Below are 72,089 nucleotides of genomic sequence, written 5' to 3'. Positions count from 1 at the left end.
TTGGATCCCATCACTACAGTGGTTAGGCGGTTGGCTAACCCATGGGACTGGATGGGGTTAGGCTAGACTGATGGATCCGTAAATCGAGACTCAAATTCTGTTATTACGATAGATAAAGTAAATCTCGGATAGTAATTGTTCTATGGATAGGAATCAACGGCTGTGCCTCTTGATGGGGAAAAAAGTGTTGATCCCAATGATCCAAGTGTAAGTTTTTTCCTTGATCTCACCGAGTATCTTTATAGGTGCAGTCGGATCAGCTTGATCTTGACTACGTTAGAATAAAGAGTTATCCTGGAGGAATCGCCCGTGCTTTCTGGGTAAAGAAAGTTTTTCCGGGCTCGGTTTTGGAAAAACCGACGGATTAGTCTCTTGTCCAGATATCCGTGGGCGAGGCCCCGAGTGTGGGACCCCTGCCCCATGCAAGATGTACTACTTCCGCTGCTAGCACCCTGAATCCATTGCGCGGTGGGGATAGGGATTTCACACAAATTGTGATGCTTGCAATACTAATGGAACAATATATGTATAACATCCATACTTAGTGGGGTTTGGCATCCCTCATTGCTCCAATAAACTTCTCCATGTGAGAATTGGATGAGCCTTGCACTTCTAGAGCCCTCCTTGGAGCATCTCTCAGCTTGCCAACCCTTCTTCTCATCTCCTTTCCTTCATCTTCTTGTAATACTTTCCTCCCAACCCTCTCCACTTCGTCACTTTCCACTGTGCCATCATCTTGCCTCTTGATGCTCATCCCAACCTTCCAAATGTCAACCACAAACTTGCAATTTGTAGTTTGATCTATAGAAATTGGAAAAGGGATCATGGGCAACCCCATGCTCAAACTCTCCAATGTTGAGTTCCATCCACAATGAGTTAAAAAGGCACCCACAAAAGGGTGGGACAACACTTGTAGAGTTGAGGTTCCCATGGGATAATTAGCCCATAATCCTTAATATCCTCTATGAAATTCTTGGGCAGTATCTCTGATACATTTTGCAAGGAAGATCTAGGCCTTGTCACCCAAAGAAAAGGTTGCTTGTTGCCTTGATCCCCAAGGCAATGCCCAATAGGTCTTCTAAAGTAGGGTTGAACATACTCCGAAAGGAAATATACAACACGGATTGCTTTTGCTCCCCAAGGCAATGCCCAATAGATCTTCTACACATTAGGGTTGAACATACTCCCAAAGGAAATATACAACACAGATTGTTTTTGCTTACTATTTAGCCACTTTATACTGTCATTCTACTACAACAAGTGTTCACCAACACTAATGTCCTTCATACCACTACCATCCAAGAGTGTAGAAGGGAGCAAAGGCCCTACAAAAGAAACTGACAAGGGAAATTCTATTTGTAGTGCCTCTCGCAAAGCATCCTTCTCAAGCTACTCATAAGAGTTGATGAGAATTGTATTAGATCTTTCGAGTATGTCAAAATACTCTCTCAAAAGCTTGATGGCCATTTCAGAGATGTCATCTACATGGAGTAACGTGGGGAAGTCTCCAGGGTTGTAAAGACCCCAACCCGTAGGGCGGGGGAATCCTTTTGATAGGCGGTTAAGTCTCGTGTTATTTTTCGATTGATGACACCTCGATCTCGTAGAAATACGAGGTTACGAGCAAACGGAGGGACCTAACTCTATCTCGCAGGGGAAGCATAGTCATCCTAAAGGAAATTCTAATCCCCAGCACGGAATGTGCGTGGAGATGGAACAAGACCCACACTTGGTTCAAGGAAGCCAACGCCTTTTTCCCCCCGTATTTCATGAGGCATGGCCGCTAGCTCGGTCCCCTAAAACAAGTCTTGTTTGGGACTCTACTATTCCCTAAGTATCTTAAGTTACGACTAGTAGAAAGCTACCCGACTGATCGGGTCCACCCATCCTTAGAATGGTACCGTCAGGGCATCCATTCTCCCACTTTCCACACACTCACCCGTTCAATTGTTTTCTAATTAAGTCATACCACACTGTGAAACACTTAAAAACAAATTCCTTTGTTAATTAATTACACTTGATTCCTTAAAAGAAACTTTCCTTAGCACAACATTGAAATCAACAACCATACTTACAGTGAAAAATATTTACAAAAACCCAGGAACTGGGCCGATATTCCAATCCAAACTTCCATGTCCAAACCATAACCATAACTTCCATGTCCAAACTTCCATGTCCAAACCATAACCATAACCATAACCACAATCCAAACACAACCACATCCACAACCACAACCACAACCACATCCACACCGATGATCTAGAATTCGATCTTCCAGCCTCAACTAGCTGGGTAAACCTCACGGACCGTCTCCCCTCGTCGTCAGCTAGCCGATGAGGGCCAAGTCGTCCTGTCACCCCCTTAGGTACTGCCGCTTGTACCAAACCCTCTCGCCCTTCGGAGGGGACGTCTCCTCATGAGGTGGGGGTTAAGTCACCGCACTAGCCTGGACCCACAGAACTAGGCAGCATATATACATCACCTTGGTGGTGAAATCCAATTCCCAGTGGCATAGGAGGGGATTGCCCTGGGCCGACTCCCGGCCTCGCTATATCCTCCGCCTGGCTACACAGGCAAGCACGGAGTTAGCTAAGGGGGGGAGAAGCTGTACCTGCATGTTAGCAATAAACCAGTAGTATATCCAATAAAAAGAGACATAGCCTTTATTCAATGAATTCACACATTAACAAAAACCATCATTTCGAAAAGACAATGATTCAAAAGTAAGATTATTTTCTTATAACTTTACTTAAGAGTAACCATAAGGTACTTTAGGCCATCTATACTAGGGGTTTAACCTTGGTTCCTTTCCTATTATTTCGAATCTTTGCATTAAGCTTCATAAGAGAGAATTTTACTTAAACTCGTTAAATGACCAGCCTGGTTATCGTTTTCGTGCCTATTCGCTTCAAGAGGGGCGAAGTGGATTGCAGGGACGCGATTCGCTTCATTCCCTCCTTCGTGTGAGGTCCCCCTTTTCCCACCGAGCAACAGATTCGGGTACTAGCAGCGGAAGTAGCACTTCTCGCGCGGGACAGGGGTCCCACATTCGGGGCCTCGTCCACGGATATCCGGACAAGAGACTAATCCGTTGGTTTTTCCAAAACCGAACCCGGAAAAAACTTCCCTTACCGGAAAGCACGGGCGATTCCACCAGGATAATTTTTTTCTCTAACGAAGACAAGATCATTTCTGATCAAGCTGATCCAATTGTATCTTCAAGATACTAGATCAGATCAAGGAAGAAACTTGCACTTGGATCATTGGGATCAACGCTTTTTTCCCCATTCAAGAGGCACAGCCGTTGATTCCTATCCATAGAACAATTACTGTCCGGGATTTACTTTATCTATCGTATTAACAAAAGTTGAGTCTCGATTTACGGATCCATCAGTCCAGCCTAACCCCATCCGATCCCATGGGTTAGCCAACCGCCCAACCACTGTAGTGATGGGATCCAATTTGGAATTTGGTTAGGTTTTGTCCCGGGTACCAAGGAAAAGAGTTCCAAGGCCCCCTAGCCGGAAGTTCATGCAAACATAAAATTAGGCACACCACTTACACACCCAATATGAAATTGCCTTATTCTTAGCATTAGCTAACTTTAAAACAATCCTTTAATGAAACCATAGTACCACTGATCACAGTCTTCCAAATTATCCGGTTGATTCTCAAATTTCCCATCATTTCTTCATCATCAGAGTATCTATGGCATCATTGGCAACTAGAACGCTCACCACCTGTCCACTCAGAGGCCGTTTCCATAGTTCCTAGCCCATAATACTCGGCAATATAATCATTTATCAAGATGGACTCTCGTTGAAGATCAGCAAGATCAACCAACAGATCCATATAAAAGAGCCATGGACTCATCCGTTGAGGACCAGCAAGGTCAGTCAACCAGATCCATGCCCGGTTTCACAAAACAACTCTTACTCCTTGTTCCAATATCTTCCTCGACGCACGCGTGGGTATCTTAGGCGACCCAGAGCCCGAGCACCGTATGGTCAGCACCCTCTAGGATCCTTCGCAGGTGACCTAGCGCTTCACTCATAGGCCGCTTCCTTGGTCCCTCATCCACCGTACCGGAAGCTCACCATTTTAATCGAACCGAGGCTGGTCAAGACCTCGGCCGACCTTGCTACGCGAGACGTCCTCCATTGACTCTCCGTCAGCAGTTGCAACTTTAACCACGACCTTAATCACAAGACAGTCAAAATGCTTCCCCAGCATTCTTGACATAAAACAGCCATTTACAAACAGCATTTACAATAGTTTACAAATACAGTTTCTATATTAACTCTCATTTTTCCACATTATCCCTCATTAATCCACATTACTTATTCCACATTCCATTTATATATATACTCATCCAATCACATCATTTTCCATCTCTTCACTTCAGATTCCATCACATCACATATCATATATTCACATCCATATCCACATCCATACATCCACATCCACATCCACATTCACATCCATACATCCACATCTACATGCTTACCTCCATTTTCACATCCTCATTTATACATCCACATCCCGTATCCACATTCATACATACACATCCATATCCACATCCATACATCCACACCCACATGCATACATCCACTATCACGTCCTCATTCATACATCCACATCCACATACATACATACATCCACATCCACATTCCCATTCACATCTATACATCCACATCTACATCCACATACATACATACATCCACATCCACATTCACATTCACATACATCCACATCCACATTCCCATACATCCACATCTATACATCCACATTCCACATTCACATCTATACATCCACATCTACATTCACACTCACATACATCCACATCCCCATTCCCATTCACATCTATACATCCACATCTACATCCACATACATACATACATCCACATCCACATTCCACATTCACATCTATACATCCACATCTACATCCACATTCACATACATCCACATCCACATTCCCATTCACATCTATACATCCACATCCATTCACATCATACATCCACATCTACATCCACATTCACATCTATGCATATATATCTTCATGCATATATCCATTTTCACGTTCATACATCCACATCTACATGCTTACCTCCATTTTCACATCCTCATTTATACATCCACATCCCATATCCACATTCATACATACACATCCATACATCCACATCTACATCCACATACATACATACATCCACATCCACATTCACATTCACATACATCCACATCCACATTCCCATACATCCACATCTATACATCCACATTCCACATTCACATCTATACATCCACATCTACATTCACATTCACATACATCCACATCTACATTCACATTCACATACATCCACATCCACCCTCCACATTCACATCTATACATCCACATCTACATCCACATTCACATACATCCACATCCACATTCCCATTCACATCTATACATCCACATCCATTCACATCTATACATCCACATCTACATCCACATTCACATCTATGCATATATATCTTCATGCATATATCCATTTTCACGTTCATACATCCACACTCCCATATCCACATTCATACATACACATCCATACATCCACATCTACATCCACATACATACATACATCCACATCCACATTCACATTCACATACATCCACATCCACATTCCCATACATCCACATCTATACATCCACATTCCACATTCACATCTATACATCCACATCTACATTCACATTCACATACATCCACATCTACATTCACATTCACATACATCCACATCCACACTCCACATTCACATCTATACATCCACATCTACATCCACATTCACATACATCCACATCCACATTCCCATTCACATCTATACATCCACATCCATTCACATCTATACATCCACATCTACATCCACATTCACATCTATGCATATATATCTTCATGCATATATCCATTTTCACGTTCATACATCCACACTCCCATCTCCACATCCACACATCCACATACATACATCCATTTCCACATTCCCATTTATATAACCCCATATACCTTCACATCTAATCTTTTACATCACATCCATTCTCACCCTATCACAACCCATATACATCTTATCCTATCACATACACTTCTTACCTCATCCCCCCATACACATCTTAATTCATCTTATCACCTCCTAACTTATTTCATAAGCATCTTATCACCTCTTATCACACCTCTTATCACATCTCTTATCACCTCCTAACTTATTTCATAAGCATCTTATCACACCTCTTATCACATCCTATCACATCTCTTATCTATTTATAGAATACAAGAGAATTCTTACATTTGATATAAGATTTCTTTACACATTTATTTATGAATAAATTCTATTTAAGGAGATTAATACTTTCAAAGTAAAAATCAATCTTTTATGCATCTTCCTATGCATAAATTTATTTTTAATGAAAATGACACTTTTGAATTAAATTTTAATCTTTTATGCATTTTTCTATACATAAATTCAATTTAGATGAGAATGACACTTTTGAATTAAAAAATCAATCTTTTATGCATCTTCTTATGCATAAATTCAATTTGGTAGGAATTACACTTTTAGAATAAAAAAAATTTCTCTTATGCATCTAAGTTAAGCATAAAATCCATTTATGAGGAAAATCACACTTTTAGTATAAAAAGAATATCTTTTATGCATACCTATATGCATGAAATTCAATTATGATAAAAGTCACACTTTTATAATAAAATAATCAACTTTTATGCATACCTCTATGCATGAAATCCAATATGATAAAAGTAACACTTTTGATATAAAAATTTTTCCATTATGCATACTTCTATGCATGAAATAAAAATGGTAAAAATAACACTTTTGATATAAAAATTTATCCATTATGCCTAATATTAAAATTCAATTTCTCCATGATTGTAATGAAATTCTTTCAATTAATCTAGGATGATAATTCCTAGAATATGGTAGGAAGTCCTCTTTTTATGCTTTGAATGAGATTATTTTATGCATAATTTTTATAAAAATTTTGCCATAGCTCCGCTGCTATGACTGATAAATCTCAAATTTTTCTAATGGATAATGCTTATCATTAAGGAAATAATTAAAATGATCTCTAATTGGATTATTAATCCATAATGGATTGAATCATCAATATTCATAAACTAAAAGCATAGAAAAAAGCCATTAATTTGGCCTCAAGCATAGCTTAATCTTGGGTTAAGGAAAAGCTTTATGAAAAGCTTGATTTGGATTGAGAACGGTTCATGAGTATGACCATTTCTTGAGTGAGAGAGAGAATTTACATAAAAATCATTAGAATTTAAACATAAATGAAAATTAACTTCAATAGCATTATGTAACTCTTCACTACTATTCAAACTTCAATAGCATTAAAAAAAAACCATACCAATTAAACTTCTCAAGCTTGAGAGGGGTTGAGAAGAGAGAAACATTGAGAAATTATAGAAAGATCAATATTCACTAATTACCTTACAACTTGCTTGATTCTTTGTTCACGGTAGAGGCCCCCAACCAATCAATTGGTTAAGTATGTTGATGGAGCCACTAATGGGGATTGAAGAAAGAGGGAAGCTCCAAAAACTAGTGAATTATTAAATGAATTCACAGTTTCTGGCTTAGGTGGAGTAGAGTAACGATGCATAAACACTATATATTTTTCAACAAGGGGGAGGCTTCTATTTATAGGAAAAATTGAGCTCCTAACCAAACAAACTGATTCTAGAATTTTCTAAATCAGTTTGGTCAATATTTGACCATTTTTAGGTCAGTTAAGCTAACTTTTTGGAACTAGACTTAAATGAGGAGAGAGGAGAGATGAAATATCTCAATTTTTATGAGTTTAAAACTCATTCAAGCATGTGAAATATGCATCTCCTTTAAAGAACTCCCCTTCCTTACATATGTCATATTTTTAATATTGCTCATAGTTTTTTACTAATAAACCTTGTACATTTTCAACTCTTCATCTTATGTGAAATATGCACCTCCTTTAAAGAACTCCCCTTCCTTACATATGTCATACTTTTAATATTGCTCATAATTTTTTACTAATAAACCTTGTACATTTTCAACTCTTCATCTTATGTGAAATATGCACCTCCTTTAAAGAACTCCTCTTCCTTACATATGTCATACTTTTAATATTGCTCATAATTTTTTACTAATAAACCTTGTACATTTTCAACTCTTCATCTTATGTGAAATATGCACCTCCTTTAAAGAACTCCTCTTCCTTACATATGTCATACTTTTAATATTGCTCATAATTTTTTACTAATAAACCTTGTACATTTTCAACTCTTCATCTTATGTGAGCATTTACTCATTTTTGGGTATCTTCTTTTTCAAATTGGATTTATCTCCTCCCTACACATGGATTGATGCTATTGGCCCATAGGAACCTTAATTGGACCATAATCCAAAAATTTCTGAAAATCTAGACCCTTAGACTAAGGTCCTTTATACACATTTCTAATTAATTCCAATTGCACATTGGAAAGTTCTTTTTTGAATTTCTGTTTCAGGGGAACTTATTTTAATAAGATGAGATAATTTTCTATCTAAAAATATTAAAAATCTGAATATTCTCTCTCTAGAATATTTTCTCTCTCTAGGTTAAAACAGTTAGAAACAAGTCTTTTATATTTCTGAAGAGGGATTGATTATAGAAGAAGATACTAGACATCAAAAAGGGGTTTGGGGGAGGAATCTTACATTCTACCCGACTTAAAAAACGCGAGATGTCCTCATCTCGCAAACTGGGATAATTTCGCAAGATGCACGAATTATGAGACTTAGAGAAAAATTTAAATCAGGATTAACCACCAAGAAAAAGTCTCAAAGAGAGCAAGATTCAAGATAAGAACAAGATTTAAACTTTATTCATTCTCGAAACTTATACAGTAAAGATAGAAGAACTCTTTACACTTCCATAAGCCCGTCCATCATATGATCACAAAAGCAGCACTCATAAGCTGCACAAGTATAGGGTAACTCATCTATGGGAATGATTCTGCTGGTTATTGCCGCACCTATCTCAGTGGTATGAGGTGATCTAACAAAAGGACCTCTGAGAGGCAAGCCAAAAACGGGGTAAAGGCATATCTTCTCATGAGGAAGAAAACACGCCAATAAGAAGACCCGCTCAGAAAACCCAGGATGCCTTGATCTCATGACGCAGTAGTATCGGGGACCCAAACCCAAGGCTTCAATAACCATGGCCAAGCGGACATTGTTGCGAAAGTGCTGCTGACCCCAGGGTGTTACCCTAGTTATGTCTTGATAGGTCCGCCATTTGGTCTGCGCTACAGAAGTTCCCAAGTGAGGGAAAAGTGAGCGCTCATACTGTTCTATAAAATCCTTCTTCACAGACTCACTTGCGTCTTGAAGGTGAGGAATCATTATGGATAAAACTAATTCTTGTTGCCAAGCCATGAAGGAGATTAGGAAGAAAGGAGATCGATGGGAGTAAGATTACTGTGAGCGACAAGTAAAAGTTACGACTTATATAAAGGAAGGAGCTAGCGTAACTTAGAAGCCAACGGTAGCTTGCCACCACTGAAGTTTTACCGTCTTTCCATGATTTGGGTTTGGCACAATTTTCTATAGAAGGCATTAAGAACTTTGAGATGAGGAGATAAAAGAAGTTCGTAAGTTAAATCACCTACTTTCTTTGGTCCACAATATTTGGGAGATAACTTCTTATACTTCCCAAGAGATAAAGAACTTCTTTTGGGTCGTACTCGAGACCAAAACCTTGATATCCCAAAACATCGATTCTCACTTCTGAACTCGTTGTTCTGAATCCTTAAAACAGGTGGGACTCTTGAGAAGTATTCAGGAAAAAGGTTCTTCCTTTTTTAAACAGAATCTTTCTTTTATTTTAGAGAGGGAATAATTATAAGATCAAAAAGGGAGATTCTTACTCCTGTATACCTCGAAGGCTGGGGGAGAATCTTACATTCTACCCCACTTAAAAAGTGCGAGATGTCCTCATCTCATAAAGTAGAGGACAACTCTTTTTCTTAAGATCCAATTTTATTCTGGGGTTCCTTATATTCTGGTCAACCCAACAGAATACTGGGATAAATATCCCTTAGAACTCATCATTAAATAACAATTCATTCAGATCATATCATTCATATCTTTAACATGATAAAGGTTCATTAGACCGAAAAATTTCCTTCTGAGCATTCCTCCACGGGAATTTCAGTCAAGTAAGTTCTCAATTTGTCATCCCTTAACTTGATCTAACGGTCAAGTGTTAACAGTAGCAATTTGACAGCACAATCCACTAATCTCATAGTGATTTACTGAATCATTTTCATCATTTATCATTACAGGGACTCGTCCCAATCATCCACCTTGTGGTTTCGCTCAGCTTATTACATTTCAATCCATTTTCAGCGATCATCATTTTTCAATCAGAATACAAATCAATTCATCGGTTTCCAAACAGAACTAAAAATCATATCAACCACATTCGAAATCATCATCTGGATAGCATTAACGCTTATAATTTCAAGTCTTAGATTTACTCGTATATACTGTCAGTAAAGAGCTGCAGTTATACTCTCGGTATATACGGTAGTCACGGCCCTTGGAATTATAAGGTAAATACCATCATGTCTAGGCCTCAAGCAAGTCAGGGATTCTATATAATTGCGGTACTTCCATCTGAAGACCCAATTACCAATTTACGAATTTCAGTTTGAATATCAAATTGTATGAATTATATCACACAATTACAACCTTTTTTTGTGCTTCTTGATAAATTTTTGACATATTTGGTTTCTCAGTTGATCTTTATTAGTCAAATGCTCTGATACCAACTGTGAGGTCTCCCTGTTCCCACCGAGCAACAGATTCGGGTACTAGCAGCGGAAGTAGCACTTCTCGCGCGGGACAGGGGTCCCACATTCGGGGCCTCGTCCACGGATATCCGGACAAGAGACTAATCCGTCGGTTTTTCCAAAACCGAACCCGGAAAAAACTTCCCTTACCGGAAAGCACGGGCGATTCCACCAGGATAATTTTTTTCTCTAACGAAGACAAGATCATTTCTGATCAAGCTGATCCAATTGTATCTTCAAGATACTAGATCAGATCAAGGAAGAAACTTGCACTTGGATCATTGGGATCAACGCTTTTTTCCCCATTCAAGAGGCACAGCCGTTGATTCCTATCCATAGAACAATTACTATCCGGGATTTACTTTATCTATCGTATTAACAAAAGTTGAGTCTCGATTTACGGATCCATCAGTCCAGCCTAACCCCATCCGATCCCATGGGTTAGCCAACCGCCCAACCACTGTAGTGATGGGATCCAATTTGGAATTTGGTTAGGTTTTGTCCCGGGTACCAAGGAAAAGAGTTCCAAGGCCCCCTAGCCGGAAGTTCATGCAAACATAAAATTAGGCACACCACTTACACACCCAATATGAAATTGCCTTATTCTTAGCATTAGCTAACTTTAAAACAATCCTTTAATGAAACCATAGTACCACTGATCACAGTCTTCCAAATTATCCGGTTGATTCTCAAATTTCCCATCATTTCTTCATCATCAGAGTATCTATGGCATCATTGGCAACTAGAACGCTCACCACCTGTCCACTCAGAGGCCGTTTCCATAGTCCCTAGCCCATAATACTCGGCAATATAATCATTTATCAAGATGGACTCTCGTTGAAGATCAGCAAGATCAACCAACAGATCCATATAAAAGAGCCATGGACTCATCCGTTGAGGACCAGCAAGGTCAGTCAACCAGATCCATGCCCGGTTTCACAAAACAACTCTTACTCCTTGTTCCAATATCTTCCTCGACGCACGCGTGGGTATCTTAGGCGACCCAGAGCCCGAGCACCGTATGGTCAGCACCCTCTAGGATCCTTCGCAGGTGACCTAGCGCTTCACTCATAGGCCGCTTCCTTGGTCCCTCATCCACCGTACCGGAAGCTCACCATTTTAATCGAACCGAGGCTGGTCAAGACCTCGGCCGACCTTGCTACGCGAGACGTCCTCCATTGACTCTCCGTCAGCAGTTGCAACTTTAACCACGACCTTAATCACAAGACAGTCAAAATGCTTCCCCAGCATTCTTGACATAAAACAGCCATTTACAAACAGCATTTACAATAGTTTATAAATACAGTTTCTATATTAACTCTCATTTTTCCACATTATCCCTCATTAATCCACATTACTTATTCCACATTCCATTTATATATATACTCATCCAATCACATCATTTTCCATCTCTTCACTTCAGATTCCATCACATCACATATCATATATTCACATCCATATCCACATCCATACATCCACATCCACATCCACATTCACATCCATACATCCACATCTACATGCTTACCTCCATTTTCACATCCTCATTTATACATCCACATCCCGTATCCACATTCATACATACACATCCATATCCACATCCATACATCCACACCCACATGCATACATCCACTATCACGTCCTCATTCATACATCCACATCCACATACATACATACATCCACATCCACATTCCCATTCACATCTATACATCCACATCTACATCCACATACATACATACATCCACATCCACATTCACATTCACATACATCCACATCCACATTCCCATACATCCACATCTATACATCCACATTCCACATTCACATCTATACATCCACATCTACATTCACATTCACATACATCCACATCCCCATTCCCATTCACATCTATACATCCACATCTACATCCACGTACATACATACATCCACATCCACATTCCACATTCACATCTATACATCCACATCTACATCCACATTCACATACATCCACATCCACATTCCCATTCACATCTATACATCCACATCCATTCACATCATACATCCACATCTACATCCACATTCACATCTATGCATATATATCTTCATGCATATATCCATTTTCACGTTCATACATCCACATCTACATGCTTACCTCCATTTTCACATCCTCATTTATACATCCACATCCCATATCCACATTCATACATACACATCCATACATCCACATACATACATACATCCACATCCACATTCACATTCACATACATCCACATCCACATTCCCATACATCCACATCTATACATCCACATTCCACATTCACATCTATACATCCACATCTACATTCACATTCACATACATCCACATCTACATTCACATTCACATACATCCACATCCACACTCCACATTCACATCTATACATCCACATCTACATCCACATTCACATTCACATACATCCACATTCACATACATCCACATCCACATTCCCATTCACATTCACATCTATACATCCACATCTACATCCACATTCACATTCACATACATCCACATTCACATACATCCACATCCACATTTCCATTCACATCTATACATCCACATCCATTCACATCTATACATCCACATCTACATCCACATTCACATCTATGCATATATATCTTCATGCATATATCCATTTTCACGTTCATACATCCACACTCCCATATCCACATTCATACATACACATCCATACATCCACATCTACATCCACATACATACATACATCCACATCCACATTCACATTCACATACATCCACATCCACATTCCCATACATCCACATCTATACATCCACATTCCACATTCACATCTATACATCCACATCTACATTCACATTCACATACATCCACATCTACATTCACATTCACATATATCCACATCCACACTCCACATTCACATCTATACATCCACATCTACATCCACATTCACATACATCCACATCCACATTCCCATTCACATCTATACATCCACATCCATTCACATCTATACATCCACATCTACATCCACATTCACATCTATGCATATATATCTTCATGCATATATCCATTTTCACGTTCATACATCCACACTCCCATCTCCACATCCACACATCCACATACATACATCCATTTCCACATTCCCATTTATATAACCCCATATACCTTCACATCTAATCTTTTACATCACATCCATTCTCACCCTATCACAACCCATATACATCTTATCCTATCACATACACTTCTTACCTCATCCCCCCATACACATCTTAATTCATCTTATCACCTCCTAACTTATTTCATAAGCATCTTATCACCTCTTATCACACCTCTTATCACATCTCTTATCACCTCCTAACTTATTTCATAAGCATCTTATCACACCTCTTATCACATCCTATCACATCTCTTATCTATTTATAGAATACAAGAGAATTCTTACATTTGATATAAGATTTCTTTACACATTTATTTATGAATAAATTCTATTTAAGGAGATTAATACTTTCAAAGTAAAAATAAATCTTTTATGCATCTTCCTATGCATAAATTTATTTTTAATGAAAATGACACTTTTGAATTAAATTTTAATCTTTTATGCATTTTTCTATACATAAATTCAATTTAGATGAGAATGACACTTTTGAATTAAAAAATCAATCTTTTATGCATCTTCTTATGCATAAATTCAATTTGGTAGGAATTACACTTTTAGAATAAAAAAAATTTCTCTTATGCATCTAAGTTAAGCATAAAATCCATTTATGAGGAAAATCACACTTTTAGTATAAAAAGAATATCTTTTATGCATACCTATATGCATGAAATTCAATTATGATAAAAGTCACACTTTTATAATAAAATAATCAACTTTTATGCATACCTCTATGCATGAAATCCAATATGATAAAAGTAACACTTTTGATATAAAAATTTTTCCATTATGCATACTTCTATGCATGAAATAAAAATGGTAAAAATAACACTTTTGATATAAAAATTTATCCATTATGCCTAATATTAAAATTCAATTTCTCCATGATTGTAATGAAATTCTTTCAATTAATCTAGGATGATAATTCCTAGAATATGGTAGGAAGTCCTCTTTTTATGCTTTGAATGAGATTATTTTATGCATAATTTTTATAAAAATTTTGCCATAGCTCCGCTGCTATGACTGATAAATCTCAAATTTTTCTAATGGATAATGCTTATCATTAAGGAAATAATTAAAATGATCTCTAATTGGATTATTAATCCATAATGGATTGAATCATCAATATTCATAAACTAAAAGCATAGAAAAAAGCCATTAATTTGGCCTCAAGCATAGCTTAATCTTGGGTTAAGGAAAAGCTTTATGAAAAGCTTGATTTGGATTGAGAACGGTTCATGAGTATGACCATTTCTTGAGTGAGAGAGAGAATTTACATAAAAATCATTAGAATTTAAACATAAATGAAAATTAACTTCAATAGCATTATGTAACTCTTCACTACTATTCAAACTTCAATAGCATTAAAAAAAAACCATACCAATTAAACTTCTCAAGCTTGAGAGGGGTTGAGAAGAGAGAAACATTGAGAAATTATAGAAAGATCAATATTCACTAATTACCTTACAACTTGCTTGATTCTTTGTTCACGGTAGAGGCCCCCAACCAATCAATTGGTTAAGTATGTTGATGGAGCCACTAATGGGGATTGAAGAAAGAGGGAAGCTCCAAAAACTAGTGAATTATTAAATGAATTCACAGTTTCTGGCTTAGGTGGAGTAGAGTAACGATGCATAAACACTATATATTTTTCAACAAGGGGGAGGCTTCTATTTATAGGAAAAATTGAGCTCCTAACCAAACAAACTGATTCTAGAATTTTCTAAATCAGTTTGGTCAATATTTGACCATTTTTAGGTCAGTTAAGCTAACTTTTTGGAACTAGACTTAAATGAGGAGAGAGGAGAGATGAAATATCTCAATTTTTATGAGTTTAAAACTCATTCAAGCATGTGAAATATGCACCTCCTTTAAAGAACTCCCCTTCCTTACATATGTCATATTTTTAATATTGCTCATAGTTTTTTACTAATAAACCTTGTACATTTTCAACTCTTCATCTTATGTGAAATATGCACCTCCTTTAAAGAACTCCCCTTCCTTACATATGTTATACTTTTAATATTGCTCATAATTTTTTACTAATAAACCTTGTACATTTTCAACTCTTCATCTTATGTGAAATATGCACCTCCTTTAAAGAACTCCTCTTCCTTACATATGTCATACTTTTAATATTGCTCATAATTTTTTACTAATAAACCTTGTACATTTTCAACTCTTCATCTTATGTGAAATATGCACCTCCTTTAAAGAACTCCTCTTCCTTACATATGTCATACTTTTAATATTGCTCATAATTTTTTACTAATAAACCTTGTACATTTTCAACTCTTCATCTTATGTGAGCATTTACTCATTTTTGGGTATCTTCTTTTTCAAATTGGATTTATCTCCTCCCTACACATGGATTGATGCTATTGGCCCATAGGAACCTTAATTGGACCATAATCCAAAAATTTCTGAAAATCTAGACCCTTAGACTAAGGTCCTTTATACACATTTCTAATTAATTCCAATTGCACATTGGAAAGTTCTTTTTTGAATTTCTGTTTTAGGGGAACTTATTTTAATAAGATGAGATAATTTTCTATCTAAAAATATTAAAAATCTGAATATTCTCTCTCTAGAATATTTTCTCTCTCTAGGTTAAAACAGTTAGAAACAAGTCTTTTATATTTCTGAAGAGGGATTGATTATAGAAGAAGATACTAGACATCAAAAAGGGGTTTGGGGGAGGAATCTTACACTTGGGCAGTGCATGGTTCTTCATTTCAGCGGCGTTTTCGCGCCATAGGAGCACTCGAGTCTTAAGAGGATAGAGAGAGAACCGGGTGAATATAAGAGGTTGGGAACTTGGAGAGAAAAGAGAGAATTCTATTGGTTCAAACGGATTCGAAAACGGAGTCCGTTTGGGGTAGGAAAAGCTTGTTGGGCTTATGGGTAGGAAAGACCTCTTAGCCTAAGTTTAAGTCGCCGCATATGGGGGGGGAATTGAGAGGTGTCCTTAACTTGGAGAGCTCTTGAGAAGAGTGTACGCCTAGGGAGGCCTAGGGAAGAGTGCATGGTTAGGGAGGCCTAGGGAAGAGTAAGGCAAGGGTTGGAGGACAAGCACACTTTAAGTCTATTCACACGGGGGGGAGAAGAGTGTAGTACATGTCCTAGAGCTTGAGGGAGGGATTGCGCCTAGGGCCTTGCTCTGGGGGCTTTTTCGGAGAAGGGGGCTGGGAGGGTCCTTTTATAGGTGCTGGAGGGTGGACGTCCGGGTGCGGGAAGGCGACACCTGGGTGGTGTAGGTGTTCGGGAGAGAGTGTGGGCGCGAGACACCTGGGGGTGGAGGTGTCTCGAAGAGAGAGAAAGTGTCACATGGGGGTGGAGGTGTCCCCAAGAGAGAGAGAGAGCGCGACACCTGTGGGTAGAGGGTTTTGGGAGGAGGGGGTACATGTAGGGGTGTGCTGGAGGGTGCGTCTAGGTCGTGTACACACTTGGGTGTCCCGGGTGGATTGTCGATCGTTTCACAGGCGCCCGTGGTGGTTGGGCCCACGTCGGCCGCCCGCCTTACCCCGGGGGGTCAAAAATTTTTTTTTACGAAAATGTTCGGCCTTGCCCCGTGACCATGGGGGCATGTTCCGTTCGTTGATTAGACACATGGATAGTTACTATTTTAGGTCGAAAGTTCACAGATTAAAGGCTTAACAGCTTAATTAAACCCATTCTGGGTACCCGTTTTTAGTTCAAAAAAAACTATTTTAAGCGTAAAATTACGCGTAGATTCCAAATTTGGATTCAAAATTACAAATTTCTAAGCAAAAATGGCTCATTTTCCAAAAATAGAAGTTTTTTGATCATAAAAATGACAAACTAAGTTATATTTTTCAACTCTGAAGCAAGTACATTGTTATTTACAAGTACATTGTTATTTTTCAACTCTAAAGCAAGTACATTGTTATTTACAATGGGTATGTTACAAGGGCGGAGAGGGGACACACTGGGTATGTAAGAGTGGGTTCATCAAGGAGATCAACATATTTGAATTCTTGAAGACAACACCTCATGATTCAACCTTGGACTAACTTGGATAATTCACCTACAAACTACAAAATCAATTGGTAAAGGGGTTGCCTTTTTGATAAGGCACCGTGCTCTGTCTCTATTGAGGGGTAATCTCTTCCACCCATTATGGAACAATGTAGAATTTGAATATTAGGGCATCAAGTAGTTTGTCCTCCACTCCAACTGCTGATTCTCCATTGGGAATGCACGATAAGTTATCAACATGGAAATGCCATGAGCCTTTCTGCACGCTCAAATGCTAGTAGGATCATGAGCCATCAAGTTATTCTTCCCATGGAACAAGTCTTATTTTGCAAATACATAATGGTGGCACTTCTTTATAGCATAGACCATTGACAGTCCTTCGGATCCCTTTCTGTTGTGGTGTAGTTTTGTTTAGCATCATTCAACTGGTAGAAGCTAGAGAAGCTAACAAGGAAATCCATGTTGTGCTCTCCTAGTTGTGCCGAAATGTAACCAATTGCAAAAGCTGAGGCATCTATGTGCACATGAAAAATAATATCCTGGTAGGAAGATATTAGGATTGATACACTTGCTAAGTATTTCTTGAGACTTTCATAGGGGGTGGAAGCATGAACATGTGTACAAAAAACTGGGTCCTGAACAATGCTATTTGGGTAGTGAACTAGCTCTTTGAAAGGTGTAAAGCTAGATTTCAAGAAATCCATTTTACTCTATGAAAAAGACCTCACAATTCGAAATTTTAGGTTTTGCAATTCAAACCTTCATGATTCCCTTCTCCCATGTCACGGGCTGGAGTTTATTTAAACTTTTACGTTTTACAATTCATGATTCCCTTCTTCCACATCGCGGCCTGGAGTTTCTTTCTATTTCTCCCTCTCTCTCCCTCTATCTCTCACGCTTGTGTGCCCACACACAAACAAAGCTTGCATTTCTGTCTCTCTTTCTCTCCCTCTCCCTCCCTCTCTCTCTCTCTCTCTCTCCCCCTCCCACACACACACAGATGGCTGAATTATACTCTCTTTCTCTCTCTATCTGTCTATCTGTCTCTCTTTCTCTCTCTCTTCCTCTACCCCCCTCTCCCTCTCCCTCTCCCCCTCCCCCCCACACACACACAAATGGATGAATACTCTCTTCCTCTATCTGGTTAAATATATAAAAGAGAAACATGGTGGAACTACAGAGTTGGAAGAGGTTAAAGCTTTACATGTCTGAACACTGATCTCTCTATCTCTCTCTCTCTCTCTCTCTTTCTATGCAATGCAAAAGTGGGGATTTAACATAAGTTTATATGTTACAAGTTAATGCACTTCCATCCCACGAATATAAGTTCATTACGAAATATGAAGCACAATGCAAAAGAAAAGAAACAGCTAGAAATGAAAGAAACGCAAAGGAAGCAACACTACAACACGTCAGGGGCATAGCAGCATTTCAACAATGCTTTTTTTGTCGGGATGTCGGAGATTCCATTCGCTCCTCTACAGCGAAATTTCGCTACTGAGCAGCGCTGTTATAATAACAAAAATTTGATGCTCCACAATGTTTATAGTAACGAAATTCCACTGTTGGATATTGCATGTAGTAGCGAGATTTCACTGCTACACTGAACAGCGAAAATATAGATGGAATTATGCTGCTGTTTTCGCTACATGAAATTTCAAAGAGTTGTTGGATGTTGAATTTAAAAAAATACATGTCACATACACAGAAAATGTTTCAAGCAAAAAAAAGATAGTTGAAAACTTTTGAGAAGCAAAACAATGTCAAGATCATGAATCTATCCCATCTTGTAATCCATATGTGTTGCTTCATGAATGTCTATATCTAATGGAAGCTCAATGAAAAGATGGGGTTCTATATCAATATCAATATCACTATCATGATCCAATGAAGCATTGTCATCATGATTGATAGGTGACTCATCATCTTCTTCGGATTGATGTTCCTCATGCTCTTCATGGACGCCATCCAAAATGTTTTCTTCATCATCTTCTTCTAATGAGCCGATTTGAGGTAGTACTTGCACCTCATCTAGAGATTTTGCCTCCACATCTTGATCTTGAAAGATATGCTTTGAATAAGGGGAAAGTTGTATAACGTACCACCACTTTTGATCAATCTGATCGGCGTGAATCACAACCTAACATCACAAAGCAACGAGGTTACACTTTTATTACACTATATAAGGATTTAATTTGGGATTGGTTGGGTTACTAACGTGTTGAGAGTGTTGAGGTAGTACGAAGGTATACCACCACTTTCGATCAATTTGATCGGCGTGAATCACAACCTAACATCACAAAGCAAAGGGGTTACACTTTTATTATGCTATATAAGGATTTAATTTGGGATTGGTTGGGTTACTAACCTGTTGATAGTGTTGAGGTAGTATGAAGGTATCTTTCTCATCATTCCAAAACTTGGTGGAGTCAATTTGAAAAAACCCATTTGGATGTTTCTTCACGGTTGTTTGAGCACCTCTATATATCACCTTGAACCATTTGACATCAAAGATGAGTAGACTAAATGCTCTAAATCCAACATCAAGAATATCCTGAATAGTTCCACAATATGAAAAGATTGTCCTCTATGACATTGGTATCATGTCTACTTGCTCGACTTTCTTGCTCAAACGTTGCCATCACACCACAATCAAATGTGTTTCTTTTAGAATCCACACACTCTGTGCAAAAGTGCCTTCCCTCATCCAGAGATTGTGCCTCTACATCTTGATCTTGAAAGATATGCTTTGAACAAGGGGAAATTTGTATAACATACCACCACTTTCAATCAATTTGATCGGCATGAAACACAACCTAACATCACAAAGCAAAGGGGTTACACTTTTATTATACTACATAAGGATTTAATTTGGGATTCATTGGGTTACTAACCTGTAGTGTTGAGGAAGTACGAAGGTATCTCTCATCATTCCAAAACTTGGTGGTGGAATCAATTTGAAAGAGCCTGCCACTCCATGGTCTATCAACAGACCCAATAGATGAGGACTCTCCTTGTCCACTCAAAGACTGTGATTACTGACCTGCATTCTGTGCAGCCACACTTCCACTCACATCAGCCCCAACAGCTTCTTTTTCAGCAATATACCAGCTGCTCATCTCATAAAAAACAACATCCCTACTTACCCTCAACTCACGTGTAGCAGGGTTATAACACCTGTATCCCTTTTGCTCAAGGGAATATCCAATAAACACACATTTTTGAGCTTTTGGATCCAGCTTAGTTCTCAACTCATCTGGCACATGCACATATGCAATGCATCCAAAGACTTTCAGATGAGACAAATCAGGTTTTTTGCCAGTAAACCTCTCCTCTGGAGTTACATCATGTATGGCTGCAGTTGGAGTCATGATGTATACTGCTGCAGTTGGAGTCATGTTCATGATGTATACTGCTGTAGAAACAACCTCAGCCCAATGGCTATGTGGCATATTCTTCTCTTCCATCAATGCTTGCACAATCTCAGCAATGTGCCTGTTTTTTCGCTCAGCAACTCCATTTTGCTGCGGAGTGTATCTGCATGTAAACTGTCTCCGAATACCATTCTTCTTCAAAAATTCAGAGAACTCATTGGAGAAGTACTCTCCCCCTCCATCTGACCTTAGGCACTTTACATATTTCCCTGTTTGCTTTTCAACCAAAACTTTGAAATTTTGAAACTCTTCTCCTTCATGAAATGTACCCACACTTTCCTTGTGTGGTCATCAATGAATGTCACATAATACTTGTAGCCTCCCATAGACATGGTCTTCGTAGGACCCCATATATCTGAATGCATAACATCTAGTGCATTTCTACTCACATATTTGTTACGTGAAAATACATGCTTTGTTTGCTTTCCAAATTGGCATGCTTCACATATTCTCTGCATACCTTCCACTTTAAATTTTGGCAGCCCTATCACAATTCCTTTAGTCTGCATAGACTTCATTCTTTTATGCCAAATGTCTGTGTCTGCAACGATTCCTGGACCATTTGCAAACATCGCAGCACTCATTTCAGGCATGTCTACATTCAACGTAAACATTCTTCCCACTCTGTTGCCTTTTGCAACCAACCTGCACTTATCTTTAAAGTCTTCAACATAACAACCATCAGGGTTAAACCGAACCTGCAAACCCTACTCAATCATCTGGCCAACTAAAACAAACCAGATTCTTTATTATGTTCGAAACGTGAAGTACATCTGCAAGGTACTTCACTTTGTCATCCTGCATAGACAATGGCACATCTCCAACATGGGAAATTGGATGAGCAGTGTCATCCCCTATTTCCACAAAACTTGGTCTTTCAAGGTTTTTCATCTACTTGAACCACTCCCCATGACTTGTCATGTGGTTCGAAGCACCTGAATCCACATACCATACATCATCTTTTTGTGCTGTTTCAACATTTTCAGACATGGCATTCACGACATGCTGCATAACAAACAACCTTTCATTATCCTCATTGTTTCTACTTGAGGATGCATAGTTGTTCTGCTGCACTTTCCCATTTTGAAGATGCATAGTTGTTCTGCTGCACTTTCCCATTTTGCATGTCAGCCTGCTTCTTATAACATTCTGCCTGCACATGTCCAGGCTTACCACAATAAAATCATTCACGTGCATCATTATATTGCCTTTGCCAATTTCCATGTCCTCTTTGACTCCCCCTGCCTATGAATTTGCCTCTTCCACCTGTGTGTTGTTGATGTTGTTGTTGTGTATTCTGGGATTGTTGTTGTTGCTCTGCTGTGCTGACCATAATTCTGATTACCTGTTCGGCCACCTCCTTGACTGCGTCCACGGCCTCCTCTACCTCGTCCTCTTCCTGAACTTGTGTAGAAGGCCTATTGCTCTGAACTGTTTTTGTTTTGTGAAGACTGTTGGTCTTCACCCAAGCTCTTCTTTTCTATAATCAGCATAAACACCAAATCTGTAAAGTTGGGAATGTTTTCCCGAGTCTGAATAGACGTCTTAAACGCCTTGTATTGTGGCCCGAGACCACATAGACAGACTTCCACCTTGTCATCATCATCTACTGACACACCAATAGATGCAAGGGATTCCACAATACCCTTTATCTTCAATGCATAGTCATTCATAGACATGCTCTTTTTCTCCACAGTATGAAGTTCATTCTTTAGCTGTATCTTACGTGCCTTGGTATTTGTTTCATAGAGTTTTATACCAAGGTGTTCCACGCCTCCTTGGGGGACTTGGCATCCTCAATGTGCCCAATCATGGTGTCCTGTATACTAATGGAGAGCCAATACATAACTTTCCTGGCTCCTTGGTTCCAGTCTTTAAACTCTTTCACATCTGCACAGCAGTCGGAGCCTCTTCATGCTCACGTTCTATGTAGTCCCAATAGCTCTTTCCCATCAAGAAATTCAACCTGAACCTCCAAGCATCCATGGAAGTTATTCTTATCAAGTTTCTCAGCCACAATCTGGGTTATGCCATCATTTGACATCTTGCCAGACACACAATTTTACCAAAAATAGCACTCTGGTTTGTCCTGCACAAACTGCTATATTTCTACAGCGGTACTGTAGTACTCTCAAATGTCACAATTAGTGACTTCAATATGCATACATACACCCAATGGCAACTGTTGACCTCTTTGCAGCACCCATAGTGTCTGCACAGCCAATCTGTCTTCTTGCAGTTCTTAAAACAGGGTTCTGCAGAGAATCGATGACTTACCCGCAGTGCTCGAAATCACTTGCTTTCTGAAAAACGGAGGTCGAGACGCGCCCGAAACGCGTTTTTGGCCTAGAAAATTTCGTCTGATAGGACAATATAGTTGCCCTATAGCTTTACTCCCACGAAGAAAGCTTCTCAATCATAGATCGTTTGCCAGTGTCTCCCGTAGAGCTCCCGAGCGACAAGGGTGTAGTCACCAACACAAATAGGGTAGAGTAGTTGAAGCTCTTACCCTCGTACCACTTCTTATGGTTCTCTCGCTTACAGCTCAGCCCTTAGCACGAACTAGGCTCTGATACCATGAAAAGATGCAGGGGGAAAGAGAGCTTGAGCTCTTGCAAGCACACACACACACTCACAAAACCCTAATAGAGAACACACAAGGTGAGAGGCTGAAAATCTTCTTCTTCTTCACTGAACACTCAACACACCATATACAAGATAAGAGTACACACAATATGAAAGGTACTCAACCAAATACATACAAGGGTTCTCTATAGTGTGAACCCAACTAGATGAGTTGGTGCTATAACTATGTCAGTCTCTAGAATGGCTGTCACACAGCCTGTCATCCCACTGGCTGCATATCACCCAAGATCTCACCAACCATGCCAGTGGTGTAAGTGTGGGGCCTATCCCCCAGGCGGGTCATGAGTGTCCACCGCCTCACTAGTAGACGAGCTCGATATCTCAACAACCTTGAACCATTTGACATCAAAGATGAGTAGACTAAATGCTCGTAGGAAACTTGGATTCTACCTTAACTCTTAAAGGAGGAAATAAACCAGTAGTAACAAACACATCTCTCTTCAGAAACATTGGTGCTACTTCTTCAAGTGGAAGAGAGGCAGTCCATCTAAACCAAAAATCTTGAAATTTAGTTTCATACCTTTGGAAATATTGGGGAGACTCCTATTTTGATGTAGGATCAACTACTACCATAATCATTTTGGAGTAACTCCTTTTTCATATTTTTGTAAGAATGCTTGGCGGAGGATCCCCAATCCATCTTTGGTAGCCTGTGTGGAAGGGTGAAATACCAGGTTCTAGCTTCCTCTTTTAGAACAAGGAAGAAATCCTTAACCTTAATATCCTCAATGTCTCTCCAAGAAATGTCATGGGGCATCTTCATTGGGAAGAAATCCTTAACCTTAATATCCTCAATGTCTCTCCAAGAAATGATATGGGCCATCTCTAAAAATTATCCATGAATTCTAGTGCATCTTCATTGGGTTTTCCATGGAAATTTGGGAAGAGGGTAGCCATTGATGTAGATTTTAGAAAGATGAAGAAGGATAAGAAACAAGATGTGGAAAACAAATTTTAGGACATCAAGATGAATCAAAACACATCAAATGTGAGGTCATAATTGAGAAGGGGAGAAATGAAAGGCTCAAGTGATGCATTGATTTTTGCCAACCAGTTTGCTCCAAGAGAAATGCAAAGCATGACTAGAAAATCGCTTTATGGCTTAGAACCACATGAATTGATAGGGCTAGAATAGGTTGATAAGGATGATTTGTCCTAATTAGCAAATTAGGGAGGTTCATCTTGTTAAGATGGGCTTAATTAACAGAGAAAGTGTAAACTGAAGGGGCTTGGAGAGCAGTCCTTAGTGGGGGCACCAATTTATGAGGGGGATTTTCTTGAAAGGTGACCTCAATCACCTCTCCCAGAAACACACTCACAAAGACAAACATTAGAGAATTCTTGATCTTAAAACAAGAACAATGGAAAAACAAAAAAAAAAGCATCCACATCATAAACACACACCAAAATCAACTCACCAATGGAAACTAATGCTGGAAACTATGTGGAGGTAGACCCAATCTTGCTTATTAGTTGGTGACAGTACATGGAGAGGGAAATTTGTGGACTGCTCACTAATCATACATGGATGAGCTACACACCTCTAATGGCATTGGCAAGAATCACATGGTGGTGAAAACACTCCTAAGGCACTAGCACACATAGGTTGATAAAGTAGAGATTTGTAGAGAGATGGGGTGAGGGAGTGAGTATGGGGAGAAGACTAAGGACATTATGATGGCATGGGTGTTGGGAAAAAGATGTTAACATAATCTTGAGGGCTGAGGAGGAAAGAAGAAAGATGTTGATATATCTCCCCTTTTTATAGGTGGAGGGGGAATCCCTTAGCAAAGATTAAGCAGAGTGCAAGTGGTTTGATGAAGAGGTTGTAATTGGACAAGGTCTTAACTGCTACTAGGTCCAAGGTGGAGGAAGATTCCAAAAGATATTAAATTTTTCCATTTAAGCCAAAGTTTTCAAAGGTCATATTAAATAGGTGTCTTGAGAGAATGGCCCTAGGTCCCTTCCAATGTTCTTGACCGAATGGCCCTAGGGCCAATCTTCCATCCAAAATGTGCTTTAGAATGGCCCTAAGTCCATTCTACCATCCACGATGTGCTTTAGATTAGCCATTGGGACATTCTACTATGCACAATGTGCTTGAAAAATTGGACCTAGGTTTATTCTACCATATACGATGTCCTTTAGAATGGCCAAAGGGCCATTCCTTGAAGCACATTTGTGCATGGTGGAATGGCCTTAGGGACATTCCAATGCACATTGTACTTGCAAGAATGGACCTAGGTTCATTATACCATGCACAAAGTGCTTGAGAGAATGGACCTAGGGCCGATTTTGATGTATTTTGCATACATGCGTCAAGAGAATGGATCTAGGACTAATCTTCCATCCATGATGTGCTTTGGAATGGCCCTAGGGCCATTTGACCATCAACAAAGTTCTTTAGAATGGCCCTAGGGCCAATCTACCATCCATGATGTGCTTTAGAACGGCCTTAGGGACATTCTACCATCCACAATGTGCTTTAAAACGGCCTTAGGGCCAATCTACCATCCATGATGTACTTGAGAATAGGCCAAGGGCCATTCTGCCATCCACAATGTGCTTTAAGATGGCCATAGGGACATTTTACCATGCACATTGTGCTTGAAAGATTGGATCTAGGTCCATTCTACCATTCATGATGTTCTTTAGAATGGCCCTAGGGCCATTCTTTCAAGCACATTTTGTATGGTGGAATGGCCATCAGGCCATTCTCTACTCCCTCGTGTCAACTCCCTATGGCTAATCTCTATATATGCACACAAAATAAATCAAGATTGTCCATGGAAGAATGGACCTAGGGTAAATTCCTACACATGCATGAATAATACAGTGTGCTTGAAAGATTGGACCTTGGTCCATACTACCATCCATGATGGTGAGATTTATGAAGGCCCTTGGGCCAATCTCTCCATGTGCATGCAAAAAAAATCAAGATTGTGCATGGTAGAAGGCCCTTGGGCCATTCTTATAGTCATAATGTGCTCTAGAGTGGCATTGGCACAATGTGCTATATAGCGGCTTTTGGCTCTTGGGTGGCCTTACGGCCATTCTACCTACACATGTGGACCTAGGGCCATTCTCCACTCCCTTCTATCAACTATTGGTGAATTTTCGGAATGGTTCCTCGGCCAATCTTCACATGTTCTTGCATAAAATATTTAAATATGAAGACTTGAAAGAATGGTCCTAGCTCCATTCTCCACTCCTATTGTGTCAAGAAGTACTTGTAAATTTTAGAATGATCCTTGGGCCGACCTCTAGATGTGCATGTCAATCCCTAGGGCCAAAATGTGCTTGAGAAAGTGGCCTTATAGCCATATTACGTGCACAATGTGCTTGAGATAATGGCTGTACCAACCATTATCTCAAGCCATATTACATGCACAATGTGCTTGAGATAATGGCTGTACCAGCCATTCTACTATCCATTATGTGTTTTATAATGGCCCTAGGGCCATTCTTTCAAGAACATTGTGCATGGTGGAATGGACTTAGGGACATTCCAATGTACATTGTACTTGTAATATTGCACCCAGGTTCATTCTACCATGCACAAAGTGCTTGCGAAGAGAATGGCACTAGGGCCAATGTTCCATCCATGATGTGCTTTGGAATGGTCCTAAGGCCATTCTACCATTCACAATGTTCTTGAGAGAATGGCCCTAGGTCCATTCCAATGTGCTTCAGAGAATGGCGCTAGGGCCATTCTACCATGCACAAAGTGCTTGGACAGATTGTCCGTAGAGCCAATCTTGATGTATTTTGCATGCATGTGTAGAGAGAATGGCCCTAGGGCCAATATTTCATCCACCACCATGATGTGCTTTAGAATGGCCTTACCATCCATGTGTGCTTTAGATTGGACATTGGGCCATTCTACCATGCACACTGTGCTTGAAAGATTGGACCTAGGTTCAATCTACCATCCATGATGTTCTTTAGAATGGCCCAAGGGGCATTCCCTTAAGCAAATTGTGCATGGTGGAATGGCCTCAGGGCCATTCCAATGTACATTGCACTTATAATAATGAAAATCGGGCCACCATTTTACCATGCACGAAGTGCTTGGGAGAATAGCCCTAGGGCCAATCTTGATGTATTTTGCATGCATGTGTAGAGAGAATGGTCGTAAGACCTATCTACCATCCATGGTGTGCTTTTAGAATGGCCCTGGGACCATTCTACCATTAAGAATGTTATTTAGGATGGCCATAGGGCCATTCTACCATGCACAATATGCTTAAAAGATTGGACCTAGGTCCATTATATCATCCATTATGTTCTTTAGAATGGCCCTAGGGCCATTCTTTCAAGCACATTATTCTACATGGTGGAATGGCCATGAGGCCATTCCCTACTCGCTTGTGTTGACTCCCTTTGGCCAACCTCTTTCTCTTCAAATTTGAAAATAGGAGAAGTAAAGGCTCCAAAAAGATGATGTGACTTGTATGGGGATTGGGAAAAGTAAGATTTGATTAAGAGAGATTAAGCTTATGGGTTTAAGCTTGTGGGTTTTTTTTTCTTCTCCACATGCCGTTTTGCGCCGGCAAGCTGCCACCGTGCACTTCTTCTTGGGTTTCTTTTGATGATTTTTTTGAATGGCTTTTACACTGGTAATTGTACTCCGTCCATTATAGATTTACTCATGCTTGAAGCTTTCTGATTTCTGAGAGAATCGTGTGAGGTTTTCATCCATGCAGTCAAATTTTGATTTCATTGAGTATTTGGAAAAACCACTTTTTGATAGAGAGGATGGTTTTGCAGGGTGGTGAGTGGGTTTGAGAGTAGGTCTAGTTTTGAATCTTTGACCTTTGGGTAAAGACCTACAAAACACCCTTCTGTCCACTGGATAATTTCCTGCACTTTCTTGATTTTTGAGAAGTTGATGCCCTTTCCTACCTTCTCCACAAATCTCCTAGCCCAAGCTCTGATACCACTGCAACCGGAATCTTATTCTAGGAAAGATTGTGGAAGAGTAGAGAATTCACAAGAATTGATTCAACCATAAAAACCATTGCTTTGCAAGCTTCAACTAAATCAAATCAATTAAAATTTAAACACTTAACAAAATTAAAAATACTTAGCTCAATAGACCATATTGGGTGCAATCTCCCCCCCTCTTGTGCGTGGCCTCTCCCCACACAAGAGTATTTCTTTATTAGCTTTCTTTTCCACCAAAATTAGGCCATAGCCCCCAAAATATACAAGATGTGCTTTTTAGAGAGCACGGCACTCTTCTTTAACAAAAATAGAGTGTCAAATATTGGGACTAGGGTAAAGCCATAGGCTTTAATAAATTCCACATAATAAATGTATCTTTCCTAAAGTTCAAAATGGAAAAATCATTTGTTAAGGTTGCAAGCTACCATGCTTGCCAAAAATGAAATGTGATGAACCAGGACATTTCTTCCAAAGTAAACTCTTCAATTCCTATAATCTTCATCACCTGAAAATATAAGCCCAATTAATTATTAAATTAATCCCACAAATATTAAACAGGCACAAATCATCACCAACTCATGACTACCAGGCATAAGTACCCCAGGAATCACCTTGCCAATACAAACCTATCTGAAATAATCATAGGTGGCCTCAAACATACGTCATATACCACACGTATTAATATTTATAGTGGTGTCACCCACGATATTAACCTAGCCGGCATGACGCAAGAGTAACTTAGGCATCCCCAAATTACTCAAGAGGGGATAAATAATATTTCTCTAGAGGACTTAAAATATATTCTCATGACAAAATCATTTATCACATCACAGGGATACAATGGGCAAAAGATGCATGGGATGAACTCAATAAATTATTTGGCACTCAAGCAAAAAATTCAAAGATAAATTTGTTAATAAAATTCTACAAACCTGATAAACTTCATGGAGAATCCTAAGGAAGTGGAATCAGATCATCTTTTCTGAGAGAGAGAAACCCCACAACCCAATGTAATCTGCCCCAATAGAGTAAAACAACCTCTCAGCTGCCCCACGGATGATGTAGGCCATGTGGTAGATGTATGTGTGACCACTTTAGTCAAGGTCACATGCACTTCTAGTAGCCTTGGACACATAGAGAGAGAGAGAGTGTCAAGGACTATGAGTTTAGGGACTTGAGGCACTGGTCACGGGCTACCAAGTAAGAGGGATAGGATGTGTGCGGGAACAAGCCGTTAGCAAGAGGCTGTAAAAGAGAATATGTAAATGAGTGAGAAGCAGTGAGGTATCTACTGGGAGAGAATAAAGGGTAGCATGAGAAGAATTAGGATGTGTGGAGATATTTTGGAAAAAGTGAAGAGGTGGGGAGAATCAAGCAAAAGAGGTGGAGTGAATCAAGGAGAGACTAGTGGGATTAGATGCTTGGATGTAAACTCTATAAATTGAGGCATTGGCCTAATGATAATTTACTGGTTTTTGATTATCCATGCCTACATTAAGCTATCAGTTAATTGCTCACTAATCTTATCTTAATCATCTTCTAATCTCTTTATTAATGATGTTGATTCTTCCATTTGATCCACCATAGCTCATCACATTGTTACAAATTTAACAGAGATAGTAATTGCATTGGCAGCCATGTATAGCTGGAAATTGTGGAAAATGGATGTTAAAAATTCTTTCTTGAATGAGAATCTATAAGAAGAGGTGTACATGTATCAGCCTAAAGGGTATGTACATCTAAAGTACCCACAATATGAGTGTCGATTAAAGATAGCATTGTATGGACTAAAGCAAGCACTGAGAGTATGGTGCGAGAGGATCAGCAAGTTTCTTGTGAGCATGAATCTCAGCCCCAATTAATGGTTTATTATTTCCTATATGTGAAGCAGATAGATGGTGGCTTGATTGTGGCGGTGATATATGCTGATGACTTGATCATTAGTCATACCACTCAAAGTTTAGTCCATTAGGAAGCGATTGTCAAAGGATTTTGACATGAAAGACTTGGGAGAGCTAAGATATTTCTTAGGCATTGAGGTGGTTGATAAACCTACACATATATGGATGATACAAAAGGCAGTATGCACTTGATATGTTATATAAGTATGGTATGATTGCATGTAAGCCAAATGGATACACCACTTGATCAAAATGTCAAGCTATTCGATGAAAGAAGTTATGTTCAGGATGACAGTGACTATGTATCAAAAAATTGTTGGGAGTCTCATATACCTAACCATTACTCATCCAAATTTGAGTTATGTTGTTAGTGTGATAAGTCAGTTCATGCAACAGCCATGCAAGAGTCATCTTGTTAGTGTGATAAGTTAGTTCATGCAACAGAAGTTATTATGTCCAAGATGTACCTATGTATCAAAAAATGGTTGGGAGTCTCATATACCTATCCATTACTCATCTAGATTTTAGTTATGTTGTTAGTGTGATAGGTCAGTTTATGCAACAGCCATGCAAGAGTCATCTTGATACAGTCGAATCTTACGCTATGTGAAAGAAACTACTAGATATGGGATGTTTTATGTGAAAGGGAGAGACATGTGCATATATGGATACACAGATGTAGACTGGACAGGAGATCTACCAATGGTTATGCTTTTTCATTGGGTATTGCTATGGTCAGTTGGAGTAGCAAAAAGTAGCCTACCGTATCCTTATCGAGCACAAAGGCAAAGTATTGTGGAGTAACCATTTTCGCGTGCGAGGAGTCATGGTTGAGGACTCTGCTCGTAGACTTGGGAATCTATATATTGATAGGAGTATTGTCATATACTGTGAAAACATCAGTAGCATCATGCTGGCCAAGAAACCGATCTATCATCCAAGAACAAAGCACATAAAACTACATTACCACTTCATCAGGGAGAAGGTGGTATGTAGTAAGATTGAGTTGGTCTATGTGAAGACCAATGAGCAGGTTGCAATCATCTTTACCAATTCATTGGGTAAAGATAAATTTGAGTACTTCAGAGAGGCATTGGGCCTACAGCATGTGCAAGCTCATTCAGAGATGAAGGGGAGTGTTGAGATATATCCCGCAATATGTATGTGTGTGTGTGTGTAAGGTGTGAACACACCCTTGGCCCAAGAGATAAGAAAAAGTGAGTGAGAGGAGAAGTGTGATGAGAATAGATGATGTATGTGAGAAATTTGGGAACAATGTATGTGAGAAAACGTGAGTGAGAGGACATGTGTGATGAGAATAGATGATGTACATGAGAGAAATAGGAGAACAATGGAACAAGGTGAAGAAGGATGTTGAAGAAGATATCCATGTTGGTTTCTTGTCTACACCACATATTTACACACTCTCGTTAAGACAAGTTTCCAATTTTCTCAGTCAACCTTTGAATCTCTTAATGAAGCCCATCTTGCACTCTATTTGGATCTATAACCCTTGGAACCTCCACATGGGGCTCCCTTTCCACATGCATATCCATAGGGAAAGGTTCCACCACATGTTTGCTTGCTTCCCTTTCCTTTCTTGTCAACTCTTGTTTCCTCATCTTCTTCCTCCATTTCTTTGTAGCCATCCTCACTGCCTCTGCATAAGTACCTAGATCTTAAAGCTCCACTTTTTCTTTAATGCTTCCATGGAACATTCCTATGAATCTCTCTTTCTTCAAAGAAGTCTGGTGGCATCTGATTTTCTCCCAAAACCCTTAGAATTTTTCTCCAAACTACTTCAAATCTATTCACAAAAATTGTAATTTTGTCTTCCTCTCCTTAATATAACCCCCCCTCGGCGGGGGGTTCACTAAATGTAAACTCCCTATATCACGTGCATTCAAGGCATAATAAAAAAACCCCTTATTTGAAATTTGTCATGAATAGAACACACCCTTTTTCTATTCAATTTGTAAATACCCCCCTTTTAAATGGTACCCTTCTGTATGTAAAAAATGTGTAAAAAAGGGATTTAAAAAACCCCTTATGTTGAACCCATGTGCTATGCTTATATATTTATGAGTGACTCCTCCCCCCTGAGGATATAACCTACTCAGTTCTCTCCAAAGATCTTGTGGCGCTACAAGAGAATCATTGTTTTTCAACGTTTAGTTTCCACGCATAGTCGCCTCGTCGATATGTGCATCGAAATATGCATAGAAAAAGGCATCGAAATGTGCATCAAAATACTCATGGGAAAAGTCGTCACAATAAGCGTCGAAATAACAGTCGAAATTTTACTTTTTGAAAAAAATTGAATTTATATCTAATATTTGCTAGTTCTCATCTTGGGGTGTGTTTTAGCCTTCTTGAAAGATCCCTCTCTCCTCCGCGCAATGAATCTTGGGGTGCTAGCAGTCGAAGTAGCACTTCTTACGTAGGGCAGGGTCCTTCACTCGAAGCCTCACCCACGGATATCCGGACAAGAGACTAATCCATCAGTTCTTCCAAAACCGAACCCGAAAAAACTTCCCTTGCTCGGAAAGCACGGGCGATTCCTCTAGGTTAAATTTACTCTAACGTAGTCAAGAGCCTTAACTAATAGAACTGATCTGACCGAACCCATAAGTCCCATAGTCTGATCAAGGAAAAGACTTGCACTTGGATCATAGAGACCAACGCTTTTTTCCTCATTGAGAGGCACAGCCATTGATTCTTTTCCATAGAACAATTTTTATCCGAGATTTACTTCATCTATCATACCATAACAGAATTGAGTCTCATTCTAGGGATCCATTAGTCTAGCCTAATCCCATCTAGTCTGGTGGGTTAGCCAACCGCCCAACCACTATAGTGATGGGATCTAATTAAGAATTTGATTAGGTTTTGTCCCAAGTACTAGGAAAAAGAGTTCCCAGGCCCCCTAGCCGGATATTCATGTAAACTCAAAACTAGTCACATCAATTACGCACCCAATATGAAATTATCTTTTTCATAGATTCAAACAATCTTTTAATGAAACTATAGTATCACTATTTCTTAATCCTCCAAAATATCCGATTGAACCCTAATTTCTAATTTTTTCTCGATCGGGGTACTTATGGAATCATTGGCAACCAAAACGCTCCACTTGTCCACTCAAGGGTCTTTTCGATAGTTCCTAGCTCATAGTACCCGATACTATATTCACTTATAAAAATAAAAATGGAATCTCCGTTGAAGATCAGCAAGATCAACTAACAGATCCATATAAAAGAGCCATGACTCATTTGTTGAGGACTAGCAAGGTCAATCAACCAAATCCATGCTCAAATTTAGAAAACAACTGTTACTCCTTGATCCATAATATCTTCCCCCGACGCACGTGTGGATATCTTTGGCGACCTAGAGCTCGAGCACCGTATGGTCAGCACCCTTTAAGATCCTTTGTAGGTCACCTAGCACTTCACTCATAGGCCGCTTCCTTGGTCCCTCATCCACTATACCGGAAGCTCACCATTTAAATCAAACCGAGGGACGTCCTCCATTGACTCTCTGTCACTTGTTGCAACTTTAACAGTTAGGTCTCCAATGACCTCATTCATAAGACGATCAAAATGCTTCCCCAACATTCTTGACATAAAACAATCATTTAAAAACAGGTCATAAATATAGTTTCTATAACTAACTCTCGTCTTTCCACATCAATCCACATTATTTAATCCACATCCATTTCATATGTATTCCCATTCTAATCTAATCACATCATTTTCATCTCATCACATATTTCCTCATTTATCCTCATCAGATTTCATCCACTCGAATCTACCCAAATTCACAGCTCATCACATCTCATCCATTCATATCTACCCCGATCCACATCACAACACATCACATCACATCACATCTCATTCATTCACATCTATCCCGTTTCACATCACATCAAATCACATTCATTCACATCCATCACATCACATTCATTCATAACCAGCACTTTCATTCTCATCACCATCCCATCATATACATTCTATCCACATAACATCACATCACATCTATCCACATCATATCTCATTCATACACATCTCATCTCATTCATCCGCATCCATCCAATCGTTCACATGTACGACTACCCACATCTATCCATACATTCATATCTATCACTTCACATCCATATATATTCAAGTCATCACAATCTTTCACATACACATCCACATCCATTCTTTCACATACATCCACATCCATTCGTCACATACACATTCACATTTGTTCTTCACATACACAACCATATCCATTGTTCACATACACATTTACATCCATTCTTCACATATACATCCATTCTTCACATACACATTCGCATCCATTCTTCACATACACATCCACATCCATTCTTCACATACGCATTCACATCCATTCTTCACATACACATTCACATCCATTTTCATCACATACACATCCACATCCATCCATTCATTCACATCTATCTGATTCACATCACATTACATCCACCCATTCATTCACATCTATCTGATTCACATCACATCTATTCACATCGCATCTCATCACATCTATTCACATCACATTACATCCATCCATTCATTCACATCTATGTGATTCACATCGCATCTCATCACATCTATTCACATCACATTACATCCATCCATTCATTCACATCTATTCACATCACATCCATCCATTCATTCACATTCATTCACATCCATCCATCCATTCATTCACATCCATCCATTCATTCACATCTATTCACATCACATCTCATTTCTATGCAAGTTTTCAGTTTGATTTTCTTTTGAATACAAGGAGTATTTCTTGAATCAGTATCCCTAAAACTTCTTGATCGGAATTTTGAATTTCATACCAGAATTCCTCGAATTCTGTAACCTTGATCCAGAGATCAATTCGAAGGGTCTCAAACTTAGTTTCAGTTTTGGTGGGAGTTTTGAGTGTATTTTTCTAAACTGGTCACACCTTCTTTCCTCAAAACTGGTCACACCTTCTTTCCTCTAAACTCGTCACACTTTCTTTCCTCAAAACTGACGAAAGAGTTTAGTCTTGGTCATAGTCTGATTCAAGGTTTGAGTCGGATAAGATTTTTCGTGATCTATCTTTCTCGAAAAGGTTTGATAATTCAGTTACTATTTTATTGAATTTATTTCTTTGAATATTCACTTAACTGATTTCTAAATTAGTTACGAATTTCAATGACAAAAAGATTAATCATTTATCTTAATATTTCGATCTCAATAGATTTCTTGAATTCTCTTTTTACAATCCGTGTGAATATAAAATCCTAGCTCATAGTACCTGACAATATATTCTCTTATAAAAATCAAAATGGAATCTCTGTTGAAGATCAGTAAGATCAACCAATAGATCCATATAAAAAAGCCATGGACTCATCCGTTGAGGACCAACAAGGTCAATCAACCAGATTCATGCCCGAATTCAGAAAACAACTCTTACTCCTTGTTCCAATATCTTCCATGATGTACGTGTGGGTATCTTCGGCGACCCGGAGCCCGAGCACCGTATGGTCATCACCCTCTAGGATCCTTCGTAGGTTACCTAGCGCTTCACTCATAGGCTCTCTCTTAGAGTATTTAATTATTCATTTATCAAATACTCATAAACATAGAATTTAAGGGAATTAAAATTTTGATATAAAAATTCTTTATGCATCCATTTATGCATAAAAATCAACTTCAATGGGAATAACTCTTTTACAAAAAAATTCCTTTTATGCATCTATTTATGCATAAAATCAAATTTAATGAGAATAACACTTTTGTAATAAAACATTTTTCTTTATGCATCTTTCTATGCATAAAAATAAAATTTAATGAGAATAATACTTTTGTAATAAAAAAATTTCTTTATGCATCTTTCTATGCATAGAAATCAAATTTAATGAGAATAACACTTTTGTAATAAAATAATTCCTTTATGCATCTTTCTATGCATAAAAATAAAATTTAATGAGAATAACACTTTTGTATAAGAAATTTCCTTTATGCATCTTTCTATGCATAGAAATCGAATTTAATGAGAATAACATTTTTGTAATAAAACAAATTCTTTTATGCATCTTTCTATGCATAAAAATCAAATTTAATGAGAATAACACTTTTGTAATAAAAAAGTTCCTTTATGCATATTTCTATGCATAGAAATCAAATTAAATAAGAGTAACACTTTTGTAATAAAAAAATTTCCTTTATGTGTCTTTCTATGCATAAAAATCAAATTTAATGAGAATAATATTTTTGTAATATAAAAATTTTCTTTATGCATCTTTCTATGCATAAAAATCAAATTTAATGAGAATAACACTTTTGTAATAAAATAAATTCCTTTATGCATAAAAATTAATTTTAATAAGAATAACTTTTTTATGATTAAAAAAATTCTATTATGCATCTTTCTATGCATAGAAATTAAATTTAATAAGAATAATACTTGTATAATAAAAAATTACACTAGGCATCTTTCTATGCCTAGAAATCAAATTTAATAAGAATAACACTTTTATAATAATAAAAAATTCATTATGCATCTTTCTATGCATAGAAATCAAATTTAATAATTAATATCACTGACATCCATGCATATTCATAGGTTAATATGTACATGGAGTATTTAGAATATTTCTGTTAGATGCAAAAATGGTGGGAATTACTCTTTCGGAATAACATAAAAACAAACTTTCTTTTCCATAAAATTTTAGAAAATTTTGTCATAACCTCCTTTGTATGGTTGACCATTTCTCATTTTTTGCATTCTATTTTAACTTAAATTAACCCAAATTAGATTTATAGAACTCTAATCTACACAATTTTCTAAATTCAAGAGAGTAAACAATAAAAAGAGTTTAATTAACCCGTTAGCTAATCTTTCTAGGATTGAGAAAGGTTGGAATGTAAAGAAGAGAAGGGGGTGGCCTTTTTATCAAAGGCATAACATTTGAATTTAATTCAAACATTTCAAAACATAAAAATCAAGAAAGCCATAGATTTTTCATTAAAGAAAATAAGAAAATTAACTTACATAGAGCTTGTAAGCTCTCCTTTGGCTTGAGGGATTCAGGGTTCTACTCTTGTTTGAAGCAAGAGTGGCCACCAATTCAGTTTGGAGAGGATTAGGCCAAAAACAATTGAATTATTAAAAAATTCAATGTAGATGGCTCTAGGCAGGAGTAGAGTAAGAGTGCATAAACACCATTAAGCTTTTACAAAGGAGGAGGCTTCTATTTATAGGAAAAAGTGAGTCTCTAACCAAGCAAACTGATTCTAGAATTTTGTAGATTAGTTTGGTCATTTTTTGACCATTTTTGGGTCAATTCAGCGTACTTTTGGGATCTAGTTTTCAAATAGGAGAGAGGAGAGATGAAATACCTCATTTTATTGAGTATAAATTGGGTGTAATGATGAGAAAAAAGGCACCTCCTTCATGAGGGGAGATCATTACTCTGAGGTGTCAAAATTCCATTTTTTAATTGTTTTCTTTGGTTCTGAGTCCACTTTTCATCTTATGTGAGCATTTACTCATTTTTGGGGGGATTTTCTTGTATTCTTCAATTTATCTCCTCCCTACATGTTGATTAATCTTATTGGTCCATAGGAACCTTAATTGACTATAATTCAAAAATTTCTGAAAATCTGGACCCTTAGGCTAAGGTCCTTTATATCTATTTTCAATTAATTTCAATTTTTGAAAATCTGGACCACCTATTTTCCAATTGCACATTGGAAAGTTCTTTTTGAATTTCGATTTCAAGGGAAACCATTTAAGACACTAGGAGGATTTTTATATCCAAAAATATCTCAATTTTGAATTACCTCCCTCTAGACATTTTCTCTCTCCAAGCGAAAACAGGATCTTTCTTTTATTGGAGAGAGGGAAATGATTATAAGATCAAAAGGGGAGGTTCTTATACCTGCACACCTCAAAAGCTGGAGGGAGGAATCTTACATCCTACCTCACTAAAAAAAAGTGAGATGTCCTCATCTCGCAAATTAGAGGACAACTCTTTCCCTTAAGATCCAACTGATTCTGGGGTTCCTTATAGTCTGATGAACTCAATAGAATCTTGGGATAAAGATCCCTTATATAGAACTCAATATCAGATAACAATTCATTCAGATCATATCATTCATATCCTTAACAAAATAATGGTTCATTAGACCAAAATTTCCATCTGAACATTCCTCCATGGGAATTTCAATTATACAAGTTTTTAATTTGTCAACCCTTAACTTGATTCATTGGGTCAAGTGTTAATAGTAGTTAGCACAATCCACTAATCTCATAGTGATTTGCTGAAGTCATTATCGTCATTCCAATTATGAACATCATCAGAGGGACTCGTCCCATTCATCCTCATTGAGGTTTTGCTCAGCTTATCACTTTTCAACCAAAATTCAATCATCATTTTTCAATGAGAATCCACATCAACTCATCAGTTCTCAACCAGAGCTTTAAAATCATATCAACCACATTTGAGTTTATCATCTGGATAGCATTTTTGCTTATAATTTCAAGGTCTTAGATTTACTCGTATATACTGCCAGTAAAGAGCTGCAGTTATACGCTCGGTATATACGGGTAGTCAAGGTCCTTGGAATCTTAGGGTAAATATCATCATGTCTAGGCCTCAAGCAAGTCAAGGATTCCATACAATTGTGGTACTTCCAACTGAAGATTCAATTACCTATTTATGAATCTTCATTCTGAGTATCAATTTGTATGAATTTCATCGCACAATTACAACCTTTTACTGCTACTTCATAAATTTTTGACATTTCTGGTTTCTCGGTTGATCCACTTTAGCCAATTCGCTCGCTGAAAGATCCATGTACCCTCCGTGAAACAAATCCTGGGGTGCTAGCAGCGAAAGTAGCACTTCTTGCACGGGGAAGGGTCCTTCACTCGGAGCCTCGCCCCCACGGATATCCGGACAAGAAACTAATCCATCGGTTCTTCCAAAACCAAACCCGGAAAAACTTTCCTTGTTTGGAAAGCACGGACGATTCCTCGAGGATAAATTTACTCAAACATAGTCAAGAGCCTTAACTAACAGAACTGATCTGACCAAACCCGTAAGTCCCATAGTTAGATCAAGGAAAAGACTTGCACTTGGATCATAGAGACCAACCCTTTTTTCCTCATTGTTGAGACACAGCCGTTGATTCTTTTCCATAGAACAATCTTTATCCGGGATTTACTTCATATATCGTACCATAACAGAATTGAGTCTCATTTTAGGGATCCATCAGTCCAGCCTAATCCCATCCAGTCCCCTGGGTTAGCCAACCTCCCAACCATTGTAGTGATGGGATCCATTTAAGAATTTGGCTAGGTTTTGTCCTGGGTAGCAGGGAAAAGAGTTCTTAGGCCCCCTAGCCGGATATTCATGCAAACTTAAAACTAGTCACACCACTTATGCACCCAATATAAAATTGTCTTTTTCACAGATTCAGCTCTCTTTAAAACAATCTTTTAATGAAACTACAGGATCATTGATTGTAATCCTCCAAAATATCCAGTTGAATCCTCCAAAATATCCGGTTGAATCCTAATTTCTAATTTTTCCTCCATCGAAGTACCTATGGCATCATTGGAAACCAGAACGCTCACCACCTATTCACTCAGGGGTTTTTTCAATAGTTCCTAGCTCATAGTACCCGGTAATATATTCACTTAAAAATAAAAAATGGAATCTTTGTTGAAGATCAACAAGATCAACCAAGAGATCCATATAAAAGAGCCATGGACTCATCCATTGAGGACCAGCAAGGTCAATCAACCAGATCCATGCTCGAATTCAGAAAACAACTCTTACTCCTTGATCCATAATATCTTTCCCGATGCACGTGTGGATATCTTCGGCAACCTAGAGCCCGAGCACCATATGGTCAGCACTCTCTAGGATCCTTCGCAGGTCACCTAGCGCTTCACTCATAGGCCACTTCCTTGGTCCCTCATCCACCGTACAGGAAGCTCACCATTTAAATCAAACTGAGGCTAGTTAAGACCTTGGCCGACCTTGCTACGTGAGACGTCCTCCATTGACTCTCCGTCAGCTTTTGTAACTTTAACAGTTAGGTCTCCACAACCTCATTCACAAGACGGTCAAAATTCTTCCTCAGCATTCTTGACATAAAACAGTCATTTAAAAACAGGTCATAAATACAGCTTCTATAAAACGAACTCTCGTCTTTCCACATTGTTTCACATCAATCCACATTATTTAATCCACATCCATTTCATATGTATTCCCATTCTCATCCAATCACATCATTTTTATCTCATCACATCTTTCCTCATTTATCCTCATAATTTCATCCACTTCATCTACCCATATCCACATCTTATCACATCCATTTCATATGTATTCCCATTCTCATCCAATCACATCATTTTTATCTCATCACATCTTTCCTCATTCATCCTCATGATTTCATCCACTCGCATCTACCCATATCCACATCTTATCACATCACATTCACTCATTTCTCATCCATTCATATCTACCCTGATCCACATCACAACACATCACATCTCATTCATTCACATCTATCCTGTTTCACATTACATCACATCACATCACATTCATTCACATCCATCACATCACATACATTCATAACCATCACTTTCATTCTCATTACATAACCATCACTTTCATTCTCATCACCATCCCATCACATACATTCTATCCACATAACATCCCATCACATCTATCCACATCATATCTCATTCATACACATCTCATCTCATTCATCCACATCCATTCAATCATTCACATGTACGACTACCCACATCTATCCATATATTCATATCTATCACTTCACATCCACATATATTTAAGTCACATCACAATCTTTCACATACACATATACATCCACATCCATTCTTTCACATACATCCACATCCATTCTTTCACATACTCATCCACATCCATTCCTCACTTACACATTCACATCCATTCTTTCACATACTCATCCACATCCATTTCTCACATACACATTCACATCCGTTCTTCACATACACATCCATATCCATTCTTCACATACACATTCACATCCATTCTTCACATACACATCCACATCCATTCTTCACATACACATTCACATCCATTTTCATCACGTACACATCCACATCCATCCATTCATTCTCATCTATCTGATTCACCTCACATCTATTCACATCACATTACATCCACCCATTCATTCACATCTATCTACTTCACATCGCATCTCATCACATCTATTCACATCACATTACATCCATCCATTCATTCACATCTATCTGATTCACATCGCATCTTATCACATCTATTCACATCACATTACATCCATCCATTCATTCACATCTATTTGATTCACATCGCATCTCATCACATCTATTCACATCACATCTCATTTCTATGCAAGTTTTCAGCAGTTTGATTTCCTTTTGAATACAAGGAGTATTTCTTGAATCAGTATCTCTAAAACTTCTTGATCGGAATTCTGAATTTCATACCAGAATTCCTCGAATTCTATAACCTTGATCCAGATATCAATTTGAAGGATCTCAAACTAAGTTTCAGATTTGGTAGGAGTTTTGAGTGTATTTTTCTAAACTGGACACACCTTCTTTCCTCAAAATTGACGAAAGAGTTTGTTCTTGGTCATACTCTGATTCAAGGTTTGAGTCGCATAAGATTTTTCTTGATCTATCTTTCTCGAAAAGGTTTGATAATTCAGTTACTATTTTACTGAATTTCTTTCTTTGAATATTCACTTAATTGATTTCTGAGTTAGTTACGAATTCCAATGAGGAATAGATTAATCATTTATCTGAATATTTTGATCTCGATAGATTTCTTGAATTCTCTTTTGACAATCCGTGTGAATATAAAACGATAGAAATTTCTCTCTTATAGTATTTAATTATTCATTTATCAAATACTCATAGAATTTAAACATCGAATTTAAGAAAATTCTAATTTTGATATAGAAGTTCTTTATGCATCTATTTATGCATAAAAATCAAGTTCAGTGGGAATAACTCTTTTATAAAAAATCCTTTTATGCATAAAATTAAATTTAATGAGAAAAACACTTTTGTAATTAAAAAATTCCTTTATGCATCTTTCTATGCATAAAAATCAAATTTAATGAGAATAAGACTTTTGTAATAAAAAACTTTCCTTTATTCATCTTTCTATGCATAAAAATCAAATTAAATGAGAATAACACTTTTGTAATAAAAAAATTTCTTTATGCATCTTTCTATGCATAAAAATCAAATTTAATGAGAATAAAACTTTTGTAATAAAAAAATTTCTCTATGCATCTTTCTATGCATAAAAATCAAATTTAATGAGAATAACACTTTTGTAATTAAAAAAATCCTTTATGCATTTTGTAAAAAATCCTTTATGTATCTTTCTATGCATAGAAATCAAATTTTAATGAGAATAACACTTTTTTAATAAAAAATTTTCCTTTATGCATCTTTCTATGCGGCATAGAAATCAAATTTAATGAGAATAACACTTTTGTAATAAAAATTTTTCTTTATGCATCTTTCTATGCATAAAAATCAAATTTAATGAGAATAACACTTTTGTAATAAAAAAATCCTTTATGCATCTTTCCATGCATAAAAATCAAATTTAATGAGAATAACACTTTTATAATAAAAAAAATTTCGTTATGTATCTTTCTATGCATAGAAATCAATTTTAATGAGAATAACGCTTTTATTAAAAAAATCCATTATGCATCTTTCTATGCATAGAAATAAAAAAAATTCCATTATGCATAGAAATCAAATTTAATAAGAATAACACTTTTATAATAAAATGTTCCATTATGCATCTTTCCATGCATAGAAATAAAATTTAATAAGTATAACACTTTTATAATAAAAAAATTCCATTATGCATCTTTCTATGCATAGAAATCAAATTAAATAATTAATATCATTGATATCCATGCATATTCATAGGTTAATATGTACATGGAGTAATTAGAATATTTCTTTTAGATGGAAAAATGGTGGGAATTACTCTTTTGGAATAACATAAAAACAAACTTTCTTTTCCACAAAATTCTGGAAAATTTTGCCATAACCCCCTTTGTATGGCTGACCATTTCTCATTTTTTTTCATTCTATTTTAACTTAAATTAACCCAAATTATACTTATAGAACTCTAATCTGCATAATTTTCTAAACTCAAGAGAGTAAATAATAAAAAGAGTTTAATTAATCCCTTAGTTAATCTTTCTAGGATTGAGAAAGGTTGGAATGTAAAGAAGAGAAAGGGGTGGCCTTTTTATCAAAGGCATAACATTTGAATTTAATTCAAACATTTCAAAACATTAAAATCAAGAAAACCATAGATTTTTCATTAAAGAAAGTAACAAAATTAACTTACATAGAGTTGTAAGCTCTCCTTTGGCTTGAGGGATTGAGGGTTCTACTTTTGTTTGAAGCAAGACCAATTCAGATTGGAGAGGATTAGGCTAAAAATAATTGAATTATTAAAAAATTCAATGTAGATGGCTCTGGGCAGGAGTAGAGTAAGAGTGCATAAACACCATGAAGCTTTTACAAAGGGGGAGGCTTCTATTTATAGGAAAAAGTGAGCCTCTAAGCAAGCACACTGATTCTAGAATTTTTCAGATCACTTTGGTCAATTTTTTGACCATTTTTGGGTCAGTTCAACTTCCTTTTTGGATCTAGTTTTCAAATAGGAGAGATGAAATATCTCATTTTATTGATTAAAAATTGGGAGTAATGATGAGAAAAAAGGCACCTCCTTCATGAGGGGAGATCCCCACTCTGAGGTGTCAAAATTCAGTTTTTAATTGTTTTCTTTGGTCCTTAGTCCACTCTTCATCTTATGTGAGCATTTACTCATTTTTGGGGGGTTTTTCTTTTATTCTTCAACTTATCTCCTCCCTACATTTGGATTAATCTTATTGGTCCATAGGAACCTTAATTGGACCATAATTTAATTTTTTTTAAAAATCTAGACCCTTGGGCTGCTAAGGTCCTTTATACCTATTTTCAATTAATTCCAATCGCATATTGGAAAGTTCTTTTGGAATTTCTATTACAGGGATAACCATTTTAGACACTAGGAGGATTTTTATATCAAAAAATATCTCAATTTTGAATTATCTCCCTCTAGATATTTTCTCTCTCCAAGCCAAAACAGGGTAAACAAGATCTTTCTTTTATTTCAGAGAAGGGAATGATTATAAGATCAAAAGGGGAGGTTCTTATACCTGCACACCTCAAAAGCTGGAGGGAGGAATCTTACACTTCTCTTTCTACCTCTTTGCAAGCATATGTGCCTATGAGAGAGAGAGAGAGAGAGAGAGAGAGAGAGCTAGAGAGAGAGAGAGATGATCAGAGAAACAAAGATAGATAGATAGATAGATAGAGAGAGAGAGAGAGAGAGAGAGAGAGAGAGAGAGAGGGGGGGGGGGGAGGGAGCCGAGAGAGAGATGAGGGTATAACTTCCATCACGCTTTTTGAAGGAGAAAAAATGCTAGCTCCTCCTCCTCATCAGTAAGGTGGAATTAAGAAGGTGCTCTATTTTACAATGAAATTAAAGTTCATCATCATCAATTTGCTCTTCCTCAGCAAGATCTATGGCTCCAAATAAATCTATTTCTAGAAATACTCCATCATTGTTGTCAATTGGTGGAATCAGTTGTCTTGTAGTAGTAGATGGTAATTCATCCATGTCGTCATCCTCTTCTAGCTCTAGCATGAGAGCTGTCGATGCATCATGATCATACTCAGCTTGAATCTCTTCTTCTTCTGGATTATCTCTAGTTTCTATTTCTGGTTCAAGACGTATTCTCTCAATGAGTACACCTTCATCCAATCCTAATCCCCTGTGAGCCTCACCTACTTCCTCAACTAGTATGTCTTCTTCTTGTTCTTCTTGTTGTTCAATAGGTGCTAGTGGTGTATGCTCAGCCACCACATGATCTGGGGGGAGTTCCTCAGCATCTAGCAACAAACAGTCGACTGCTATTTTCACCTCTTCAAATATTTGTTTTCCACGTGGATTTATTTGGATCACAAACAACCATTTATGATCTGTCGGTGGGTCTTCCACAAAGATGACTTGCTCACAGTGCTCTGGAAGCACAAATGTGTCCCTTTGGTCAATCCATATCTTTGTGCGGTTTGCTTGAAGAAATCCACACTTGTCTTTGCATACAGTTACTTGCGCCCCTTTAGTACCAACTTGTCTTTGCATATAGTTACTTGCGCCCCTTTAGTACCAACTTGAATCATTTCAGATAAAAAATGAACATATCAAACTTTCTGAATCCAACCTTGATAATATCTTGGATTGTTCTACAATAATCTAGCATGCCTACTTCAGTATTGCCATCACTTGCACTTGAGCGACTTTCTTGTATGAAATTAGCCTTCACACCACAATCAAATGATGTTCTCTTTTTATCTATTCCTTCTACTCAAAAGTGACGTCCACCTGACTAAATTGCCCCAAACTTACAATACTGCAAGCACAATAAATAAGTACTTTTATTATATAAATTCACGAAAGCACAACATAAAAGACAATGCGTAGATATCTCTAACTCACATACATGGAAATCACAACCATATGCAAGATCCTCCTCCTCTCATCACTTATTGATTTACCATTGCTTTTAGCTGATAGTATCGTTTGCTCGAGCCATTTATTAGAAGGAAAGTCTAGAAGAAGTGCAAGTTTTGTTGGGTACGGTAGTGTGCGGGTTGTTCGACTCCTTCTAAAACTCAAACTCAAATGAGCTTGGTCTCTTTGAGCCTTCACCAAGTTTATCTCTTGATCCATTTCTCCATAGCATGTGAGTTTAAGATGCAAAATTTATTGATCTTCTCATGCAATGCTACATCCATTGTTCTCACAAGGCCTTTCCCTTGTGGCTCTTCCCCAACTAGTTGATTATCTTCTTCTTGTGTCCATAATCTTGGCATATTGAGATTAGACGTACTGAGAAATTCAGTTATATATATACAAGTGATTCTTGAACAAGCCATCCCGATGCCATACTACCTTCAGGACGAGCTCTTTGACGAACAAATCCTTTAAGTGTCTTCATAAATCTCTCCAAGAAAAACATCCATTGGCTATGGACAACCCCAGCCACATCAACTTTATCAACCACATGAACTAGCAAGTGTAATTGAATGGTTAAAATACTTGTTGTTGGAAAGTATTTCTAAGCCATTGTAACAGCCTCAATGGATTTTAACTGTGTTGTTTCCAATGTGTCTCTATACTAATCTCTTTTCTTGATATCCAACGTACCACTGCACCAATTTTGTAAATTGTTGCTCTAATGTCATCGTTGAGGCAATCCTTGATGGCTATAGGAAGCACACATTGCAATAATGTGTGCCAATCATGACTCTTTAAGCCACTAAGCTCATCGTCCTTTGTAAATGCTCCCTTCAAGCAATGCATGCATCCTGTAGGGGTACAAAAACTCACTAATGCACTTCTTTAGATGCCGTTGCTCATCCTTTGTCATGACCGAAGGTGCTTTTGGTAGCTTCACCTTTCCATCTACTCTATTTTGGGCCCATAAGTGGTGCATGCGTTGAACCTCTTGTAAATCATCTCGTTGTGCCTGACTCTCCTTTGCTCCTATGATGGTTTTCCAAAGCACCTCGGCTATATTCTTGAAAATGTGCATTGGGTCAAGAAGGTGGTTCACTAGTCATTCCAGTATAGAAGTTGATGGAAAATGGATAGACGCTTCATTCGTGGAGGTGTACAGGTTGGATCCAGCTCCCATAAGGTCCAATCATTTCTCTTCCATATGGAAGGAGACCTCCCTAGAAATCCCTCACGCAAAGGATGGTCCACTAGGAGATACTTCTTGTGGCCCTTGTATACTATCTTCTTCATAGACTTTGAGTATCAAGCCTCAAGTTGCGGCCCACATAATGGACATCCACTATACCCTGACACTGAAAGCCCTGTAAAACATCAAAAAAGATTGTAGCAGGTAATTTTGGATGACAATCATGAATTAACATAATATGTTAACAAGCTACAGTATTACCTGAGCACATTCTCCATAGAGCCAAGCCAATCATGCATAGTCCACATAAGTATTCCTCTCAATGTTAACAAGGTACAGTATTACCTGAGCACTCTCCATAGAGCCAAGCCAATCAAGCATAGTCCACATAAGTATTCCTCTCAATGTTAGTGCATGTTGTCTAAACCTCTTGGAAATATCATGAACTTCAATGCCCTCCTATAGAACACAAAGCTCCTAAACTAAAGGGGCTAAATACACATCCATGTTCTTCACCTTGTACTTTCTAGGAACCCTCAAAGATAATAAAATATGCCCTTTTTTATCGCTAGCCATGGTGGAAGATTACAGCTAACTAGACAAATAGGCCATGTACTCCATCCATCGCTAGTCCGAGTCGAATATGACAAGCCTTCTCCTGAAAGGCTACCCACTTCTCTTCAATGTGCTTCAAACAGGGGAATCTTCGGGCACACGCATAACACCATCCATGGACCTAGTGTTACGGTGCCAAGTCATCAATGGATTTGCACTTGAACATTGTTTTAATCCGAGGGATGATGGGAAAGTGTTGTGAAACTTTTGTTGGTACCCTTTCTCCTTACACATCTTGTCTATATCTGAATGTACCACAATGCGAACATTGTATTGCATTGTTATATTCTTGTCAATAAAGAATACAATCATTGGACAAGCATGGTGTGTGTTGTAGTCCATGCCAATCGAGTGCAACATTGCTTTTGCTCGACTACGGTCCATTGGCATCTCATTATCTTCTAGCAATATTTGATGTTTCAATAAGTTGTTACACAAAATAGTCAGGCTAAGAAAATGCATATAAAGGTACATAACTCACTAATTGCATATGATATCATCCCTTATGCAAAGAATTTTGATACACACTCGTATCAGACGAACCAAAAATTGATTGCAAGTTCAATATGGCTATATAGGCAAGCGCGTAAAACAGACACATGTGCTCCACGATATAGTGGAAGACGAGCAGGCCTGCAGCATAGCTAATTCTCTTCTTGGAAAGCGTATTCCACACGTCATATGTTTTCTTCTACCTCTTCATGTTCCAAACCTCGATCTTTTGTTCCATCGTGTAAGGCATTTATCATGTCATCGATGTCATGTTCTAGTATTTGCTCTGAATCCTCAAGTTCCTTGGGTTGTTGGATCACCTCGTTTATGGCTGCTCTTGTTAGTCTCCATCATTCAGGTTGGATATCCACTCGTTCGTCATTGTTGAAGCACGCATTGCTACAAATTAGATGTTCCAATTGCTTAACCAAAAATATTCCCCATTTTTTTCTATGATCATTGTAAATTTATTGACGTCGAGCCACTTGGTATTTGCAGTAAGTACATGGGCAAAGTGTCTTCTCCTCTAAACCAACAAAATTTAAGGGTGTGGCGTTGTCCATGGTTTCCATATTGATTTGCAAAATAGGAATGAATGCTTATTTTTGGAAGGGAATCCTCCCTTAAGTATTTGTGGAGGGTAGTAGTCGGTGATAGGTAATTTGAAATGTCGGGGGCGCGCAAGATCTAGAAAGATTTCGAATTTGAATGAAAAGTAGCAATCATCGAAAAAGCCATCGAAATATACGTCAAAAAGAGCGTGGGAGTTTTATTTTTTCGACTCTTATTTCCACACTATTTTCCACGTATTTTTTGATGCCTTTTCCCACTCTGATTTTGATGCTTTTTTTCACGCTTATTTTGACACATATATCGACGGTGCAGGTTTTTATAGTAAAACAGAACCTCTCTTTTTTTGCATTTTTTTTCATGCGCTTGTGTTTTTCTTGCTTCCTCACTAGGTATGCCTCCTTTTCCCTCACTCCCATCTCCTCTTGGTTACATGTACATGTGATGTAAAATATTTGTGTGTGTAATTTTCTTGTTTTTTTACTTTCTCATTTGTTTTGTAGGTTCTTTCTCTCTCCCAAGCTCTTCTCCACCTCCTTCTTTGCCCTCCCTCCCCTCCCCTCCCCTCTCCTCTCCTCTCCTCTTGGTGTGTGTGTGTGTTGAAGGATAAACCTCCTTGTGTATCCATTCTATCCACACTTTTATGGTTTTGTATTACTAATTCTTTTCTCAACTTTTTGTTTTGTTTTGTAGGTCTTCTAATCCTCTCTTTCAACTTCACCAAAAAGAGAAATTCTTTTCTCTCTTTCCTCTCTTTCTTCTCTTTTCGATTTTGTATGTATGCATTAGGTTCTAGGGCTTTTGTATGTATGCATTGCTAATCCTTTCCTCACCCTTTTTGCTAGTTTTGTAGGTCTTCTAATCTTCTCTTTCAACATCACCAAAAAGTGGTAAGTTCTTTCCTATCTTTTTATCCTCTCTTTCCTCTATTTTTATCTACCACAAAGAGGGGTTTTGTTTTGTAGGTCCTCTATGCATAGAGCTTAATGCACATGCATAGAGCTCTAATCATAGAGCTTAATCTATGCATTAAGCTCTATTCGTATAGCTTAGTGCATAGATTAAGCTCTATGCATGCATTCATAATGCATAGAGATATATGATTAAGCTCTATGCATAGAGCTCTATGCATGCATTAAGCTCTATCTATACATGCATTAAGCTCTATTGCTTAATGCATGCATAGAGCTTAATCTATGCATGCATTAAGCTCTATCTATGCATGCATTAAGCTCTATGCATGCATGCTTAATTCATAGTGCCGAGGTACGGTTTAGTTTAGGATAGTGTGGCTTGCATAGTGCTTTATGCATAAGACTCATGTATAATGCTTTATGCATAAGATTTATGTATAAGGCCTCATGCATAGCTTTATGCATAAGCTTTAGCATAGCGGCATAGTTTGCAAAAGGCTTGCATAAGCTTTAGCATAGCTTGCATAAGCTTTTGTATGTATGCATTACTAATCCTTTCCTCACCCTTTTGTTGGTTTTGTAGGTCCTCTAATCCTCTCTTTCAACATCACGAAAAAGAGGTAAGTGCTTTTCTATCTTTCCTCTATTATTATTGCACCCTTGGGTGCTTGGGATTTATTTTGTAGATTTGCACATAAGAATTCTGCATAATTCTTTATGCATAATGCTCATTCATGCTTTATGCATAAGGTCTCATACATGCTTTATGCATAAAGCCTCATGCATAGTTTTATGCTTAAGGCCTCATGCTTAAGGCCTTATGCATAGTTCTTTATGCATAATGCTTTATGCATAAGTCTCATGCATAGCTTTATGTATAAGGCCTCATGCATATCTTTATGCATAAGACCTTATGCATGCTTTATGCATAAGGCCTCATGCATAGTTTTATGCTTAAGGCCTCATGCAAAGTGCTTTATGCATAAGATCTATGCATAATACTTTATTCATAAGCCTCATGCATAGCTTTATGTATAAGGCCTCATGCATAGCTTTATGTATAAGGCCTCATGCATAAATGAATTAATGTTGAGGAATAAATCATGTGTATGCTCTTATTAAAGTGTCCATGTAGGCTTTGGTGTATGTGTGTAGAAACATGTCTTGCACTCTAGATGAGACATTAGCTTACTCTCCATATGCCATGTCACCTAACCAATTTATGGGTTTTTTAGCACAAGCCCCGCCCGAGCAAAGAGCGATGGTACAATAATATTCTGGGAGAGGGGCGGGCACTTCGGCCGCACCATCGGGGCACCACCACTGCTAACCCTAGTTAACCTGTAGAAACCCCACAAAGAGCCGCTAGAACCCCTCCCTCAGGTCGCTCATCCACTCGAAGAGGACAACGCTTGAGTAGCGGAGGTGGAGGCAGCTGTTGTCCAAGTGGGGGCACGGGTGGGTCTATGCCCCCACGTGAGCGTTCTTCGCCATCTAGTGCCAGAAGCCCTCCATGCTCACGATTATCGCAACATTTGGACACACAGCCCACACCCACTGATGGAGAAAAAATTTACATAATTGTCAATGGCAATGTGGTTTTGGATAATGTCGGGCAAGAGATGAAGAGCCGCATCCATGAGCTTTGCCCCACATTGTCTTTGCAAATGACTTTATGAGTTTATGGCCAAAGTTGGATAAAGACAAGAAAGACAGAGTCATAAATTAAATCAAGGATGAGTACAAGCTGGCCGGCGGTAGTGATGTCGTCCCCATAAGGTGGATAAAGGACCACATGGTGAACGTCATGAAACATTGGTGGGGAGATGTGACTAGTAGGAGAGTGAAGGTAGGGGGCGAGAAGCCTTGGTACATGAGCACTGAGGATTAGAATGAGGAGAAGTAAAAGTATGCTCGAAATCCCCAACGCTATAAGCAACAAGAGGATGCAGCCAAAGCCCGAATGGAGAGCATAGGAAGCTCTCACCTTGGAAGCAGCAGTTGGGATGTATTGCATGTTTACTTTGTAGGTATCAACATTTATCTTGTATGTTTCATTTGATGTTATGTCTACTTTGTAAGTATTAACGCTTATCTTTATTGTTTTGGTACTTTTAGAATCAAGTGGTTGGTCGACTGGCAATGGGAGAAGAGGAGGACGTTGCTCACCGCCATAACACATACTTTATTTTGGAGAAGCTTGAGCAAGAAGGTGCTAACCTTGATGATTGGGGACGCATTGCAAATATTGTAGGTGCGGCAAGCCTTAACCTTATGATTTGTATACTTGCTTTACCTTGTCATGTTAGATCGTTGTTTTGGTATACCAAAAAAATCATCTTATATGGTTTTTACAAGGACTAATGCCTGATCCTGAGTGAGGGCTCTACATAGAGTGGCCTTGCTCATGTCTTTCCCCTTGTACATACACATTTTGGTCAGCTCACATCTTTGTTTTATCTTGTATAGATTGTATGCAAATTTTGGCTTATCTCATCAAAGCTTGATATGTATATTTCAATTTTGGCTTATCTCATCAGAGCTTGATATGTGAATTTCACATCTTATAATATAATTTGGCCATTGTTTGCAATATAATTTGGCCATTGTTTGCACTTGTGTGAATTGTGTACCTACTTTGTAATGTCGAAAACATTATGGCACTCTCTCTAACTTTTTTAACAAATTCGCTTTGTTCTTCACACATCAGAGTAGTACAGTTGCCTTTGGTACTCTATAAATTTGGCATAATAGTGCATCCAGCTACAAGACTGCAACTGGATGCACCATTATGACAAAAAAAATTAATACCTGCATGCGTCGAAATAACCATCGAAAGTTTCCTACATCCATCGAAAGTTTCTTGCATCCATCAAAAATAGCGTCTAAATTATAGTCGAAATAAGTGTCGAAATGCCAGTCAAAATAGTAGTCAAAAAATGCATGGTAAAATTACTTTTTTCGACACTTGTTTCGATGCGTATTTTGGCGCCTATTTTGATGTTTTCATTTCGATGCTTTTTTTGACGTTTAGGGGATTTGAAGCTTAGTTCTAAAGCGTCGAAAAAAGCATCCATAATGGCCTTGCCTCTTGTAGTGTGGTATGTCCATGATGTCCACTTTTCCATATCTCCTTTCTCAAACCTCCCCTCAAGTAGTCTCAATTTCCTCTTTCATCCTCTATAGCCACATCTTCATACCACTCTTTGGCTACTTCTTCCAAAAGCAATCCCACCATTCTCAATTTGTAAGCATCTTCTTTTGTGTTGTTGCTAAGTGCCTCAAATTCAATTCTCCTTAGGAATTGGTCTACAACTTCACCCCTTTCTTCTTTGAATAACACATACCTATGATTGTTAGCTTGATTTTTAGATTAATATCAAATTTGCATTGAATGATGTTGGTTATGTTATGCATTAGTGGAAAGATTAATTCTACCCTTCTACACCGTAAATTGACTTCCCCTACTCACCCTTAGTAGAGCTGATATTTTCCAACACTATTGACTCTCAGATGACACCAAAATTGATTTAGCCCTAACCTAAAATACTTCATATTTTCACTCCATAATTGATTTTTCTCAACAATTTCAATCAAAACAATATATCCCTCACAAATAAAATGCCATAGCACAAAACTATATCATCTACTTAAGCAAAAGATTCAAACCCCAAGTACTTTGTCTACTCCATATATGCAAAATCAAAGTCAGTTAACTCTGAGACCCTAGGCTCAAATAAGAGTAAAAAACATAAAATTCAAGGGAAACTCCATAGCTCCAATTCTCCTTGTTGAATTATTATATAGCCACCTCTCTAGATCTTCTTCTTCAAACACAAAGTGTAGTTAAGCAAAGTCTTGGGTAGCGCCAAGTTCCAACAAAGATCCTGATAGAGGATCAACGAGGTTGCTAAGGAAAGCCCTTCACATGCAGTCCCTCATCTCTCACCTAACCATCATTTAATCACACAGATTCCTTCTCTTCTCTATGCGAGCTCTTGCATCCTTCTCTCCAATGGGTTCTCCCAAAGCCTCCCTCCAGTGTTGCAACCTCCATCCAAAATCCCCATTCATAGAAAACAAACACACTACTTTTCTACCTTCCTAAACAAGAAACTACCACTTGTTGCCTCAAGCTCCCCATGTACATTTTCACAAACATCTAGATCTCTCCCCGCATATTCATGCATAGTTCTCTTTCTTGTAGTTGCATGGTCTATATTTCTTGATCACATTATTTTCATACTACCTTGGTTGACATTTTTGTACACCCTGCATTCTTGACTTGCATATGTACATCATAGCTTTATACAATCTTCTTTTTCCTCCTCTAATCTTGTCCATGTCCTGATTGCATTGGGATCAAAAAATCTCTCACAATGTTGGAGCATTGACGCTACTCTAGCCTATAAATTGTGTTGCAGCTCTTCCTAGGCCAACTTTGCAAATTCCTTTAGGTCTATCTTCTCCAGTTATTATGCATGCTTGTTTTCTTATTTGTACAAGCTACATGAGAGGTACTAGAATTCAACCATCCTACCAGATAACACGTAGCTAGAGGAGGGTAAGAGAGAGAAGAGAAGACAATGAAGCTTAGTGTTGCACAGTAGAGAAATGCAAAAAGTTTGAATGAGAAACTACAGTGCACCTTGATCATTTTTCATGGCACATGCTTCCCATTTGTACAGCCATAATTTCTTGATTCTTTCATGATTCTTCAAGATTCTTTACAGTATTACACAAATTACAAGGCTGATTATGATCGAGTAGGGGTGGGACAAGACCTATGTGACACCTTTCTCTTTCCATCCATGTATTCTTTTACGAGGTGCCACCATTGGTTTTCCCACCAGCTCTATGCAATTGACCAAATGACTCTTCCCTTTCCTTGCAATTGACAGCTGACTCTTCCCTTTCTATGTAGGCTAAAATTACACGTACATCAATAGTTTAGATTTTATACTTCACCTTTTTTTCTCTTTCCAAAATCGTTCCCAATTTTGATTACAAATCTTGATTGGATGTAGATTTTGTTCCCTGGATCCTTTCCGATTTCTCATGTTCTTGTTCTTCTTGGGTCTTTTCCCATTCTAACACCCTTCCACAATATGGATTTAGCCTATATCCATTCACGAGCCTCTTTAACTTCTTTACATCCAGGCTTGCTAATTCAAAAGTTATTGTCCCCATTTTCTTGACTATCTTGTATGGGTCTGTCCATCTCATTTTGAGTTTTCTTGGACAAGGTCCCATTCTTGAGGAGAATAACAAAACCTCATCTCCTTCCTCAAAGATTTTGAATTTTCTATTCTTGTTCACTTCTTGGAGCTTTCTCTTCTTCTGAACAATTTTAGCTATCCATGCACTATACCACAAAAATTCAAAGACTTTGGCTTAGGATTTCCATAGGTATCACTACTTTTAGCCCATACACCATGCTAAATGATGTGAGTCCTATCGCATTCTTGTAGGATATCCTGATAAACATAATGTAGAGTGAAGTTTGGTGTCCCAATCTATCCTGTTCTCATTCACTATCTTGATCCGGATTCCTTTCAGGATCCTCTTTGTGGATGTTGTTTGTCCATTGTCCTATGGGTAATAGACTTTTAACCATGTGCTGCTTTGTTAGCCTCCTAATCACTTTATTTAGGAAGTGGCTTCCTTGGTCACTGACTATCTCAAATGGACATCTGAATCTTGTCATGCTTTTGTCATACAAAAATTTTCTTCCTCCCACTTTGTGCAATAATATGTGGGTGCAACCAATATGTACTTGTATCTTGTCCTTTAAGCTCTTGGCTTAAATAGGCCTACAAAGTCCAGATCCCATTTTTGGAATTGCTCGAGTGGTAGTATAGGGTTGTGAGGCATTTTGTTTCCCCAGCCTTTGGCACATGTCATGCTATTTTAAATCCCTGCTCGGAAGTCTGCACGGGACTCCCTAGTCTGCCCAAAAGTCAATATTAGATAAAGTGGGAAAAATCCCATTCCCATGAAAAAAGTGGGGGTATGGTAAACTCATCCAAAAGTTTTTCAAAACATATTCATGTGACATATCATTGGAAAGAGCTTGAAAAGTAGAATCTAGATCTACTTTGTCCGACAAATTTGGAGTTTGCATGTTCAAGTTATGGCCAAAACAAATTTTTTAAATACAATCCCATTTTGAGAGATAGTTCCCATTTTATCTAATATTGACTTCCAAGCTCTTTTTTTTTATTAAACAGAGTCACAGTTTCAATTTTATGACAAACACAAACATAAGAAACACATAGATTGTGAAGAATACAATTGAGCCTAAATTTTATTTTATTTCATGAAGTGTCGGGACTTTGGCCATATATACAAAAAATGTCTATAATGAAAAGGTGGCTAACTAGAATCCTCATTGGATTCTAAGTGATCATCATCATCGTCTTTGTCATCATCTTAGAATCCTCATTGGATTCTAAGTGATCATCATCATCGTCTTTGTCATCATCTTCCCTTCCTTCCATCGCTTCATGCTCATAACCAGGATCCTCCTCTTCCTCTTCCCCTTCATCCAAGATAATAAGGGAAAATAAAATACAATTAGATGTAGAAAACATAGGCATTTAGGCTCACTTACCTCATCTGTTTAAGTCCCAAAAATGGATTCATCCAAGTGTATCCCTTGCGTACGCATCGACGCCCACAATTGCGAACGAGGGCTCTCTATCCATAGTCATACTCCTTCTTTGTTGGGTCACGCCCAACAACCTCCCTCTATAAAAAATAATACAATTAGTTAAATAAAATAATATAGTACAAAACAAAATGAAAGAGGAGAAGAAATGATTACTAAAAATGGTTATAAAATGAGCAATCAAGGAGGAGTTTCCTCCTAAGCTGAAGTGTGAAGCTCCTTGATTTTGTACCTAGGAAGCACTCATCACTGCCGCTTTCATTGTCTGTCCGGATTGGCCAAGTGGGGTAGATTGCCCCCATGGCATTGACTGGCTCGATTGTAAGCCCGCCTTCATATAAGATTAAAAACTAAGACTTATAGAACACATAAAAGATTAACTTTGTGTATGTGAAAAGGTTTGATGGAGCCATACCTGTGTCTGAGTAAACTGAGACCAAGCTTGCTACCCATATCGTTCATTTATAATAGATAGCATATTTGCCACATCAGGGTCTTATGAGAGGTCGATCGACATTGTCTATACATACATGCATGAGGTAACAAAACATGATTGCTCTAACAAAATCCATGCTTAAATCTACGACAAAAAATACAACATGTGATATTAGAAGATTGTTGAGGTCTCCTACAATACTACTTAAACAAGCATGGTGGATAGTGCCCCTTTCGGGATGATAGCTTTTGAGGACTTTCCACATGCTCCCCTCTATTGAAGCCAAAGGCAACTCCTCTTTTACAAGATAAGGATAGTGAAAAGATCAAGGACTCCCCCTCCACTATAACCACATACTAGGGATAACCACTCCTTAACTTGACATAAATAGCATTCTAAATGGCCTATAACAATGCCCCATATCTATATGCATAAGTCTAAACCCTAAAACCGTCATCCAAGTGTGCAATAAACATGAGGTTGACTGAATAGGAGAGATTACCTTGATAATGCCAACCAAGAGAAAACAACAACACAAGATTAGAATATAAAAGGAGCACAGGTGATATTAGAACATTGTTAAGACCTCCTACAGTACTGCTTATACAAGCAAGGTGGACAGTGCCCCCTTCGGATGATAGCTTCTGAGGACTTTCAACATGCTCCCCACTATTAAAGCCAAAGGCAACTCCTCTTTTATAAGATAAGGATAGTGAGAAGATCAAGGGATTCCCCTCCACTATAACCACCTACTCGCGGATAACCACTCCTAACATGACATAAGCAACATTCTAGATGGCCTATAACAATGCTCCATATGCATAGCCTATGCATACCCTATGGATATCATATCCATACCCTATACATAGCTGCCGCATACCCTATGCATAGGCTATGCGGCGGCTATGCACATGGCTATGCACATGGTATGCAAAGGCTATGCATAACCTATGTATAGGGTATACATAACTTATGCATAGCAATATCTTATGCATACCCTATGCATAGCCTATGCATAGGTTAGGCATAGCCTTTGCATACCTTGTACATAGCCACCGCATACCCTATGCATAGCTTATCCATAGGTTATGCATACCCTATGCATAGCCTATGCATGGCTTATACATACCCTATGCATACCCCATAAGCACTATGCATAGGGTATACATAGGCTATGCATAAACACTATGCATAGGCTATGCCTATGTATATCCTATGCATAGTGCTTATGGGATATTCATAGGCTATGCATAGGGTATGCACTATGCACAAGCTATTATGCACAAGAACTATGCATAGGCTATGCATAAGTACTATACATAGGTTATGCATAGGGTATGAATAGGCACTATGCATAGCCTATGCATAGCGCATAAGCCTATTGACCTAACCCTAATCCTCATGACCCAAGGGTGCAAGAACATAAAGAGAATAAGCATAAACAAAGAATAGAAAAGGAGGGCTTACCTCTTCTAGCCAAATCCGTATGAGCCACCCCGTGGCCTAAACACTCGGTGGTTGTTCGCTTGAATAGACCTACAAAAAATTATCAAAAATTAAAAAATTAGTTCATTTGCCTTATGCATAATAATGGTATTTCATAAGGCTTATGTATAATGCTTATACAATAGCCTTATGCATAAGCCTATGCATAAACCTATTGCATAAGACTATGCATAAGCCCTATTGCATAAGCGTTATGCATAAGGCTATGCATGAACCTATTGCATAGGCCTATGCGCATAAGCCTTATGCAATAGCCTATTGCATAAGGGCTTATGCATAGCCTGTTGCATAAGCCTTGTGCATAAACCTATTGCATAAGACTTATGCATAAACCTTTGCATAAGCCTTATGAAATAGCCTATTGCATAAGCATTATTGCAAAAGGCTATGCATAGGCTATTGCATAAGGGCTTATGCATATCCTATTGCATAAGGCTTATGCATAGGCTATTGCAAGAGGCCTTATGCGTTGCTTATTGCATAAGGCTGATGTAAACCTATTGTATAAGGCTTATGCATAGGCTATTGCAAGAGGGCTTATGCATTGCTTATTGCATAAGGCTGATACAAACCTATTGTATAAGCCTTATGAAATAGCCTATTACATAAGGGCTTATGCATAGTCTATTGCATAAGGCTTATGCATAGCCTATTTACAAGAGGGATTATTTATAACCTATTTCATAAGGGCTTATTCATAGCTTATTGACCTAACCCTAATTCCATTACCCAAGGATGCAAAAACACTAAGAGAATAAGCATTTAAAAAATTGAAAAAAGAGGGCTTACTGTATGAGAGGATTGGACTAAACCTTTGTTCAATTGAATAAACCTACAAAAAAGAAACGTAATAAATAAAAAGTTAGTTCTCATTAACACAAATTAGCAAACAAGAAGAACACAAGGAACAAGAGGTGAGTACCCTAAACCCTACTCCTAATGCATAAGTGACTGAAAAAATTAGTTTATGTTAAACCTAAACCCTAGCCTAATGCATAGAATGTTTAATAGATAGCTTTGATGAGAGCTCTCCATCAAATCTCTCTTGGAGAGATCTCCATCAAAGCTCTCTATTAGAGCTCTATGCATTAGGCTAGGGTTAAGGCTAGGGAGAGGAAAGAGAGGGGAAGGGAGAAAGGGGAAGGAAAGAGAGAGGAAGGGGAAGAAAATCAAACATTGAGCTATGAACAAGCTTTCCATAAAAGCTTGAAATAAGGGAAAGCATTGAATCTTTCCATTAAAGCTTAGGAGAAAGAAAGAAAGAGGGCTTACCTTGGAGAGGAAGAGATGATTTATGGAATAGCCTTGATGGTTGAGGTGTGGTGGTAAAAATAGATACACTACAGGCATAGCCTCTACATGTGTTGGATAGGGGAAGTAGGTAGCCTATCGATACCCATCGATAACGTGTTAGGCGGGAGTCTTAGTTCGCCGGTCTCACTGCTCAACACTAAAATTTCACCTGGTAGGCACAAAAATGCTGCTATAGTTGCTTGGCAATAGCAAAACCCTGGGCAATTTTCTATTTACAGTTTTGGATAGTGTTGTGTGTTTTGTATAAACCTTAAATCAGTTTTGGTCAGGTTAAAGATGTCTGACAGTGATCATGAAGGGTTGGAAGTTGGTTCTGAGGGAGGCATGGTTGAGAGATTTTTTTTTTTTTGTGATCGATGATGCAAGGGCCAATAAATACGACAACGTCGTATAACAATTGAGCATGTCTGGACATATGGTCTTCATGAGGCATTGGCACAACCAAGTGCGGATGATGACAAGGAGGAGAACCATAGGAGAGTGCTAGGTAACATGCCACACCATTTGGTGACATCGGGTAGAGCGGAGAAGGTGGCAAGGCTTCATATGGAAAGTATGGCTAAGACTCATCTTCCCCAACCAATGAATGAGGTGCTTCCACCATTGCCACATAAGGAGGAAGAGAATCTCATCATGGATGACATGGTTAATAACTTATTTGGACACGAGGTCAAAGATGATAGTGAGCAAGCTCCAATGTCACAAGAGGAGGAAACCTTTCATAGAGAGGCAAGCATCCCTTTGTATGAGGGATTTTCATACTCCACACTATGAGAAAACTTGGAGCTATTAAACTTGCAAACAACTTATGGATGGAGTGATGCAAGTGTCACAAGTCTTCTTCGGTAAGACTGACTCATTCTATTCTCTCAAATAGAAAATGTTTCATGTTCTATATACTCTCCTTACTAATATTTTGACATATGTTTTCTTATGTTTTATTCTAGGCTTCTCAAGAAGATTCCTCCCCCTCAAAATCTATTACTCAACTCATGAGATGGGTGTCATAAAATGCTCTCTATGCTAGGTATGGATTACACAAAAATACATACATGTCCCAATGATTGCATGCTATTTAGAGGGGTTAATAAAAATGCAACACAATGTCGACAATGTGGGGAGAGCCGCTATAGAGATGATTTGCAAGGAGATAAAGTTTCCCAAAAGGTTTTGAGACACTTCCCTATTATTCCTTGCATTATCCAACACATGTTTAAATGTAAGGGGACTGCAGAACTCATGACATGGTATGCTACTGATTGCTCAGCCGATAGCATCATGAGGATTGTAGATGATTCACTGGCATGGCAATATGTGTAGAATCAATGGACACAGTTTGAAGATAGGCCCGTCACTTACCTCTTAGCTTGGGCATGGATGGTGTTAACCCATTTGGCTTCAAGTCCACATCATGGTCTACTTGGACTATTGTATTTGTGAACTACAACCTCCCTCCATGGGTGGCAAATCAAGAAAGGTCATATCATGATTGCTCTTCTTGTACAGACAAGTATAAGGTGGTGAACATGGATGTGTACCTCGAGCCTTTGATTGAGGAGTTTGAGACACTATGGCAAGGTATCAAAGTACATGACGTTTCAAATCTAATAAATAGGTGTGAGGCAGAGGTGAAAGGAGTTTTGTTTTGGATGATGCATGACTATCTCGGGTTCTCGGAGTGCTTGGGTACCTACTTGAACCTTATATGCATAAGGCTTTAACCTTTAAACTTTAAATTTATATCTCTATCTCAATCATCTCAATTTTAAAATAGGTTTGACAACCTCCGGACATCATACATGTCCGATTTGTAGACCATCACTTATTTCCGAAAGACCCTCTACACTTAAGAAGGTGGTGTATGACAATCCACCACCAAATGGGATATCTAGACACTCAATCTTCTTTCGACTTCCATATTGGTGTGACATAAAGATCAATCATCTCTTAGATCCTATGCATATTGTCAAGAATGTGGCAAAAAATATTTGGGACCATTTAATTAGTAAAAGAGATGCAAAGGGTCCAAGGGATGACTTACAAAACATTGGATGCCTTCAAAGTGCATGAGCAATGGAAAGTGAGAGTGGCCACATAGTCCTACCAAAGGCTCCATGGGTATTAACCAAGAAGGAGCACAATAAGGTGAAAAGTGTGATTGCCTCTTTTTGTACACCAATGAGAGTAATGCATGCATTGAAGGGTGCCTTCACAAAGACCAAAAAGAAAAGAGGGGAAAAATTATATGGCCTCAAGACACATGATTGGCACAAGATATTACATGTATATAAATATTCGCTTATTCATTTTCTCTTTGTGGTACATAATTTGTAGGCTTATATACTAACTTCCATTTTTTTTATGCATAGTTTATTCTTCCAATTCCTATAGTTGGTTGTGGAGACAAGAAGGTGAGAAAGGCTATTACAAAATGGGAAGCTTGGTGAGGTATGAATCTTCTCTTCAATTCACTAACTAAGTTATATTTAATATTTGGTATTCTCATGCACTCACAAGTTATGTATTGGTAAATAGTACACATGATTGCTATGTATGTAGGTACATATCCTTAAAGGAGATAGATCCTACATCCATTGAGATGGCTCATCTCAATGCTATTAAGGCAGTGTGTATGATCAAGGAAAAATTTCCTAGAAAAATTCTCACTAGCCAATTGCATCTTGTGGTACATTTGGTTGATGAAGTGGAGTTGTCACTACAAGGGATCGGGCTCATACCCGCACTCCTAGCCACTAAAAATGACTTGTGAAAAAAAGTAATGAGCCCGTGTATCAGCACGTGTATCACCCGTGGTGGCCAGAGACATGTGTGTAAAAGCGTGTGTATAGAGGCAATTAGACGCACTGATACGAGGGTGTATACACGCGTTTTGTCAGTTTAGTTGCGCTTAGACGTGCTGATACGAGGGTGTATACATGCGTTTTGTCAGTTTAGTTGCGCTTATACGCATATTTCAGAGAGTATCCGCGTATATACATGCGACTTTTTGTAGAGTTGACGCATCTATACACGTGAACAGAGAGCCAAAAAAAAATCCAGAGAGTGCTATTTGGTACTTGAATGCTGTTCCAGCATTCCAGCACCCAATAACACTCTCTAGATTTTTTGTTTTGGGTGCATTGCGCCATCTACGAGGAAGATTTAAGACAAGAATGACATGAATGCATACATTGTCAATACACGATTCAAGACGACAGACATGAATGCAATACTATCAAAAATCAATATTACTATCAAAATTTTATGTGTACACATATATACAAGGGAGTCCATATGTCGAAGTAGTCCATGGCTTCAGTTACAAAAATATATATACAACCACATCCTCAATATAGAATGTGATACTATAAGTCTGAGTACTACTCAGACCTAGATGATGACTCGTTGCTCCCTCCATGATCAGATGAGCTCATATTGGTCGGAATGTCCAATGAGTAGTGCTTACGTCCACCCTCTGCAGTGGCGGCGGCGGGTGGATCATCAGCAGCAAGTGCAGCAGCAGCTTGTGCCTGTTCAAGTAATATATAGTATATAAGTATATATATATGTAATTCAATAAACCAAAATCATTCGTTTAGAGTTTTCAAGTACCTGTCGACCGTATGGTCTCATGGCCATCTCAAACAGCGCGTTTGTAATATGTCCCTTAGCTCTGAAGAGGGCCCACATGTCACGTCTGCTATGCCGACGAGTATACCCAGTATTGTGGGCTATGGGCCTCCTCCTCGTAACCCGCTGTATCATAATCAACACAATTTGTAAGATTAAAACAATCATAGAATCAATGAATTAAGTAAACAATCAAATAAAGTGGCAAGATACTTACGAACTCTGCCTCCCATGACTCGACACTGCCAGATCCGAAATGCAAAGATCCAATGGTCTCCATCTGGATCCGTCGTGCCTCCACATGCTGCCTGCTCTTCATGCCACCCTCTGCTCGTTTCTTTGCCTCCTTCCACTCGTGTTTGCGCGCAGTGGTAGGTTTCTCGGCAGGATAGCCACCCGCAGCTACATTTAGCCCATCATCATACGTGAGTTTCTTAAGGTGAGATATTTTATTACTTAAGATCTCCCTTATTTGCGTCCTTCCCCATACATCCGAGAATGTCGCATGTGGGGGATTGGGGTACCGACTATGTACAGCATCTATCACCTCCCCAACTAATCGGCTATTTTGATCTTTAAATCTAATAAAACAATTTCTATACAAGTTTGATACTACCCCACGCATGTACTCCATTACCTCTTTCCCCCTCGCGTCCATCACTATCCCACCCCTATCCGTCACATCATAGCAGATCACTCCCTCTACCTCTCTCACCTCCTCCTCATCCTCAATAAATCCTCTAACTCTTCTCCCTCTATCTCCTCTCTCACGTCGTGCCCTACTACCTCCCCCACCAAAGCACCCTAAAAAAGTGAGTCTTCTTTTTGGCTGGTTTCCTTCTGAACCCGTGTGTGCTCCTTGTCTACTCCTTGCACTTAGGTTTAGTGCTCTGTTGGAAGAGGCGACAACGAAGGAGAGCAAATCTTAGTTTGAAAATGTTTATTTGGAGAAGGCGGGTTATTTTAAGGTATAGACAGGTCATCGCATGTAACAGTGCATGTATTTTTGCGTTCATAATAAATCAGCCGCGTTTATACACGTGATTTTTAGGAGGTAGCCGCATTTATATACGCGATTTTCAAGATGTAGATGCGCTGATACACGTAATTTTAAGGATGTAGATGCGCTGATACACGTAATTTTAAGGATATAGACGTGCTGTTACACGCAATTTATAAAATTTTTATACTTTCATTAAAAAACTGATTATGATTTTGTGTTTGCTCTTTTGTACATAGGATGTCATCAACCTCCTCAAGCACTTCTAGTGAGGATGAGACACTGCATCATCGTAATCGTGATGTGTGGTTGGGACAAAGGATCAAGTGTATGTGTAATCGATGTCAAGGATGCATTGTACGAGCGCGTCGAATTACCTTGAATCACATCTCCATGTATGGAGAATGGAATCAAATAGGTTTAGAGGTGAGTAGATGTAAATTGATAGTATTCAAATGACTCATGGTATCCAAATTAAATTAATGGAGTTGTAATATATATACTCTAATTGAAGCAGAATGCAGTACCACACCCTAACATGGTGCCCTACGTGCGGCAAGAGCACGCAAAGCGTCGACGAGATGGAGTTGTAATATATATACTCTAATTTAAATTAATGGAGTTGTAATATATGTACTCTAATTGAAGCAGGATGCAGTACCACACCCTAACATGGTGCCCTGCACGCGACGAGAGCATGCAAAGCGTCGACGAGATGATGGTGGAGCTTCGGGAACTATTGTCAGAGATGAGTGGGAAAGGGATTACAATAGCCCTGCACCCCACGAAGTTGTGGAAGAGGAAGTGTTTGATGATATGGTGCGGTATCCTTTTAGGGATGATCCCAAAGGTATGGACGACGATGATATGGAACAAGAGCATCTTTACAAGGCTTCATCGACACCGGTTTTTGAAGGGTGCACATTCTCTATTTTACGTGCTTCACTTGAACTACTCAATATACAAACAGTTTATGGATGGAGCAATGCAAGTCTTGACGCATTATTGAAGTAAGCATTCTAACTTGCAAATTTGAATTAGCGGTTTAGGGTTTAGGGGTTAGGACTAATTGATGATATTGGATGCAGGCTATTATCAAACATGCTTCCAAAGGGGAATAGACTACCCACCTCAAGAGACATAGCGAGGCGCTATGTGACATCTCTTGGAGGATTGGATTATGATTGCATTCTCTTTCGTGGGACGCATAAGGAGGCTCGATTGTCCCACTTGTGGTGAAGCAAGGTATAGAACAAATGTGAAGAGTTTTGATGTACCTCGTAAAGTCTTACGACACTTTCCTATAATTCCTTGCATCAAACACATGTTCAAAGCAGAGCTCATGTCATGGCATTCCTCACATCGATCGGATGATGGCATGTAAGATTCCTCCCCTAGCCTTCGAGGTATACAGGAGTAAGAACCTCCCTTTCTGATCTTATAATTATTCCCTCTCTAAAATTAAAAGAAAAATTTTGTTTAAGAAGGAAAACCCTTTTCCCAGAATACTTTCTCAAGAACCCCACCTATTTTAAGGATTCAGAACGATGAGTTCAGAAGTGAGAACCGGTGTTTTGGATGCCAAGGTTTTGGTCATCAGTTAAAAGACTGCTCGACTCCTACCATGACAAGGGCACAGGGAAGTCAAGAACCCAAATTCAGAGACCAATTCCTTCATACCAATCTAATCAGGGTCCGTCTCTCGGACAAGATTGCTTAACTCCATTAACTAGGTTCGACCCATTGATTAGGGTCAAGATGTCCAGACAAATGCTTGACAACATGGAGTAGCAGATGCAGACAATTCATAAAGATATAAAAGCTACCCAGGATCGACAGAAGCAGTATGCAGATAAGAAGAGGACAGTTAGAGAATTCAAAGAAGCAAATATGGTCTTCATTCGAGTATGGCCCAAAAGAAGTTCTATATCTCTTGGGAAGTATAAGAAGTTATCTCCCAGATATTGTGGGCCATATCTGATTTCAAAGAAAGTAGGTGACTTAGCCTACGAGCTTCTTTTACCTCCTCATCTCTCAAAGTTCATAACGTATTTCATGTAAGCCTTCTAAAGAAATATGTGCCAAACCCAAGTCATGGAAAGACGGTAAAACTTCAGTGGTAAGATACACCGTCGGCTTCTATGGAGCCCAATTTCCTAGTTTCTATGCGTCCTCTTTGCCATTTCTCAAGGCCTTTCTCTATTAGTGCTGAAGTCACAAAGTTAGTTTCTAGTGGCACCAGTCACACATGCAGTAGTTCAAAAATCATCAGTGAAGGCTTCAATATTGTCATGGGGAATAGGATACCGTACCTCTTGAGAGTGCCATTAGGGAGACGGGTGAGGTACCTCCTTGAGGGCGAGAGGGTTAGTGGGAAATTCTATTTGCGGAGGAGTGGAAGTAGAGAATATGCAATCGGCCTGAGATGTGTTAGTAGGTGGTGTATTAGGATAGGGGTTAAGGAGCTTACTAGCGACATTAGAATAGATGGGGTAAGTGGACTTTGAAGATGAAGATGAGGTTTCTTCCTGACCATGACCTCTGCTAGAGGGTGGGTGGCTAGGCTTATGAGATTTTATAAACTCTTGTAAGTCAGGGATTTCCTTGGGATTTATAGTAGGATATTCAATATGGGTGGCATCAAAGTTGTATTGTACATTGGTTAACATGGATTCTAAGTGCTAGATATTAGAGTATAGTGTAGAATTCCAAAAGGATGATAAAAAGTAGACTCACATAAGTTAAGATGCTGGTGAGTATTATAAACTTCGAGCCACTCATGACTTATAATCCACTGATAGCTATGTGCTACCACCTCATAGTTGGCCGGTGTCTCGAGAATGTCATCTGGAATAAACAGGTCTAATTTTTTGACACTATTGTCCAAAATTTCAGAATTTTGGAGTACCCAACACCAACTACGACGAAGGTTTAACACAATAGGATGTAATGGATAAAAGAACATATCTTGTGGATTAATTAAGACTATGTCCCCTCGTAAAATTTTCATTATTATTGTAGGGTTAGCATCACATTCAATATTCTGCTTAATAAGGGTTCATTCACCTAGGCCTAGGTATTCGGATAGATTTACATCATACTGAAGTAAAGAGTAGTGTAGACAAAAATAGAGTGAGAGTTTGAGGAGGGGCTCGAGGAGTTACTTCCCAACTGACCCAAATCCGAGGCACTCTCAAGAAGTAGGCGTAGGTCATCTCTGTAGGCTCCAGCCGCCACCGCCGACTTTTGTCTTGTATTGCCAATTGCCGTTCTAACTCTTGTAGCCTAGAGTCATTGATGCTAAGGAGGTTTATAGCCTAGAGTCATTGTTGCTAAGGAGTTTCACAAACCATCCTTGTAGCATCCAATTCCTTGAATCTTCGGGTTGCTTCCTCTTGGGCACGCCTGGCTGTTGCTTCGCTTCCTTGAGCTTCAGTAATTCTATGGAGCCTTTCAGTAGCCAGCAGCCTCTGACTGTCTTGTAGTTGCTATGTAAGTTGTGCCATTGCTTCTTGGTGGGCCAATTCCATCCTTTGCATTTCTACTTGACTTGCACTTATGGTGTTGTTAAGTGTTCTTATTTTTTCTGCATGTGCCTTGTTTGATTGTTCTCTCTCTTGCTGCTGTAAGTGAGTGGCTTTGTCCTCTAGTGCTTTCAGATTGGAGGATAAGTGTTGGATCTGTCGTTCACCTCCTCTTCTTTGGCCTTGGATTTGTGGTGGAGGTCTTGTACTTGTCGGGCATGAAGGGATGTGAACTCGTAGTTGTGGGTGACCTCTCCTTCTAGAGTTGCTCTTTAGATTGTTCCAACTTTGCTTTGAGGTCTGTATTTTCTTTGATGCTCTAAACAATTATTTGGCTAAGAACCACATTATTGCTTTCTAGTGCCTTGTCTCTTGCTCCTCAGTGGCCTTCGAACTCTTCATTATGACATCCATGTGCATGGCCTCTATTGCTGCCAACAAGTGCTCCTTTAAGGTTTGCACTTGTGTGTTCGACTCGTTAACCTGCTTCCAAAGGGCAGCGTTACGATCATGGAGCATGTGTGTTGTGAGGAGGTGGCAATGACAGACTCTTTGCTCCTGCTTTCCCATGGTACACTTGTGTTTGTGCCTTCTTTGAGTCCAGGTTGTGGTTGGTTCAACAACTCATCCACACCTTCCATTCTTTCTTGCATGAATTGTTGATAGTCGACTTTTTGTAGGGAGGCCAGTTGGGGTATTCTTTACTCATCTTCCAAATGCCTTCTTTTGCTTTGGCTTAATGGTTCTGCACTTCTTGGTCTTTTTCTTGTATCATTATGGGCTGCTGGTTCATGCACTTGAGCCGTTGTTGCTGAACTGATGCTTCTTGTTCGGGCTCTTGTGTGGCTTGGCTGACTGTGGCTTCTTGGTATGTTCTGATTTCCTATGCCACCTCAGTCTCTAGTCTTTGTGATTCTATAGCTATGTCTGGGATGATTCCCCTCATTTTCTTTTTTCTCTTTTTCTTTCTCCCTTTCTTTATCTCCTTCATAATGGCTTGGGTCTCCACTAGGACAGCTTGCCCCTCTTGCATTTCTTCAGCTTTAATAGTGTTGGTTGCTTTGGCAGCAGTGCTAGTTGTAGTTGCTTTGCTGGTTTGGGCTCTAGAAGAGGCCGTTTTGCCACATGATTGAGGACTTGGGTTAACAGGTACGAGTTGCAAATTTTGGACTAGTGAGCCTTCAGACATTTCTCCATCTCTCTATGAATATAATAGGCCTAGTCCTCATCCTTCTCTTCATGTACCTTCGAGATTCTATTCAGAGGAACCCTGTTATATCTATCCACCAGCTTGACCTGCATTATCAGTGACATGGCCCTGCAGGCTTTCTTTGTAGCCTCATCCCGGATCTTCTCGTACTCTGCCCCATTGGAGTTATAAGAACTCTTCTTTAGCATTGCGTCCAGTGGAATTTTTTCGATGGTGTGGGCATAGACTTTGACTGCTGGTGGGAGATGCAGAGCATCACGTAATGACCAGGAGCTTCTCTGTAGTGCCGTCAGCCTTCACATGATAGTGCCCCAGTTGGTGACTTTGTCATAGGTCTTTATATATTCAGCGCGCATAGCTCCGTGTCGATGATCCTTGGAAGTATTTGAGCCATTCTCCGCAACCTCACCTTTTCCAGCTTCGCCTTGACCTCTGCCTCTTTCAGAAGTTGGAGGCACTCTAGGCTCTGGTAATGTAGTGCGACCTTTCCATGGACCATAAGGGCTTCTTTACTGATGATGGCCCCATGGAAGGCTTGGGCATATGTGCCCAAATAATTCAACTTGAGTACCCACACTGGTTTCTTCTTTTGACTTGCTGGGGAGCTTGTAGCACTGGCTTGAGTCACAGCTAGGGTCTCTACAACTTTTGATTCCGAGGTCGACATCTGTACATGAAAACTGTACATGAAAACTACATCAGTTTCCCGACCGGTGGGGTGGGTACCATTTCCTTCGATTTTTAATTTTTTTGTTATTAAGGACTGTGATGCATGTAAGTGATGATACCGCAAGGAATGGTCAGAATAACCACCGAATCGGGTGTTATTTATGTACAAAAATAGTTATCGAGAAGATATTGATAAACATCAAAATCAAAAAGAAAAAAGGAAAAAGAATGCGAAAAGGAAATGAGAAAATGGACCAAGCTCCCACCTTCGTCGATTATGGCTAGAAAATCTGGGGAAGACCATACACCACGATGATTGGAAATGGGAGCTCTGAGTGAGTAGCAATGGACACATGATGCAAAATGACAAGAAAGGAAAGAAATTTTGATTTTATAACGCAGTCGTCGGATAGGGCAGCTGCCTTAATGAAGAAAGCCACATGGCATCTTTCGATTGGCCCGAGAAATGACCGTTTCATGGAGTGAACTTTTTTGAATGAGTCCACGGCTCAGGGCGTGAACTGTTTTGAACCAGTTCACATCGTGAACTTTTTAGGAATGGTTCACGACATGAATTGTTTTGAACCAGTTCACGGCGTGAACTTTTTTAGATCATGAAAGTGTAAGATTGATATCTTCTTTTCTTCATGCTCAGTCATTGCACTAAATGAGTGAATGATACCCAGTTTACCGTGTATCCATTGGGCAACAAATGGATACCTTCATCTTTTATTGCCATGAAAACCAAGGTGGCTCCTTGGCACTTCTGGGGAGTTGTTGATGCAGTCATTTTAGCTCCATGTGGGAGTTTTTGATTCTTCCTTCTACCCAGCTGAACAATGTTGTTACTGGGTCCTGTGTGGGTGGGGGCTTTTCTCCGTGTCCCTTGGCTGAGTTTCTTTGTTTCTTTCACGGTATTTATCTAGCTCCTTGATCAAAGTGGTTATTACTGACATTGCTTTGGCAATTATCAACCCATCTTGTTGAGTGGTCTTTCTCCTCCATACCAAAGTTTTAGCATTGGTTTTAGTTGGTGTTGGTGTTGCATGCTTTTACTACCGGAATAGCTTGTGACGGTGGCCACTAAGCAGGGTTTGGAAACCCACACTACCTTATTGCCTTGGTAGTATCCATGCACTTGTAGTAAATCCTTTTTCGGACCCACTACTATGCTTTGTGGGATGTTGGTATGTCTGGAGTACTACCAACCCAAGTCTGTTTTTTGTCTCCTTTGTGAATCTCTCTTACTATCTCTATATTATCCTTCTTCTCCTCCTTGTGGGGCTGGTTATGGAGTTGAACCTTGGGCACCCATTTCCGTTTCCCCTGTGACTTTGGATATTATTTGTGTAGGGTTTGTGGAATTGATGCTTTTTGAGTTGATGTCACCATGTGCTCGGTGGTGCTACCTCCTCACTCATGGCCTGTTTCCCTGTGTTTGTCTAGCTCCATAAGGGTATGGACTTGACAATGTCGCCTTCATTTAGCAGTGTTGTCCTCTTCTCCCATTGGATATTACATTTGCTGGTGCAAATCTAGGATCATTTCCTCTTCCATGGAGCCTGCAGGCATGACAAACACCTTCCCAACCAAGAAATTATTTCTGTTGCAAAGGTTAACACTTATAAATCCCTCAGCTCTTGTAGTTATCGAGTGTACACTGCGTACTTGCACATCAGTGGGTTCAAGGTGTGGTCTATCTAATGCTACCCATGTTTCATACGAGATCAAGTTATGACTTGATCTCGTATCTATTAGTGCAATGCTCGTTGCATGGCCTTTAGTG

This window comes from Cibotium barometz, chromosome 35 (assembly GCF_041138505.1).
Source record: "Cibotium barometz isolate CiBa-2024 chromosome 35, ASM4113850v1, whole genome shotgun sequence".
Classification (NCBI taxonomy): domain Eukaryota; kingdom Viridiplantae; phylum Streptophyta; class Polypodiopsida; order Cyatheales; family Cibotiaceae; genus Cibotium; species Cibotium barometz.
The sequence above is the reverse complement of the archived record's forward strand: the minus strand, read 5'-3'. Positions refer to the sequence as shown.